Source organism: Hyaena hyaena, unplaced genomic scaffold (assembly GCF_003009895.1).
Source record: "Hyaena hyaena isolate Hyena2069 unplaced genomic scaffold, ASM300989v1 scaffold_74, whole genome shotgun sequence".
NCBI classification, from domain to species: Eukaryota; Metazoa; Chordata; class Mammalia; order Carnivora; family Hyaenidae; genus Hyaena; species Hyaena hyaena.
The window spans coordinates 212,323-269,941 of NW_024080706.1; the positions used below are offsets into that span (position 1 = coordinate 212,323).

At 41.5% G+C, this 57,619-nt stretch overlaps 2 protein-coding genes across 2 annotated transcripts; one reads left to right on the top strand and one right to left on the bottom strand.

Moving 5' to 3' along the window:
- Nucleotides 1-1,834: 1,834 nt before the first annotated feature.
- Nucleotides 1,835-4,966, bottom strand: RAG1 (recombination activating 1). Its single transcript, XM_039233330.1, has one exon. The coding sequence runs from the start codon at nucleotides 4,964-4,966 to the stop codon at nucleotides 1,835-1,837; it is 3,132 nt and encodes a 1,043-aa protein (XP_039089261.1).
- Nucleotides 4,967-40,769: 35,803 nt separating this feature from the next.
- TRAF6 (TNF receptor associated factor 6) lies at nucleotides 40,770-56,673 on the top strand. The gene is made up of 7 exons (XM_039233356.1): nucleotides 40,770-40,938; nucleotides 44,722-45,039; nucleotides 48,803-48,953; nucleotides 50,585-50,743; nucleotides 52,140-52,211; nucleotides 54,194-54,271; nucleotides 55,776-56,673. The coding sequence occupies exons 2-7, from the start codon at nucleotides 44,744-44,746 to the stop codon at nucleotides 56,643-56,645; spliced, it is 1,626 nt and encodes a 541-aa protein (XP_039089287.1). The 5' UTR covers nucleotides 40,770-40,938; nucleotides 44,722-44,743; the 3' UTR covers nucleotides 56,646-56,673.
- Nucleotides 56,674-57,619: the final 946 nt, after the last annotated feature.

The following is a 57,619-nucleotide window of genomic DNA, read 5'->3' on the forward strand; positions in this document are numbered from 1 at the left end:
CTCAAAGTCCTAAGGATGAAGACAATAGTTTCCAAATAACTGGAGCCACCAGAGATTTGGGGGGCTTTTGAGAGCTTTAGCATTCCCTTCTTCTATCAAAGGGCCCAAAGCACAATAATAACTTAAAAAACCCACCCATCTCTGTTCCCCAGAATTATAAACTATAGTGATTAGTTTTGGATCCTCAACATTTGATGATACTGCCATATAAAAAGAAAAAAAAAAAGGTGGTTAATTTTTGTGGCGGAAAGAACATGGAATTTGAAACAAAATGCCTAAGTTCAAATTCCAGATCAGTTATTTACTACCACTGTAACTCCAGTAGATCATTTAACTCTCCATCAAGCGGGAATAACAATGTCCACCCTCACAGAGTTGTTGTGAGGAAAAATGAGGCAAAATGAAGGTGAAAATATTCAAACATAGCCAAAAATCCCCCAAAACCATTCTACAAATGTAAACTCTTCCTCTGTACTATGAGCAGACTTCATCTAAACAGAGCAGATATGAAAAATACAAAGGTATCCTGCTTCGAAAATTTGAATACACTGAAAATAAACTGATCTCAGGGCATCTGGGCGGCTCAATCAGTTAAGAATCCAACTCTTGATTTTGTCTCAGGTCATGATCTCACAGTGGTGAGATCAAACCCCATGTCAGGCTCCACACTGGGTGTAAAGACTGCATGGGACTCTCTTTCTCTCTCTCCCTCTCCCTCTGCAACTTCACCGATCATGCTCTCTCTTAAAAAAAAGAAATAAATAATGAAAAAGTAAACTGGTCTTAATAGAAAGAGTAACACACTATAGAGGGAAAGACTCCATGAAATCTGGATTTAGTAAAATAGACCCAGGTTCCACATGGAAAAAATCTGGCAGAAATTTTTCAGTAAAACATTAAATCTGTTTTTATACAGTAAATAAAACCAAGTTTTAAAAGCTGCTGTGGCTTCAAGATTAAATAGAAAAGCATTGGAGACTCTAAATTAATTGAAATTTAAAAGTAAAAACAAAAATCATACTTGGCTACTGATAGCTAAGAAAAATGTATTATCAGAAGATTTCATGACTAACTGTAGCTAACAGTTTTATTCTTCTGACTTTATTATTGAAAAATTCATGGTAGCAAATGACCTCCTAAACCCCTTACGGTCATTCAATATCAACATCACTGAAACCCAAAGAGGGCTGGTTTTCCAAAATTTTTCTGGATGTAAAGTATTTCTGCATAAATATACCAAATGAGAAAATGCTCTGAGCACTTGGTAAAGGTCATCATGCCACACAGGGGTAAGATGTTATTATTAGAGAAATCTGAAAGTCTTTTAAAGATTTTTGAATCTCGTGGAATAAGCCAAGATCTGTGAAATTTATAAAATGAAGAATTCTACAGAAATGGTATTAAAAAACACACTTATATCTCAATACAAAGTATAATAAATTGAGAGGGTAGGGGATGGAAACCCCCAGACCAATCCTTTCCTGGCTTCCCTAGCTATTTCTTTGACAAACTCAACTTTGATTTTCCACGTCACTCAGTCACACACGCACATCTTTGCTCATCTCCAGTCCCCCGCAGTTACTCTTGTTCTGAGTTATTGAGCTTTCAAATAACTGGTTTCTCCTGTTGCTTTTCTGAACTCCCTAAATGGCTCAAGCAATCACCTCATCAGTTATCCATTCCTGCCATGGATTCAACACCTCTGGCCTCTCGGCTCTACCACTGCTTGGGTGGTGAAGCTCCACACACAGGAGTGAAGGGTGCTATGAGAAGGCCTCAGTGCGACCCAGAAGAAAAATTATTTGCAAAACCAACACAGAAGTGGCTGCTCTGCTTAAAATTCCATCGAATCTTGAGTCTCCAGAGCGTCCTCTAGGCCTAGTGGGTCCCCCAAGCCTGACTGCGAGTTTGAGGTAAACCCTGAGTTCTTATACGCATTGTGAGCATTCATAAACTTCTGCAGATATTTGGACGTATACAACCAGTGATGTTTCAAGACATCTTCCATTTCATAGCACTTGGACTGTCTGGCATTCATTTTTCGGAAGCGCCTGAACAGTTTGTTGCCAGACTCATTTCCCTCACTTGCCCATGCCCCAATGGAGCCATCTCTCTCAATAATTTCAGGCACGTGTGCCAGGGTTTTGTGAAAATAATTGGTGATTTTGCCCTCATATCTATACTTGAACTTGGTAGAGAGGAGCTCAGCAAAACGCTGTGAATTGAAACTATACTGGCAGAGGGATTCTGGGCACTCTTTAGCAGGACATGATGATCGCCACACAGGTTTCATCTTCAGGTAAAGGTCCATCAGCTCCCTGAGAGCTTCGTGCCTCTCCTCGGAGGGGATTAATTCACAGACTGCTTCAACTGTCTCTTTGGTCATGAGCTTCCTGGCAAAGTTGCCATTCATCCTCATGATTGGTTTCAGGTTCATCTTCTTCCGGAGATGCTTGTCCAGTGTAGCCTGCCACCTTTTCCTTTCCTCTTTGGAAGCACTGGGATTCTTGTACACCTCCCCTATCTCTAGCTGGAAAATCTTGTAGAACTCAGCCGCATTGCCAATGTCACAGTGGAGTGCATCGATGGAAGGGACTGTCTCAATGAAAGGTTTCGATGAGACTCCTTTCACCCGATCCCGCAGTTCTTCCACAGACTCATGGTATGGGTTGGAACGCCAGACCTCATAGCGCTCCAGGTTCTCAGAGTGGCTTCTGGTTATGGAGTGGAAGACAAGATTTTGAGAGGCCTCCAGGCGGGTGGCATCACAAAGCGTACAAATGTAGACAGAGCCAGAAGCCTCGAGGCCTTCGACTTCCCGGACAAGCTTCTCATCGTATCCAGTGCCCCTGAAGATGAACTTGAAAGTCCGAAGGATTCCTCCCATCTCCAGCACTAAGTGGCTGGACTTCATGGCCTCCCTCTCAGCAATGAGAGGGCTCAAGATGGCCGTCAGCGTCTCGTGGTCAGACTCGTCTGCCAGCATGAGGCATAAGGGCTTACAGCACAGTTCAGAGTTAGGTTTGACTTCCTCAAATATCTTCACGTTTTCTGAGCCGTGTGCTACAGTAATTTTCATGACCGTGAACGAAAAGCGAACCGCCTTTTCCGGAACTGCTGGCCCGCTCCCGTGCTTCTCACTCACATCTCCCATGCCATCACAGGACTCCTTCACCACGACGGTGAAGGGGCCATTCAGGTAGTCATCCAGGTCCCGGGCCTTCATGCCTTCCAGGATGTCTTCTTCCATGTCCATCAAAGCAGACACCAAAGCCGAGTCGTAGCGGAACCGCTTGGCAATGGTGTCCACCGGGTAATCGTCCACAGAGGAGGACAGTCCAGACAGGCCGTCAATAATGCCGACGTCAGTGTTGGAAGACACATTCTTCAGAGGTGGCTGCCATTCAAAGGGGTAGTAGCCTGGCAGAAGGACCTTCTCAGCATTGCGAAGGGCGTGCAAAGGCTGAAAAACCTGCCTCCCCGTGATGGCTTTCACAGTCCTGTACATCTTGTGGTACTGACTACAGCTGAGGAAGGTGTTGACACGGATGGCCAAGCACACAGCTGGCTGCAGGCCAGAGCCCCGTCCCTGCATGATGGCCTCCAGCTCGTCGGCTTGTCTGTGTTCGTTCCTCGCCCTCAGCGCCAACAGGAACAAGGTCAGACACACAGACTTCACATCTCCACCTTCTTCTTTGTCGGCAAAAGCCTTCACTTGCAGCTTGAGCTCCCTCAGGCGATGCTTCTGGGCCCTTCGGGTCAATGACAGGAGATGCTGGCGGGGCCGACCCCCTTTATTAATATGCACAAAAGTCTCTTTTGACTCCTTGTGGCTTGAGACATGGTGATTATATTTTTCCAAGCTGATATCCTCATTGCACTCTTTTGCTGGACATCTCACCATCAGGGAATTCAAGATGCTCACAAAGGACTTCACTGGGCTCTCCAGGTCAGTAGGGAAGCAGGGATATTGGCAGCAGGGACAATAGCTGCCCATGACTTTGAGGCATCTGAGAATGCAAATCCTGCAAAACACGTGCTTACAGCTGGTCTCCACAGGGTCAGCCAGGATGTGTTCACAAATCTGGCAGGAGATAGATTTCACAAAGTGTGCTGGGAAGTCCACCGCAAGAAGCTTGGTACTAAGATGAATGTCACTGCACTTGGAGATCTTCTTCACCACTTCCTTGCGGCTGATCCTTGCCTTAGCTCTTTTCTTGTGCCGACGGGCTCTTCTCGCTCGGTCAACCATGGTTTTGAGTTTTTTGCTGAGCTGCATATTTGGCTGATGACTCTTCCTCTTGAGTCCCTGGCGGGCAGCGTGGCAGATGTCGCAGGATGCTGTGTGGGGGTGCCACTCCATGGTTGCATTCCTTGGGAAGTTAATTTCACAAGGGGCACTGCTAAACTTCCTGTACATGATCTTCCAGCAGCTGTGGCAGAATTCGGTGGGGTGGATGGAGTCAACATCTGCTTTCACATCAATCCGGAAAACCTTGGCAATGAGGTCTGGCCAGGAAGTGGCTCTCTTTTCCTTCTTTCGTAAAAGGACTTGGGTTTTACCATCCACCGGCCCATGGACTGGATAGCTCCTATTGTGCCCATCAGTTTTAAAAGAATTCCCACAGATACGGCAGAGATGTCGAAGGTTGGCTTGGTGGATTGCTTTGTCTCTTGCTTTTCCATCATCCTGGGATTTCTTCAAAAACGTAGGGTGAGCTTTTAATGCTGGTTGACTCAGGACTGGCTTCTGACCATCGGCCTCATCCAGGACTGCTGGAGATTGCTCCAGAGAAGGTTTCCCCTCAGAGGAAACTTTCTTTTCTATTTGAGCTTCTGCAGGTGCCTTTTCAAAAGATCTCACCCTGAATAGCTTAAATTTCCATTCTGAAAATTTAATATGCGGGTGCTGAATTTCATCTGGGGCAGAACTGAGTCCCAGGGTGGGTGGCAAAGAGACAGCCATGATGGCTGAGTGACCTGAGAACAATGAAAATAAGTCAGATTAAGAAAAAAATTCAATAACCCACAGATGTATCTGGGAAGAAATACGAATTTATACGTTCAATTATTCATTCATTCACTGATTCAAAAAGTTGCTTCTCAAACCACCTATTTTACTATACTGTGTTAGGTGCTGAGCATACAGCAGAGGACAGTCATTCCCTGCTTTGACGGTGCACATGGTCATTTACACCACCGTGCACCACCCTGGCTTGTTTAACATAGAGATGTACACTCTCATTTCTTTCCACCAAAACCTTGAGGACTTTGAGAATTTCTGAGGGATTCATCTCTATCTCTCCAACATTCCTGGTACACATTAGGGTTGAATAGTTATTTGCTAAAAAAACCCGGCTGGTTGGAAAAGCCATATTTTCTGCATTGTATTAGCCTCATTGAACTAGCTGGACGATATATTTCCAGCTTTTTAAAGCAGTCTCCTGGGAGGTTGGTTGTTTATTTCTTCCAAACAGGCCATAAAGGGATGATAAAGCTACAAACCCAAAGAAACTAATTACTCACTACTTGAAAGAATGAAGTGAATTTTGAAGCTTTATGAATGTTAGCTAATAATAAGTATCATGGATAGTAATTATGCTTACAATTTTAATTAGTGAACTCTGCCGTAAATTATAAGGCTGTGTCTACATTAGAAACAAAAAACCACAGAACATTAAACCTGCAACAAACCATAGTGTGCACGTACATAGATTCCAAAGGGCTTTTCAGATGAAAACTTCGAGTGGTTTCAGATAAAAATCACACAGGCCATCCTGGAAGTCCTTACTGGACAATGGATGTTAGCTTTATAGTTTATAATAAGAAGAGGTAGGAATAATATTTTTTCTCCTTATAAAAAATATTAGCAGTCACATATGCCAGGAAACCCTACCAGTCTGTGTTGGTGTAGACATCAATAGTGCTGTAGAAAAAAATCTGAAAATGACATTGGAGTCCTGTCTAGATCCAAACAGCCCAATATTCTCAAAATTCCTTGGTACACATCACAGGAAAGATAGAAACTACATTTCAGCCTATCATCTATCTCTCCCAGATTTGCCTAGCTTAACACCCTTGACCCATCAATTATATCAAGCAACACTCCCCCCCACACACACATTCCTCAATTAAATAACTAACCAAACTGATGGTAGTTTTATATAGTCATGCGGTCATGGAGACTAATCCTCAGAGGAAGGAGCCGGAGTGGGATTTGGGGGAAAGGAGGTACAATGGCTAATCCCGACTGCTGCTAACAAAGTTTAAACTACTGAAGTTTATTTCATCCGGCATGCACTAGGCTTTGGGGATTGACGGCTTGCATGAAAACATGGTGAAAAAGGAAATCCTGTGAAATTGTTCTATATGCAGGACTGTGAGAGATCTGAACAGTTTCAACCATCTCAAATGTCTCATTAACCTCAGAGCTATCTCCACCGCAGCCCAACAAACACCTCACCATTGCTTATGGTTCAGTTATGTTCCTAAATTCTATCCCATGTCAGGTGTGAAGGCCTTCCAGGCCTCCCCTGCCCCATTGGCTGGGACTCTTTCCCAAATGCCTTTTCATTCCGTTAAGCTTTTCCTACTCGGTCTTTTTCTAACTTACTTGTTCTCTGGATTTCCAAGATAATATTTTGAGTTGTTATTTAAATAAAAAACAAAAAAACCTGCATCACCATCCCTGAAGATAAATAATGAGCTTTTGCAATGAGTAAGTCAACAAGGAATGTTGGAATGACCTTTAGAACTATCTACCTTCCCTCCCCACTCCTCTCCTGACACCCACTGGCTTGAAGTGTGATCTGCCGAAATACATTCATTTAAATACTCCCAGAGAAAGAGTACCATCCCTAACCAATTATTAGCCATTGACATCCAAGTCAAATGTATTTGTTATTTCATCTTTAAACTCAACTGCTAAAACTTATCCAAACAAAAAGCAAGAAGAAGTGGAAGGGATGTGTTATTCTTCTCATTTTGAGGGGAATATACACCAAGATGCTTATTGTGGCAATCTGTGGGAGCTATAGACGTTTTATATTTTTCATCCTTATGATTTCTACTTTTTCTGAAATAAACTTTATTGCTTTTACAAGAAGGTAAAACTTTTAATAACTAGACCTAATGAGGTATTTTTTTAAAATCTATATGGTTAGCAAATATTAAAATTATCATTGCTCAGCATTAATGAAGTTGTGGGGAAATGCAAGTATCTTCATACATTCTTGAAAGGAGTATAAATTGGTATAATATCTCTAGTAGACAATTTAGCAATGTTTTTTAAAAGTTTAAACATATTGGGTGCCTGGGTGGCTCAGTTGTTAAGCATTTGACTTCTGCTCAGGACATGATCTGACAGTTTGTGAGTTTGAGTCCCACATCGGGTGAGCATGAGCCCCACTTCTGGTGAACATGAGCCCTGGATGAGCCCTGTTTCTCTCTCTCTTTCTCCCTCTCTCTCTCTGCCCCTCACTCACTTGCCCCCCCCCCAAAATTTTAAATATATTTTACCTTTGGTGCAATATATTTGCTTTTAGGAAGCTATTCTATAGAAATATTCCCACAAGTCATTCCTCGTACGGGAATAAACATTCCACAGGTTATCCCCACATTGAATATTACATGGAGGAAGACCAATAGACAAAAAGAGATTTGTTTAAAAAAATGTTTGTTACTTTAAAAAATAGGCAACAACATAAATAATCACCCACAGGGCATTATTAAGTTAACTATGGTCCAGATATACAATGGAAACAACACAGACATTTAATATTTCCATATGCATTAATACATATGGTGCAATTTCTATATGCATCAACGATACAGAAAGATACCCACACAACAAAGCAGAGAACAGGACCTGAACAAGTATAGTAAGACTGCATGTAGGCACATTTGCTCAGACCAGGAAGTACTTGCAAACATTCTGGGAGGATATGCACTAAAATCTTAACAACATTTACTCTAAAAATGGAATTGACACTGATAAGAAGGTCTCTTTAATTTTCTATTTTATTCATTCTTACACCATTTAGTTTTTCACAACAAACATGTATTATTTTTTTTATTTTGTGATCAGTCCACTTGAGGGAACAATGTTTTAATGACTAGATTTATATGTACCCATAGTCATTTTTATTTCTTCCTAAATCCTTCCCTACCCAAACCCCATCCCAAGCAAATTTTAAGACCCGGCTAAGCCTCAAATCTGACCAGCATCCTCCCCTCCCCCCCCCTTTTTTTTTCTGGTAAACATGTAGAAAGGGAACCAAACTATGGACCTATAGATGGCATGAAGCTAGCATTATGGACAAGTTATCTTGTAGTCATTGCCTGACACTCAGGAATCTTGCAAACGCTTGATCTCCTCTCTTCTAACAAAGGGTCTCAGCAGCAGACCCACCTCAGAATCTAAAAAGCAAAGTGGCTGTTGGTGGCTCAGCCCTGTTCCCACCTCAGTGTTGCCATCACCTGCCATCACAGCTGTGGGGACTTTGTCAACACAGGGCACAGATTCACTTTGACACCCCAGGGCAGAAGCTGTGGTTTGGTGAGTGTGTGATTAGTGACTTCAGGAGGCTGGGTCACAGAAGCAGCCCCGCCTACCCCCCACCTACATCCTAGCACTTGACCCACAGCCTCCCCTCTTCCCATCTTCGGCTTGGTCTCTACACAATGTCCAAGTGACCACCGCATGCCCAAGTGTGACCCCTCATTGTCACACCCACCCCACTCATTTATCGGTTCATTCACTGCACAAGTACTATTCCCTGCTTTTCGCCAAACACCATCATCAAAAATTTGACAGCATCCACAGCCTTTTTATAAGTCCCAGCCATCCACATGACCCTAAGATTCTTGCCCTTCCTCTGGACAACTGCTTGCTTGAACCACTTTGGAAACAGGACGACTGTCACAACAAGGAATCCCAGTTCAAGAACATAACCTCTGTGTAGGTTCCCAAAATTATTGTGTATTAGAATCACTGAGGAGCCTGGTCTTAAAACTTAATGAAGGTCATCAGGTTTCAGAGATTCTGATTCAGTGTATCCGGGATGGAGTCCAGAAACTGCAATTGTTAAGCATTTCAGTGATCCTGCCATGAGGAGCCCAGGGGTCACACTTTGAGAAAAATTGGTCTGCTGTTTCATCCAATCTAGTTCAGGTAATTCCTGGGAATACCTGGCAATACCTGGGAAACTACACATTTCCTCCCACCTGGGACTTCGTTTGCTGATTACCATACCTACACAAGCACAGTATTTCTTTCCAAGAGTCATACCTTTCCTTCTGCTGACTTACTTACTCATGCATTCAAGAAGCACTCCTTAAAGGCTTTCTCTGCCCACAATATTCATTTACAGTGATTTGAATATCTGTATCTTCTCTGTGGACCTATAGTGTCTTCCTAAACTTGACTTCTTATTCCTTTCCAATTTTTATACATTAGAAAGAAAAATCAGGGGCGCCTGGGTGGCTTAGTCGGTTAAGCGTCCGACTTTCGCTTAGGTCATGATCTCGCGGTTCGTGGGTTCGAGCCCCGCGTCGGGCTCTGTGCTGACTGCCAGCTCGGAGCCTGGAGCCTGTTTCGGTCTGTGACTCCCTCTCTCTCTGACCCTCCCCTGCTCACGTTGTCTCTCTCTCTCTCCTAGAAATAAATAAAACATAAAAAAATTTAAAAAAAAAAAAAAAAAAAAAAAATTAAAAAAAAAAAAAAAAAAGAAAGAAAAATCAAATTGTTGTCAGCTTCTCTGGATCCCTCCCCTGACCCCTGCAAGGAAAAAAGCTTAAGTTCTTCTCAATAGAAACATAAAATAATGTAATAAATAGTGTGGCTCAAGGCATGAAAATCCCGAGCGTTACCTTGCTCAGCAGGCTGCCTGGGCAAATTGTTGGGATGTCTGTGATTCGGCTGATATCACTTGATACCAAAGAGAAGGCAAAGTGTGTTCTCCTCCTCGCCTTTGCTCTCTCGTCCCTCAGAACAGACTGCTGCATTATTTATCAGCCTCCGCTGTCCTTCCCAGCCTCCCTCACCACAGACAGCTAACCACACTTGGTGGCAGCCAATCACAGGCCAGGAGCCCCCAGTGCCAGCTGGCACCTGGCTCTTCAGGAGGCTTAGCTGGGAGACCTGAGTGTCACGGGTGTGTGTTGGAACATTGCCAGAGCTGCCAGTTTGCTCCCCAAGACTGTTTGGGTTGGAATGAACTTGTCAACATAAGCTCTGGCTTCTGCCAAGATTCTAGAGCTCTGTGCCTCAGTTATGTCATCTAATCCTAATAGCATATACCGCAGAGTCAGTGAGGTTATACAGTGAGAGCTAGGACTGGAAAATACTTGGGACAGTGTCTGCCCTCAGTAGTTACTCATCAAATACTAGCTCTGTGATAATTTTTTTGCTGTTATTTTGAAAGAGTATCCAAACCATGCAATAATCCTCATACTTGGTCAATTCTCAGTCAGGAGATATTGTGCTCCCAGCAACAGCACTGAGGTTAAGCCTGACGAGAGTCTTGAAGTCAACAGACCTAGATTTGAATCTTGCCTCGGTCTTTGATACATTACTTAAACTTAGGGAGCCATTAATCTTCTCATCTACAAATAGGATTGATCATTTTAGCCCCGAGCAATAGGTCGGGCTTCTAAATGCTCAACATACTATTTAACTGTCCCAGCAATCTCATACATTTGCCATTCTTATCTCTAAAGAAAAGCAACAGAAGTTTAGAGCAATGAAGAGCTTGTGCAGGATCATACAGCCACTGACTAGTGAATGTGGGGTCCTTAACCACTCCACTCCACTCCACTGTAAAAGACTATTAAAAGCCACTTTGTAATAGTAGTGTGAGGATGATTCAAGAATAAACTTCTGTGTATCTAGTACCATCCATCTGTGTTTCAAAAAAATACCATTCATAGTTCTCAGGCCAGCTTTATTCCCAACATACCCTTCTGTCCAGCTAATATGTGAGGGATTGTCTTGTTTTCATTGGATTCTTTTTTTGTTTTAATGTTTGTTTATTTTTGAGAAAGAGAGAAAGAGAGAACTGGGAAGAGGCAGAGAGAGAGGGAGACACAGACTTTGAAGCAGTCTCCAGGCTCTGACCTGTCAGCACAGAGCCCAGTGTGGGGCTCGAAGTCTGGAACAGCCAGATCATGACCTGAGTCGAAGTTGGACGCTTAACTGCCTGAGTCACCCAGGTGCCCCTGTTCTCATTTGATTCTTAGCAAAAACTGTCAAGGAAGCAGGTGCATGGATTTCTCCTATGCACAAGACACTCCTATATCCCCACGACTTTGCACTTGGGCCTATCTAACCGCACAACAGTCCTGGGGACACAGCTTCTGCTCACTAAGCTAAAGTCGGAGCAGAAGCCATTGTAATATTATTGGGAGAGATGGCCTGTGGCTTCTAGGCACTTCAGTATGTTTGTACCCAAGGGGATGGACTCATCGCCTGAAGTTCATATGACACTGTGAGACTGGGCAGGTGGGAGCTGAGAATTTCCTAAAGATGGGGTTCACATTCAACTCAGCAGGAAGTAGGGCCTCCAAGGTGCATGGGCTTTATGGCTTTGAAGTCCTCTTTATTCAGTTGGGTCAGGTAGAGAGGAGGCACGACATAACTGATACGGAAGAAGATGCCTTTCCCATCCATCCTCCCATACTCCAAAACCCTCATCCTCCCTGAACTCACAGAAAGAGAAAGGGCCAGATGTCTTGCTTCGCCTTGAAGCAAACAGGAAAGAAATATCTCACAGAATTAGAACAGAGCAATGAATCCTAGCTTCTAAGGATCCGGCTTCAATTCTAAAGACTCACTTAGAAGTTAAGTGAAACTAAAGTGACCAGCCATTCCACTTTCCTGGAACTTTCCTGAGTTTAGACCTGAAAGTCCGAGGCAAACAGGGTCAGTTGGTCACACTTCAAGCCCACACCAGAGCTGGAAAGTTCATCTAAGCTCAAAACTCAAAAATGGAATCTTTTTCAATTTTTCTTAGGGAAGTTAGGTGTTCACAGAGACTCATCAAAGAATATACGGCAAGCCATAGGGGATGGGGGCACGAGAGGCAAACCAGTTGGCCACCAGAGAGCTTTATCTTTTTTTCTTCTTTTACCATATTCACCATAGATTTTTGTATTGTCTAATTTTTAATCAGTTATGTGTTACCTTTAACACAGAAAAAAAGCACTAGATTTACAAATAATTAACAGTATTCTAATGAATTTTAAATGAGGCAAAATAAAATATTGAGTACATGTGAACATACATACTCTTCTAATTTTTTTAAAATAAAAGTCTGGATTTGCATCTATCACATTCTTCAAGGGCAGGATTGCCAATATTTCCTTGTTCTTCCCCATGACCCCTGGGGCCTTTTTCCATCCATGTTGGAAACGCGTCACCACTACCTGGTCCTCTGCCGAGAACTAAGACCTCCGTCGGATCATCAGGAGAAACAAGCTGAGCCATGAATTCTTGTCCCATATTCTGCCCACTAAAAATCTACCCACTGTTCTTGCTCCAGATCTTTTCCATGTGACATACCCCACCTGGAGCCGACCTGGGCTTCCATCATAAATCAGCAAAGTCAGAGCGGCCGAGGCTTCTACGTTGTTCAGGCAAATTAAAAATAAAACACTGCTGACAGACCTTGGCCAAATTTAGCAAGAGGAAAAGAATGAAAAGGGCAAACTAGCGTTCAGACGACTCGATGCCAGTTTCCAGCCTTGAGCACAGCACTCCTGGCTGAGCGATTAGCTGGGATTAATCCTGGACTTGTTGACAGGCCCTGTACCGGCCTGGCTCCCTCTGTCCATGTGAGCCTCACAGGCTGTCACTCCTTTCCCCTGCCTCTCCATCTGAGCCCTCAACCCTCCTTAGCAAGTTGCCTACACTTCCTCCCCTTGGCTTCCTGCAGGCCCTTTGAAGAGAACTTTTCAAATTCAATTTCTTCCCAGACAGCCATGGGCTCCAGTGGCTGATATCAATCAAAATCTCCTCCTGCAGCTGTGGTCTGAGTGTGTGAACACAGCACTGTGTGTTCTTATCATAATCCAGCAGATGCTATTTACTGACACTGTGATTACATATATAAGCTCGTATCTATATATCTCCAGCTCACAAAACTCTTGCCTTCTAACATCAGCAACTCGAATGCCAAAGCTGAAAGGGAACTCAGAGGTTATCTGACCCAACGAACACATCCTACAGGTGAGAAATAGTCCCCGATGGGCAGTGTCTTGCTCAATGTCACAGGAGGGAATTAACAGCAGGAAAAGCATTACAGACCAGCTCTCCAGGCTCCCAGGACAAGATTCTTTCCAGGACGCTGGAAAGGGAGCATCCCTCCATCTCCCACCCCCATGCCATCCTGCTCCCCTTAGCCTGGAAAGGAACTTGAGTTGGCAAAGAAGCAGAGCCTTAATAGGTCACCGCTACACTGGAGCCTTACGTGATAAAGCAAACTTGCCACAGCTCTGGTAGCAGACAGCCAGCATCTCTACATGCTCACTCGTCCCCCACTTCCACAGTCTTGAAATTGCTTTCTAATTAACTCAATGTGGATTATCCCTGTTAGTAAATTTTCTAATGTGTTATTAATTGCTCTAAACGTCAGCTGCAGCTCATTCTCCACAAATTCAGGAGTGCCGCAGCGGGCTCCCTGGTGTTGGTGAGGCTGTTTCTAAACAACTAGTGCCATCGTGTGGGCAAAAAAGCCAAGCAGAAAAAAGTCTCCTGAAGTTGATTGAATCCATGAACTGGTTTCAGGAGTCATAGTTTGGTTCTCTTCTCTCCTCCCTTTACCCCAACTTCCACCCTCCCTCCACTTCCCTTCTACCATCACCTCCATCTATAGGAACACCGCATAATTTCTATAGACTAAGAAACCATGCCGGAAGCTTAGGCAATCAAAGTCGCTGGCTCAACACCCCACACCTAGTTGACTGCAGTCTTACGCTGGAGTCAAAGGTCCAACATGAAGCTTGCTACCACTAACTCACCCCAGAAAATAGGTAATAAATGCCTTCTCAATATTCCTCAAACAAGTGAAGACACGAAGATCTCATGTCCTCATGAGGGAGTCTGAGGAACCGAGAAGTTGATGTGTTTAGGACTACACGAGACATCCTAATTTGGAGTCCTCTGTTCCATCTTCAAAGCCCAAATATAGAAAGTCGTTTCTTTCCTCCTTGTCCTATTTAGCTGCAGAGGGTCTAAGAATGAGTTCAAACATCAGTGTAGAATGGATTTGATCAAAATTTCTTAAGGCGAGAATTCAAGCTTGAGGAGGCATGAGGTTTCTCAGACTAGAGTAAACATAATAGCCAGAAATGAGTAATTACGGGACGGCACCAGACGATTTTCCAAAAAGCCGCGCTGGGCAACTGTCCCAAGCTCTACAATTTGGGACAAATTCCCAATTCCCAATTCTACAATTCCCAAAATTGCACAATAATTTTTTTAAATGTTTTATTTATTTCTAGGAGAGAGAGAGAGAGAGAGACAGCGTGAGCAGGGGAGGGTCAGAGAGAGAGGGAGTCACAGACTGAAACAGACTCCAGGCTCTGAGCTGGCAGTCAGCACAGAGCCCGACGCGGGGCTCGAACCCACGAACCGCGAGATCATGACCTAAGCGAAAGTCTGACGCTTAACCGACTAAGCCACCCAGGCGCCCCGCACAATAATTTTTGAAGGGTGAGTAAAAGATACTTTTAAACAAAGGGAATTTAACTGTAATTTAATTGAATTGATCTGTGTTTCTGTCTGTCGTTACTACACGGCTTGATTTTCCATATAATGAGAACAATTGCTGTGTTTTTAATAAATATTAGTTAAAAACTATTTTCTTTTCAACTTATGAATAGTAGTTCTGGAGAGAAATGGAAAGGTAGAATCGACTCCTCGTTACTTTTGTGCAAAAATCTGCCATTGAATTGCTTATGTCTCTCAAAAAAATAGTTTATAATTTACTATGTGATTTAAAGGTTTATCTTATTATAAATTTTTCCTTCTTTCGCTAAAACAAAGAACACAATTTCCAAGCGCAAATAAAATCCCACTGTGCCATTATCACTGCAGAAAAGAGAAATGTTTATATCTTTATTTCCATATCTAGGGATGGCTGTTAATAGTAATAATTTACTTCATTATATAAGTTTCTACAAAGACCAATCTGGATTTTACTCATTCCTGTCTTCATGTCAATCTTAAAAAGTAACCTTGCCTGGGGCTCCTGTGTGGGTCAGGTGGTTACACAACCTGCTCTGGCTTCGGGCTTAGTCCTGAGTCCTGCTCTGCACTGACAGCGAGGAGCCTGCTTGAGATTCTCTCCCCCCCTCAAATAAATAAATAAACTTAAAAACTTTTTTTTGAAAACAATTTTTTAAAATATTTTTATTTATTTCTAGGAGAGAGAGAGAGAGACAGCATGAGCAGGGGACGGTCAGAGAGAGAGGGAGACACAGACTCTGAAATAGGCTCCAGGCTCTGAGCTGGCAGTCAGCACAGAACCCAATGCGGGGCTCGAACCCACGAACCGCAAGATCATGACCCAAGCGAAAGTCAGACGCTTAACCGACTAAGCCACCCAGGCGTCCCGAAAACAATTTTTAAAAAAAGTAATTCTGCTTTGTGACAAGAAGGGGGTGACCAGCTGAATTGAGCTTTAGTTGAGATTTGCTGTTCTTTGTATCTAGCAAAGAAGAATATACCATCACTCTCTTCCAATCCTCCAAACTCCTTCAACATTTCCAATGTCCCCCGTACTTCCATCCCCCCCAAATCGCTAACCGTAACAAAAACCCATGATTATTTTTAATTAACATGTATTACATATATTGTACCAAAAAAATGTTCTCAGCAATATGACATCAGGAAGTGTTTTCAGACTTCCTGAGTCTCTTTGTGGCTTCTCCATTTCCTAGTGCCCACAGACTTGGTATAAGATACCAAGAATCAAATCCAGGTTCAATGGCCTCTTAGCAACATGAACTCATGACCCCCTTTCTCTAACAAAACTATTTCTCCTTGGTAATAATTAGTAACGACATAGTATAGTGCTGAGATAATTTCTGATTTATGCCTGTTGATCTGAAGGTGGGTGTTATGGGCTGAATTGTGTCTCCCAAAATTCACATGATGAAATCCTCACCCCCAGTACCTCAAAAATGTGACTGTATTTGGAGGTGGCAATAGAGCCTTTAAAGAGGTGGTTAAGGGGTTCCTGGGTGGCTCAGTTGGTTAAGCGTCCGACTTCGGCTCAGGTCATGATCTCGTGGTTCGTGGGTTCGAGCCCTGCATCGGGCTCTGTGCTGACTGCCAGCTCAGAGCCTGGAGCCTGTTTCAGATTCTGTATCTCCCTCTCTCTCTGACCCTCCTCTGTTCACGATATCTCTCTCTCTCTCTCTCTCTCTCTCTCAGAAATAAATTTAAAAAAAAAAAAAGGTGGTTAAGATAAAATGAAGTCGTTAGAGTGGGCCCTAATCCAGTCTGACTGATGTCCTTTCTAGAAGAAATGAGGACGGACACATCTAGGGTTGCACAAGCACCCAGGACCATGTGAGGACACAAGGAGATGGGGGCCATCTCCAAGGCAAGGAGAGAGGTCTCAGAAGAAACCAAATCCGAGACACCTTGATCCCTGACCCCTAGCCTTCAGACTGTTGTTGAAACCAGCCACTCTGTGGTATTTGGCTCTGGTAGCCCAAGCAGACTAATACAGTGTGGATCAAGTCTCCCATCTTGGACACTTCCTTTATCCACCTACCCAAGCAGGAAGAGGCTCTCTGGATGATCACATGTGAGGATACTCATGAGGCCTCAGTCTTAATGAGCAAATGTGGCCATCACAGCCATTATCATCTGTATAGTGTTGGCCATAGTGCTGGGTACTGTGGGCTTTGGAGCGATAAAAACCTGGATTTCAATTCTACCCCCAGTTCTTGCAGGCTGTGTGATCTTGAGCGCATTTCTTAACCTCTCTGACTCTATTTCCTTATTTGAAAATGGGAATAATAATAGTAACTGGTAATGTTCTTGGGAGAATTAAATGAGCTAATACATGTAAGGTGCTTAGCACACTATTAAACACATTGCCTCAAGAACTCCCCATTCTCCCCCAAACCCTCACCCCTCACAGTGTTTTCCATCTTGTTTAGAGACAGCTAACTCCCTAGTTCAAGGTAAACTCCTAAAACTCATCCCTCATTTATCTTTCTCTAAATCCTCACATCCAATCCGTGAACAAATTCTGGTCTTGTTAAAATTCAGGTCAGATCACTTCACGTCTCTGATCAAAAACCTCCTGTGGTTCCCCATCTTGGCTAGAGTAAAAGCCAAAGACTTCACAAGGACAAACCAGGATCATTACTTCTTCCACCCACTTTCTACAGCCACACTGACACTTGTGCTAGTCCTCAAAAAGTCCATAAGTACTTCTGCTTGCTGTCCTATCTGCCTGAGATACTGCAGTAAACACTGCCATTTTATTTATTTATTTAAGTTTATTTATTTTGAGAGAGAGAACGGGAATGCATGGGGGAGGGGTAGAGAGAGAGGGGAAAGAGAGAGAATCCCAAGTAGGCTCTGCACTGTCAGCACACAGACTGATGCAGGGCTCTATCTCACAAACTGTGAGACCATGACCTGAGTTGAAACCAGGAGTCAGATGCTTATCCAACTGAGCCACCCAGGAGTACTGATGCTACCATTTTAGACAGGGCTTTTCAGAAAAACACAACCAATAGGAGAGTTTTCTATTGTAGATATCTAGGAAAGGAATGTATTATGAGGAAGTAGCTCACATGATTATGGAGGCTGAGAAGTCCCATGACCTGCCATTTGTGAGCTAGGACTCAGGCAAGCTAGTGGTATAAGATCTAGTGTAAGGGCAGGGAAAGACTGATGTCCCAGCTTGAACAGTCAAACAGAGACAGAGAGGGTGAGAGAGAGGATGGGTTCTGCCTTCCTCCACCTTTTTGTGCTATTAAGGCCCTCAGCAGATTGTATGGTGCCCACCCACGTTGAAGATGACAGACTACCTTATTCAGTCTACAAATTCAGATGTTAATATCATCCAGAAACATCCTTACAGATACAGCTAGAAATAATGGTTAGTCATATATCTGAGCATTTTGTGACCCAGTCAAGTTGACACATAAAATTAACCATCAGAGCTGCCTCTGACTTCTAGGAACCTGCAGTCCAATGTGGAATTAAAATAAACAAATCTGGAGTAGTTGGTAGGGTAGAGAGAGATAATGAGTTTATGAATCCAGAGTCAAGAGATATGAGATGTATATTCTGCTCTGTCACTATGTAACTCTGTAACCTTGAACCATTCATGTAACCACACTGCAATGATGATTTTCTCAGATTAATCTTATGTAAAAATGGGCAACACCTACTTTCCAGAATCCCATGAGAATTAAATAATCAGAGGAAAATGCCTGGCTTAGAGTCTGATGCTATGTAGGCATTAATAAATATTAGGTGCTACATGGGAGTGCTAGAGAAATATCCACCCCCTAAAAATATTTTAATTAAATTTGCCTTCTTAGAGTTATACTATAAAATCAATCCATAACAAATCAGAACAGAGATGTGAAAAGTCCCATGAAGAGGAGAAGGGAAGGAAGTGAGTACGGCTACCAGGGGGCAATGCAAAAGATCCTAAGAGTGCTGGAAAAGTCTGTATTTGACTGTATCAAGGTCAATATGCTGGTTATGATATTGTACTATAATTTTGCAAGATGTTGCCATTGAGGGCAACGGTAAAGGGTATATGGAATCTTTATTATTTCTTACAGCTGCATGTAAATCAGTTTAATTTTTTAGTGCTTATTTATGTATTTATTTATTTGAGACAGAGAGAGGGAGAGAGAGAGCAAGAAAGAGAGGAGATGAGTGGGGGAAGGGCAGAGATAGGGAGGGAGACAGAGAATTCCAAGCAGGCTCCACACTGTCAGCACAGAGCCTGGCAACGGGGTTTGAACCCATGAACTGTGATATCTTGACCTGAGCTGAAATCAAGGATCAGACACTTAACTGACTGAGCCACTCTGGTACCCCAGAAATTTATTTTTTAAGTGATATTGAATAAGAAATGTTTCTAAATCTGAAGGGAACAAAGCAAAGAATTTTATTTAAGTCCAAAAGTGAATGGGAAAAAGTTTTGAAAGGCTATTTCTATTTCTCTAGAAAATATAAACTGCTAGATACTGCCAGATAAATTTTGAATCATAAACCAACATGTTCCCCTTACCAGCAAGAGGAACTCAAGCAGGCCACTGCCACTGCCTTGGGAGGGAGAACAAAGATAATTCTTAATTTATGACCTTCCAATTAGCCCGTTGAAACTCATTACCCAGAAAATAAGTCCAAGAAACAAAATATTTTGATTTGCCTTAGCTTGAGCCATATGAATTTAGTGTATCCCATAAATAACAGATTTGGATCAAGCACTAGGCCGCCCCATTTCCATATGTGATCAATATCCTGGTGAGCAGACAGGGGTTTGGAAGGAGAGGTGAAGGAAAGGAGACAGGCCAAACAAGAGAGATGTTGATGAGAGCCTCCAAGAAGGGACCCTAGGCATCAGCCCAGTTGGAACAAAATTGGGAGAAGGGGAGGTGTGAATAGAACCATGTCCCAATATGTTTGGGGATCTATGAACACAGAGTAGCTGACTTCCTGGGTTGAGCCTGGAAAAATGGGCCAAATCTCACAGTTGCACTGTAGCATGTCTGGATGAGGCCCAGGAGCTGAGTTGATAACACTGTGTGGGGTGCAGGGGATCAGAGATCAGAGAGTAGCCATGGATTCTCTGATGCTGGATTCTGGAAAGGACACAGAGAGGTTGCAAGAGGATCTCACTGTTGCAAGGAGGAGGAGACAGAACTAAAGTCAGATGACCAGTGATGAAAAAGAGTTCTGTCCCCAATACGAAGATGTGATGACATCCATACCCAAGGCCCTGAGCAGATATCAACCAGGTCCCCATTACCCATCTCCAAGCCATACTGTCAGAAATGTAGGAGGCACCAAAGGACAGAGTGTGGGGAATAAGCTTAGGAATTCCCAGGCTTACACTAATGGGTTAACAAGGCATAAAGAAGTACAAACTATAGGATTCTCAGACCTGAGTTTGGATAAACAAGATTAGGCGTACAAGGATAGAGAAGGGGCTAAGGCCCCCAGAATAAAGTAGGGAGGGGCAAAAGCCCCAACACAGAACATAGGTATATGAAATAAACAAGATTAGGCATTCAGGGTGAAAGCTCCCCCTCCCCGCCCCCCATTTAATAAATAGCAGAAAGCTGCTTTCACAGGAAGGAAGGACCAAATTAGGTAAACAGGTAAATAGGGCCATAGACCCCTGCTGGTAAAGCTGCCCAGAGTGCAAATGATTAACAAAAGAAAAGGTGTCTTGTTAACTCTGAGGTCACATGTCCTATCTGTCTCATCCCCTAGCCTACCTAAGATCAACCAAGGTGGTGCCTCAAGTCTGCTGTAAACAACCTTCTGCCCAGCTGCCTCGCTACAGGATTTTGTTTTGTAGTAACCCAAACCCCTAGCCCCCCATATCTTCAAGACCATCTTTCTCTCACATCCCTGAATTAATGTTCACAGTTTCATTGTCTCTTTGTGCACGTCCATCACCATGTTTGTAAGCCTTCTGATCCTAATAAAAATGGGGCAAGGACTCTTATTTGGGGCTCTTGTCTTTTCCCATACGTTAGCCATCTCTCGAATTTGATCCTGCATCCCGCGTTTTTACTAGACAAGAAAGAACTCTAGACCCAGAGTCTACAACAACAGAGGACAAGAGGGAAAATACAGGAGTGACTAGTTTCATGTGAAATGACTGGGAAAATGAGACACTGTTTAGATACCTGCCTTTCAATTAAACGGGAATTCCTAATGGTGAGTCGATTGGCTTCTGAAAGCAAATAAATTCAGTGACTTGCACAGCTGAATTTTATAACTTCTCTGCCAATGGATTTTATATGTGGTTTCAATTTTTTCATATTTTTCTACATTCGAGTATATGACATGTAATAATAATTGTGTGATTAAAAGGGAAAATCCAAAATATGATTTGAGGCCCCAAGATCAACAACTATTGACACCAAGCTGTACTGCCTCTGCACAGCATTGCCACCTCACATACCCCTTGGATACAACCTGAAGTTCCTGGTTTCTCGTGCCTTTTAAAGCCATGGAGACAACACTCCCAAATTTTAATATTCTTTCTCCCAGCACCATTCTCTTCTCTTTCTCTGGTGACCAGTGAAAGAGTGGCCACTTGGAGACCTTGTCTATGTGTCAGGCATTGCCGTTGTGAAGGTCCATCCAGATGCCAAGCTCTTCTTACTCCTAGGGGGCCTCTCGTTCCTCTGGGATCCTGGGCCTAACAGATGCCACTAGCTAATGAGCCCAACTATCCCAACTCAGCCTCTCAGTGAAGGGTTACAAAAAGAAGCAAAGAGGAGGGGAGAGGATGCTGGCAATTTCCCTCTCTACCACCTTCACAAGCTTTGCCTTATTCAAATATCACCTGCGCTATGAATATTTGCCTTTTAAGGAAGTCACCTTGTTTAGATGAAGACTTTCACATGCTTTCTAATGATAGTAGCAGAAACACAATGTAAGAAGGAAAATGCTTTCTCTGTTAGAAAGGAAGGTTATCGGGTGCAAAGGTCTACCAGCACCAACCAGATAGTTTCTCCTTTCCAATACCAAAAGGACTAAAAGAAAATGGGGAAGGCAATCCAGTGTTAATGCACACCCAACGTGACTAAGTCTCCACCTAAAATCACCAGGTATACTACCTAAAATCATTTCATCTACCACAACTGGACTTTGTAAAACACCCAAGGATATGATGGGTAAGAGTCCTCCCAACCAAAAGGCTCTTTTATGTTACGAATCATTCCACACCTGTCCCTGAGCAGCTGACTGTGGAAAGTCAGTTCAGGAAATGCCCAGTGGATGGCAGCATTGAGACCAGCGTTGCCCAAGCAAGACTTCTTAATATAGCTCCAGTTGTTTACAGCCTCAGCCAGCTCCAGCAGCTCTCCCTCCTCCTCACCTGCTGTTTGTCTGCATCTGCTTCTACGTCCCCAAGGAAAACAACAGACCGGCTCATCACTTCATGTGGAAACCAGAACTGGGGGGCTTCAAAATACTCACATTTGTTGGGAGAAGGCCCAGCCCCCCTGCCCTCACTCCTCATGGAATCTGAATTCACCGTCTGAATATACCAAACAGAAAGGATTAAGAAGATCCCTGGGCCCTGGATCCAATTCGATGTTTTAAATCAAACAACCAACCTGCCAGCATTTTTAAGCATAGCATGGCCTTAGACAGGAATTACAGAACATGATAACCTGCAGCTTGCAAGCTATACATTAATTGGGCAGATGATATGAAAGTTGCTACTATTAATGAGCAAAACCGGATAGGACATAACTGTTAAATTACATGCTAGAGACCATAAGCAATTGAGGTTTCAGAGGGAATTATGGGAAGGCCAAGCAGAGCCTTCTTTCCCAAGGCCCATTAAAATGCCTATAGCGCGCCTGGGTGGGTCGGTCAGTTAAGTATCCGACTTCTGCTCAGGTCATGATCTTACAGTTTGTGGGTTCAAGCCCAGCATTGGGCTCTGTGCTAAGAGCTTGGAGCCTGGAGCCCACTTCAGATTCTGTGTGTGTGTGTGTCTCTCTCTGCCCCTTCCCTGTTCATTCTCTCTCTCAAAAATTAAATCTTAAAAATTTTAATAGGGGCACCTGGGTGGCTTAGTCGGTTAAGCGTCTGACTTTCGCTTAGGTCATGATCTCGCGGTTCGTGGGTTCGAGCCCCGCGTCGGGCTCTGTGCTGACTGCCAGCTCAGAGCCTGGAGCCTGTTTCAGTCTGTGACTCCCTCTCTCTCTGACCCTCCTCTGCTCATGCTGTCTCTCTCTCTCTCTCCTAGAAATAAATAAAACATAAAAATAAATAAATAAATAAATAAAAATAAATAAAAAAAAATTTTAATAAAAAAAGAAAATGCCTATAAAACATCTAAAATGCAAGAAAATGTCAGCAATAACAGATACTAGGGATAAAAATTAGACAGACGCCAGGATCCCCAGGAGTCTCTGCAGCACGATGGGTAGAGATGGTGTGTATTGGTCAGCTAGGGCTCTCGTAACAAATACCACAGATGGATGGCTTCCACACAAGTCTATTTCTGACAGTTCTGGAAGTCCTAAACCAAAGCATCCTCAGGGATGGTTTCTCCTGGAGCCTCTCTCCTTGGCTTGCAGATGGCCGAATTCTGGTGGGGAATTCTCTCCCCAGGGGCTTTCCTCTTTGCTCCTCTGTGCCTGCTGCCTGTTCTTCCCTGCATCAGGCTACCAATCTATTGGGCTATAAATCACTCACATGACATCATTTAATCTTAATTACCCGTGAAAGGTTCTGCCTCCAAATACAGTTACATTGAGTGTTAGGGATTCAACATAAGAATGTTGAAGGACGGGGCACCTGGGTGGCTCAGTAGGTTAAGTGTTGGGCTTCGGCTCAGGTCATGATCTCACAGTTCCGTGGGTTCCAGCCCTGTGTCGGGCTCTGTGCTGACAGCTAGCTCAGAACCTGGAGCCTGTTTCAGATTCTGTATCTCCCTCTCTCTCTGACCCTCCCCTGCTCATGCTGTCTCTCTCTCTCTCTCTCTCTCTCTCTCTCTCTCTCAGAAATAAACAAAACATTAAAAAAATTTTTTTAAGAATGTTGAAGGGCACAATGGTGACCACAACAGGGTCCCAAGCCACTCTTCAACTTTTGCAAAGAAAATTGTCTGAAAGGAAAACAGGAAAGAAAAGGGAAAGAGGTAGAGGGAAAGGACAGGGAGGGACAGGAGAAAAGAGACAGCCATTGATGATTGAATTGAGGTCCCTTTTGTGATGGCCCCAGGGATACCTCCCAGCTTGACAAAGGGAAGGGAGGCTGCCCCAATGAGCAGGGTTGCTCAAAGTAGAGAGTCCTTGAACTTGAGCTGAAGTGAGACTCTGCCTCAGATAAGGAGCGGCTGCCTGTACCCTGGAAGCTGACTCCAAAGGCAAGGATAAAATCGATTCCAGCAAGCAGCACTGCATTAACCAGAAAAACAAGCCTAGGGGAAAGGTTAAAGAGCCCCTCAGAATGCTCTCCTACAATCCCGCCTGCTCTTTACAACTACAGCTTTAGATGCACGTAAGATTTATTCTGAGTTCAATGACTATGTACTTCATTCACCATATGAAAAAAAATTCAATGACTCTAAAAGGGGTCTGCAAATACACAATAAGCCAGGTGCCTATCCGTATTTGTCTTCTTATTCTGTCAAATAAGAACCCATTGGGGTGCTTGGGTGGCTCGGTCTGTTAAGCATCCCACTAAAGCTCATGATCTCATGGTCCATGAGTTTGAGCCTCACGTTGGGCTCTGTGCTGACAGCTCAGAGCCTGGAGTCTGCTTTGGATTCTGTGTTTCCCTCTTTTTCTGCCCCTTCTGCCCCTTCTGCCCCTCCCCTGCTTATTCTCTCTCTCTCTTTCTCTCTGAAAAATAAACATTTGGAAAAAAAAAAAAAGAATGGGGTGCCTGGGTGGTTCAGTTGGTTAAGTGTCCGACTCTTGATTTCATCTCAGGTCGTGATCACACGGTTTGTGAGTTCAAAACCCACATCAGGCTCTGTGCTGACAGCATGGAGACTGCTTGAGATTCTCTCTCTCTCTCTCTCTCTCTCTCTCTAAAAAAAACAAAAAAGAACAAAAATTGAAATTGAATCAAGTAAAAACTATTTCAATGTGAGTCTCTTTGTATTTGCATTGAAGAGTCTTTCATTTGGAAAGAAAGCCAGCATTGTATTTCCTGTCGAGGTAGGTCCAGGCTTAAACTCAAGCTGAAACTGCAGGTAGCTCCTGGAAGGAAAGATCTGATGGTCCTGCCGGAAGTTGACATAAGTATTCTTGAACACTTGCTCTACACAGAATTCTCCTCTTTCTACGATGAATAATGGAACAAAATCAATACGAGATCTATGAAGAAATTCCACAGCACAAAGTAAAACCTTTCTCATGACCAAATCTTTCAGTGGAAAATGCTTTTCCGTAATCAGAAGAAAAATGGGAAAATATTTATATACTTTTGTTCCTGTAAGGAATTGTCTCTATTGAACAAGAATTGGGCCTTGATGAGGAGATAAGCTGAGCTAAGAAGGAAGGGCGATGAAACTAACACCCAGGGAGAAGACATAAAATAAATACATTGGGTGCCAGAAAAGACAAGTTTGCAACTTGGTGATACAGAAGACAAACTGCAGAAACACTCTGATCACAAAGGAAATGAATAAAGAGATGGAAATGACCACAGGAAAAGGACAGCGATAGACACTTGAGGTTAAATGAAATGGTGATGTGAAATCCAAAGAATGGTAGGTGTTCCTCCAAAGTTAGTTGAATCCAGTCAAACCAAATGGAATGAAAGCATGGTTCCAGATATAACTGAAGTCATTTTCCAGCACTAAACACACCTTTGGCTTTAGGAGCCCTCCTTACTATATTTTGATAAAGATAATGAACAAAGAGATCTCTTCTAAGATACAGACTATTAGAATTTTGAAGTTTAAAGAATAATGAAGAGTCTTGAAAATATTCATTCTTGGAAAAAATTACCTTTAAAAAAACAAAAATTATGAAGTATGATAAATATAAAATGACTTTCATTAGGGGTACCTGCATGGCTCAGTTGGTTAAGCGTCTGACTTCAGCTCAGATCATGATCTCATGGTTTGTGGGTTCGAGTCCCATGTTTGGCTATGTGCTGACAGCTCAGAGCCTGGAGCCTGCTTTGGATTCTGTGTCTCCCTCTCTCTCTGCCCCTCCCCAACTCATGCTCTGTTTCTCTCTGTCTCAAAAGTAAATAACATAAAAAAATTTTTTTAATGACCTTCATTATTGTATTAGATGTTTTTTCTTTGATTTTTACTATGGTTAGGATAACCATTGCTACCCTACATTGGTTTGGGTTTTTTTTTTTTCTGTTTTTGTTTTTAATTTATGATAGTTAATAGATAGATAAATAGATAATCTCCAACTTTTTACCTATCAATGCTATTTTATCCTTTTAATTTAATCATTTTAATGTACTATAAATATATTACCCATACAAAGAGTGCATAGGGGCACCTGGATGGCTCAGTTGGTTGAGCATCTGACTTCCGCTCAGGTCATGATCTTGCAGTTCGTGGGTTCAAGCCCCTGCATTGGGCTCTGTGCAGACAGCTCAGAGCCTGAAGCCTGTTTCAGATTCTGGGTCCCTCTCTCTCTGCCCTTTCCCCACTCATGCTCTGTCTCGCTCTATTTCTCAAAAATAAATAAATGTAAAAAAAAGTAAAAACAAAACAAAGAGTGCATAAAAACATTTATGTGTAAATCTCTTCCTCTTGAATTCAAATAGAACCTGTGACTTGTTCTAATCAAGGGATTATGGCCAAAGTGATAATCATGCTTTTTGACTACGCTATGTCACAAGACCGTATCTATGAAGACCCTGCCAGAAGAGAGACTTTTCTCCCTTGTGCACTGTGAGAGGACCCACAGATATGTCATCAGGCAGGGAAGGGCTGGCAGACTCTGGGAAGTGAGAGCAGGCCACTGGCTAACAGCCAACAAGAAGACAGAGACAAATACTGTAGGATTCCACTTATACAAGGTACTTGGAAGGGTTAAATTCATAGAGACAGAAAGTATATTGGTGGCTGCCAAGGACTGGAGAGGTGGCGAAAATGGGGAGCTGTTTAATGGGGACAGAGTTTCGGTTTGGGAAGACGAAAACGTTTCAGGGATGGACAGCAGTGATGGTTGTACAACAATGGGAATGTGCTTAATACCACTGAACCGTCCACTTAAAAATGGTTAATATGGGAAATTTTATGTTAAAAAATCACGTACTGGAAGAGAGGGGTTAGCTAAAACTATGGTGGTGATCTTTTTGCAAGATATAAAATATATCACGTCAACACACTGTACACTTTAAACTTACACAGTGTTGCATGTCAACTCTATCTCAAGAAAGCTGGGGAAAAATTAAAAATAAAATAATTTTAGAAAGAAAGAGTGAAATAATAAATGGATGCTGCTTTCAGCTGCTAAATATGTGAAAATTTATTAAGCGCCATAGGAAACTAATAAAACACTATTCGTGCGCAGTCTGATAAATGCTTATACAGAGCTACAACTCAAATTAAGAAATAGTATATTGCCAGCCTTAAAAGTTTTTGTGTGTCCTTTCTCATTCATACCTTAAAGCAAACACTTGTCTGTCTTTGCTTTATGCTTTTACTATCTGGGAATACATCCCTAAGTGCAAGTTTTTGAAATTTGTATAAATAAAATAGTTTATTTATTTATTTACTTATAAAATAAAATAATTTTTTCCTGTCTGACTTTTTTTATTCCTCTTGATATTTGAAGATTCACTACATTCATTGTGTCCAGCTCTGCTTCAATTTCATTGCTATAAAGCATGCTAGTATATAAATTTACTATAATTTCCTTAAGCATTGACTGTTGGGGCCACTTGAGTTGTTTCTTGTTTTGACTGATAGGATTTCATCTGAGCTGGGATTTTTATAAGGAATAACTAATTGGATTTAATATTTTAAACCAATCCTTCCCTTTTAATAGTTGAGTTTCATCCATCCATATTGATTATGACAAACAATACACTTGTTCCTCATTTTTGTTATTTTAGTTTCCCCAAGATGTGAAAAACAAGCTAACCATTAACTCTGTATCAGATGTAGAGGCCAAGGGCAGGCCGCCCCAAGCTGGGCTGCTTTGGCATGCAGATTACTTTGAGTTAAAAAGTAATCAAAACTCAGCAAATTCAGGAACAGCTCTTTACCTCCCTTCACAACTGCCTAAAAAGAATTTTTTTTTCCCTTAACTGGGGATACACCCAATGCAGAGCTTGAACTCATGACCCAAAAATCAAAAGTTGCATGTTCCACTGACTGAGCCAGCCAGGCACCCCTAAAAAGAATTTAGATAGAGTCCCTACTCCAGGAAGGGAGCTCTCGTCACAGATAACTAACTACATTATGATATGAACTAGGTATAATAGGAAGGAAACTAGCCAGACCTGTTTGATCAAAGTCTTTGTTTCCAAGTGGCCCAGCAAACACTTGTTTACCAGCCATTTCCTCTTTTTCCTCTTCCTATAGATTGCATTCCTTCCCTTAGAAGTCCCAGACTCCTGGGGTGCATGAGTGGCTTAGTTGGTTAAATATCCAAAGACTTGATTTGGGCTCAGGTCATGATCTTACTCTTGAGTTCCAGACCCATTGTCTGTGGGGAGCCTGCTTGGGATTCTTTCTCTCTCTGCCTCTCTCTCTCTCTCTCTCTCTCTCTCTATCAAAAATAAATAAATAAATAAACTTTAAAAAAATGAAGTCCCAGACCCTACCCCCTGCTCCTTAATTCAGAATGATATATACCTCGCTTTGCCTGTGTTTGGAATTTCCTTATCCACATGGATTCCCCATACAGATGCCAATAAATTTGATTTTCCCCTATTAATGTGTCTCTTGTCAATTTGATTCTTATTCTTGCTAGGAGGACCTTTAAGGGGACAGGAATTCTTGCTCCCTGACACAGAATAAGGGAACTTGACAGGTATCCACTGTAGTCGAGCAGATCTGAACAAAATGAATGCCTGATAAAGACCAGAAATTAAATTATATATAATCTAAAATGACAAACTAACAATAATTATCTTTCATACATTAACAACAAGCACTGAAATGTTTAAAACAAAAAAAAGAGGATAAATGGACAGAAACTTGCTTTTCATAGGATGTTTAAGAAACCACTCTATGATAAATTGTGTGTGTGTGTGTGTACTCCAAGATTTCATATATTCTAATTACTGTGTTTGACCTTACATACAGCTCTATTTCAAACTTCACATACAATTTAAAAATATCCACACCTTCTTTTCTGGTACCCATGAAACATTTTCAAAGATTGCCCATATAACAGACCTCAATGCAACAAAATTATATGAAATATATCCTCTAATCAAAATTTAATGTAATGCAGTCACTAATAACAAAAATAAAGAAAAAATCCCGATGATTTGAATGTTTTAAAAAACATAACTTACAGGCTATTAGATTAAAAAAAGAAAGTAAAACTACAAATTTAGACTATTTACAGAATAACAAAAAAAAAAAAAAAAAGGCCACCACATGTTAATATGTAGTAACTGCTAGGATACCCAAAGCCTTACTCAAAACGGAAATTTGTAAGTCTAAATATATTTGTGACATGATTATATAATAAGACAAATACGTTTGATCTTCGTCCCTCGTTCATGGAACAGAGTTCTTTAAACTCTTGGAATTTCCTGAGTGATAGGGTTAAGAGGGGCATTTTTTATTCTTCATTATAAGCCCCTTTCAAGCATACCTGAATTTTGGTTGAGCTTCATAATGGGGGCTAGTTGCCAGAGGGACCTTCTCAGTGATTAGAAGGTTAGACCTTTCAGCCTCACCCCCAGTAGGGTCTGAAGAGCTTCTGAGCTGATGAATACATGGAGGTTCTGGGAGGGTGACTTGCCTAGAGAAAGCATGGAAGTTTTTTGCCCCTTCCCACATACCCTGCCTTATGCATCTCTTCCATCTGGCTGTTCCTGAGTTATCTCCTTTATAATAAATCAGTAACAGTAAGTAAAGTGATTCCCAGAGTTCTGTGAGCCATTCTAGCAAGTTATCAAACCTGAGGAAGGGGTCACGGGAACCCCTCAACTTCATAGTTGGTGAGTCAGATGTATAGGCTTCCCAGACTTGGGACTGTCATCTGAAGTGGAGGCCGTCTGGTAGTATTGTGGGGTCTGTGCTAATTCTAGTTAGCGTCAGAATTGAATTAAATTGTAGTACACCCAGTGGGTGCCCAGAAAACTGTAGAATTCGTTGGTATGAGAAAAAAAAACTCCACACATTTCATGTCAGGTGTGTTTGCGGGCTGAAACAGATCAAAACAGTAGTCCTTAAGTTTTTTTTTTTTTAAATACACATGAAATAGCTACTTAATTGAAAAATTTTAAATGTTAAAAACAAACAAATTAGGGGTACCTGGGTGGTTCAGTCAATTATATGTCTGACTCTTGATTTCCAGTCAGGTCATGACCTCAAGGTTCATGTGATCAAGCCCTGCATCAGGCTCTGTGCTGACAGCATGGAGCCTGCTTGGGATTCTCTCTCTTCCTCTCTCGCTGCCTCTGCCCTGCTCGTCTTTCTCTCAAAATAAATAAAGCACTAAAGAGAGATTTAAAAACGGAAATTTTAAAAAATCCAAACAGAAAATAATTGTGGCCTATTGATTACAAAATAGTTACAATTAGTCACCCTTCCCTGAATGTACACCTTTTGCAATATGACTTTGCAACTCTTCTTAACAAGAAGTAGAGTCTATTCCTCCAAACCCTGATACCAGTTTGGCCTTGTGACTTTCCTGTGGTTGATAAATTGCAGCAGAAGCAAGGGCTGCCGTGGCCGAGGGAAAGAGTCGATATGGTATATGGTGCACCCTGAAGTGACACATGACCTCTGTCCGCATTTCCCTGGGAAAGCAATCTCATGGCCATATCTAACTCCAAGAGACAGAGCAATACAGCCCTATCATGTGGTCAGAAGGAAAACTAGAAATATTTAGTGGGCAAATCAAACATAAGGTTCACTATGACCTGAAATCATCTTATTTGTTTGTTTGTTAAATATTTTCTTACTCCCTCCACCAAAGCATTAGTTCTGTGAATGCCAGTTTCTCGCTTGTTTGTTCCTGCTGTATCCCTAGCTCTTGGGATGTTCCTTGCCTCCAGAGAGGTTTTTAAAAATAAATTATCACATCATATAAAATTATTTGATAATGAATTAGAAAATCTTACTAATGCGGAAAGTTTTTGGAGAATATAATTTGAACCATAAATTAAGCTTAAGAAGTAGAATATCTGAAGAGAGCAATTATGGAAGTATAAATATTTAAAAGTTATCTCTAAAAAATCTTCAGGAATCAGTGGATTTTTAACAAATGAATTCTTTCAGCCTAAGTGTCCATCAACAGACGAATGGATCAAGAAGATGTGGTTTATCTATACCATGGAATACTACATGGCAATGAGAAACAATGAAATCTGGCCATGTGTAGCAACGTGGATGGACCTTGAGGGTGTTATGCTGAGCGAAATAAGTCAGGCAGAGAAGGACAAATATCATATGTTTGCACGTATAGGAGGATTAGGAGGAACTTGACGGAGGAACAAGGGGGAGAAGAAGGGCGGAAATGGTGGGGGAAAGGGAGAGAGGCAAACCATGAGAGACTCTTGAATGCTGACAAAAACTGAGGACTGATGGATGTGGGGGGGGGATGGGCATGGAGGAGGGCACTTGTGGGGATGAGCACTGAGTGTTATGTGGAAACTAATTTGACAATAAACCATTTGTAAAAAAAAAAAATTAAAAAAAATGAATTCTTTCAAAATTCTAACAAAGAACTAATTATCATGCTACAGACATTCGATTCAGATTATTTAAAAAGCTAGAAATACACTTGTGAATCAGGCATAAGCCTTTTGTCATTACCTGACAAAAAGTAATGTGAGCAAATAAATAAAATAGGAGCAAATCAAATTCAGCCCTGCATTACTAGAAGTTTTCCACCTGTTTAAGTGGAATTTTTCCGTGGATGGTTAGATATTAGGACATCTATTAGTGATTAGATATATTTAGTGTCATACATGTGGTCACCTCAATCAAAAGCAATGTTTATCTCAACATCAATAATAAAGATTCCTATCCCAAATCAAACCACCAGCCAACATACTACTCAACAATGGAAGAGTAGACACATCCCCATTTAAAACCCAGAGGAGGGAGGGCAACTGGGTGGATCAGTGAGTTAAATATCTGACTCTTGTTTCTGGCTCAGGTCCCCATCTCACAGTCATGAGATCCAGCCCTACCTTGGGCTAAGCACAGAGCGCAGAGCCTGCCTGGGGTTCTCTCTCTCTACCCCTCCCTTGCCTTGCTCTAAATACATACATACATGTATACATAAATACCAGAGGAGAGAGAGCAACACAATACAAAACACATTCACCATTATTTTATGTTTCCTGAAGGTTTTAACTAAGATAATTCAATGTGAAATGGAACTGAGAAATTGAAAAGACAAAATTACCATTATTTCTCGTCACTAGGGCTGCCTATTTAGAAAATCCAGTGAATAAATGGAAAAAGCATAAGAATTATTGAAAGTTTAGTAAAGTGACTACAAACAAAATAACTATTCCTGAGTGTGATAGCTTTCCTGTACTCACAACAAAAGGTATGCCAGAAATAAATTTCTGGGGAACATTTCTCAGATGAAACTATTAAAATTATGCTGTGGAATGAAGCAGATAAATGTTTAGAATTATTGTTATGTGAAGAGAGTAGGTTATGTAACAACATGATCCCATTTTTGTAAAATACACATACAAATACCTGTATTTTTAAAGGATACACATAAAAAATATTAACACACACAGTATTCTTCACAAACACATGAAAATATCCCAGACGGACTAGAAGGATAGACATAAAAATATTAATACATAGGATCGCTCGGTCAGAGAATTAAAAATAACTACTAGTGTTTTCTTTGTACTTCCTAGCATTCTCTGATATTTCTGCTTTTTTTTAAAGTAATACAATATTTAAAGAAAATTCAAAGCAGGTATATTTGAGGGGGATATCTCGTTAAAAAAATACAAAAAAGGGGCGCTTGGGTGGCTCAGTCAGTTAAGCGTCCGACTTTGGCTCAGGTCATGATCTCACGGTTCATGAGTTCGAGTTCCGTGTCGGGCTCTGTGCTGCCAGCTCGGAGCCTGGAACCTGCTTCAGATTCTGTGTCTCCCTCTCTCTCTGATTCTCCCCTGCTCACACTGTCTCTATCTCTCCCTCAAAAATAAATAAAACATTACAAAAATTTAAATAAAGCTCACTTAAAAAAATACAAAGGAAAATATGAAATATCTAAAACTAATTTTAGTAAGAGATGTGTATAACTCCTCCAAACCTCAATCACATCTACATCATTAGTGTGAACATATGATAGTACAGCCACTCCAGAAGAACATTTGGCAGTTTCTTAAAAAGTTAAAATGTATATACTGTATGATTTAATGATTATACTCCTGAATACCTGACCCAGAGAAAAAAAAATTTGTGTTCACACAAAAACCTGCACAGAAGCCTTTACATCCAATTCCAATCCAAAAGTTGCCATGCTATATGATTCCATTCATGTACCATTCTTGAAATGATAAAATTATAGAACTGTAAAAGAGATTAATGGTTTCCAGGTTAGGGAGGGTAGAGGCAGGAGGGAAGGGGGAGTGGCTATACAAGATGACAGATCCTTGTGGTGATGGAAATATTTGGTATTTGATGGTATCAGGTAATCCACGGCAGGCTATTGTGATATGATATTATAGTTTTGCAAGCCATTATCATTTGGGGAAACTGGGCAAAGGGCAAATGGGATTGCTCTCTATTATATCTTACAATTACATGTGAATCTACAATTATCTCAAAATTTAAGTTGAATTTTTAAAAAGACTATATAGGGGTGCCTGGGTGGCTCAGTTGGTTAAGCACCAGATTCTTGATTTCAGCTCAAGTTGTGACCTCACAGTTGGTAGATTTGAGCCCCACACTGGGCTCTGTCCTGACAGCAAGGAAACGGCTCAGAATTCTCTCTCTCCCTCTCTCACTGACCCTCTCTAACTCATGCCCATTCTCTCTATCTTTCTCAAAATAAAAAAAATAAACAAACCAATGAATAAATAAATAAAAATAAAAATTAAAAAAGAGTATATAACAACAAGCAAATGCATTTGCAAACTTCCATTGGATTTAGTGAGAAATTAAATGGAAGAAATAGCTCTAAAAGATTATTTGGTGTACAACTGACAGAAATTTAAATATGGTGGTGTGTTGGGTAGTCTTTATTGTATACAGTAAATTTTTGAGTGTGAAATAGTATTGTAATTACATAGAAAACTATATAACTATCCTTGTTCTTTTTTTTTTTTTTAATGTTCTGTTAATTTATTTCTGAGAGAGAGAGAGAGACAGCGTGAGCAGGGGAGGGTCAGAGAGAGTGGGAGGTACAGAATCTGAAACAGGCTCCAGGCTCTGAGCTAGCTGTCAGCACAGAGCCCGACACAGGGCTTGAACCCACAAACCATCATGAGATCATGAGATCATGAGATCATGACCTGAGCCGAAGTTAGATGCCCAACCAACTGAGCCACTCAGGTGCCCCTCTTTGTTCTTAGTATACTTAAGTGTTTAGGGAAAACATATAACAATGTCTGTACTTAACTCTCAAGGAATTAAAAAATTAAAAACTCTCAAATAATTCACAGTGGGGAGAGGGAAAGAAAAAGAGTCTAAGCACCAACATGGAACATTTCTGAAAGACAAGCAAATAGGTAGACACTAAAGAGGTGATAAGGAAAACAGCCTCAATAATCAGTAATTATGAACTTTGTCCCATATTAAGAATCTTTAATGTTTTATTTGTCTAGACAAGCAGCAGCTCCCTTCCACTCTCTTAGATAAATGCCATACACTTTTTTTGTAAACCTTAAACGTCTTAGTGACTAGAAACTGTAAAGTTTCCCAAACGCATGTTATCAATACATTTAAATAGCCATTTTCAAGTATGCCAATTTACGGCTCCAACATCTGTCTTCCCGTCTCCTCTACATGTACATGAGTGGGGTCTCATCTTCCCCACTGGAATGTCAGCAAACACACAGGCCATCCTTAGAGGTGGCTATAGATTTTACTCATGTCAAAAGTCCTGTGACCTTTGGGCACCTTTGGTGGCTCATTTGATTAAGCAGTTAAGTGACAAACTCATGATTTCTGCTCAGGTCATGATCTCAAAGTTTGTGGGTTGGAGCCCTGCATTGGGCTCTGCAATGACAGCACGAAGACTACTTGGGAGTGTCTGTCTCCTGTCTCCTTTCTCTCTCTGCCCCAACCCTGCTCATGCTCGCACTCTCTTTCTCTCTCTCTCTCAAAATAAACTTAAAAAAAAAGTTCTTGTGAGTTTAATGAAGGTAGGGATCATGGTATAGTGGTCCTAAAGCTCTTACAGTTCTGCACTCCCCTCCTTCCCAAATATAGGTTATGTAAATAGCAAAGCCTTGGTTTCAAATGCTAAGTTGGTCATATTTTTTATTTTTTATCACAATGGTTACTTGAAGAAAATAGAAATGAGTTTCAAAAATACAAGGGGGGAAAATCGCCTTGTATTTTTCACCCTTCTGTAGTGTGACTGTGTTATCTTGTATGTGAATTTTAATTTTTTTTAAGTTACTGGGGTGTGTTGGAAGGTGGGGGGAGGTTTGCCTGGGGGTGGGTGGTCATTTGTTTTTAAAAATAATAATCGTAGAATCATAGGGAGAATGAAAAAGAACCAGATGGGGCACAAACTGACAGTCTTTCTGCAAGGTCATTTGTAACAGAAGTAATAAATATTCACAGGCTTTGACCTCCCTGTTTCCATTGAAGGAAACCGTCTTCAAGTCATAGTTTAAAATATGGACAAAGATTCATGCACAAAGCTTCATTGACACATTATAAAAGCAAATACAGTAAAATGTGCCTTAAAGGAATAGTTAATTTACTACAGGTATAGCCATACATGGCAAACTGTGCATTCTTTAACATCATTTTAAGGCATTTTAGTTACCTAGGAAATTCTTGATATAAGAAGTGAAATAAATATAAACTATTTTAAGAGGGACAGAACAAAAGCTGATGAATCAATCTACTCTCCACTTGTGCTCCAATTTCTAGCACTTTATTTCCTCTATGGAATATGGTATTTGGCATGTTCTCAATTTAGTTCTGAGGGATTTCCTATCAGAAAACATGCCTTTCTGGTCATAGCTAAAATTATCTCTTGTTCATTAACTCTGGCATTGACTGCTCATATTCCTAGTTCACTGATGCAGAAAACAAAAAATTTACCATCACCACCACCCTCAAAAGATTTTGGAAATCTTCCAGTGTGCCTATGTCACATCTTCAAAAATTATTGTTAATTCATCATAATTATTAGGATGCTGTACCCCCTCCTGAATCTCCTTCAGAAAAGCGGTGGAGCTGTCATTCAGAACATGAAAATGACTTTGTATAAGGAAGTGGTCAGTCTCATTATTTGTTAATGAAATGTTCTACTTAGAAAATCCAGAATGAATCTGTTCTGTTTTTGCAGAAATTGGGGTGAAAGTGTGATATTTTGGTGGGTGAAATGGTGCAGATTTAATTTGAAACTGAAAATCATTTTGTTTGCACGTATCACAAGGTATTAACAACAGCACTGTATGAAAAAGGCAAAGGTAAGCAAAAGCCTCAGGAGCCTGGAATATGTCCTACTTTGTGTGATAAGAAACTAAAAGGTGTGATTGCATTAACCAAACACACACACATACACACACACACACACTTCCTCTTCATTCCCTTTTTTTAGTAAAGCAGCTTTTAATTTGCTTAATTTTATCATTGCAGTAAACTTCATTGTAGGCGGTTCCCAATCTGTAAAAGAACTGTATATTCTCCCCCAAAGCATTTTTATTTAGTTATTTGGAACAAAATACATATTTTCTCTAAAAACAATGCTATAAATTGGGACTAGTTTCTCAGTTTGCCCCACAAAAGACTATTTGACTCATATTGTATCTGAAATAGTTTGCAGTGAAAAGATACAATTACTGAAAATAATTCTGTTGCATAAAAGACATTATTTTAGCTACATTGTGGGCAATTCAAAGAAACTAATCATTACTTATTTAATTGCCTTTTGGGAAAATTATTTTATAAATTCTAAGCAGGAACACTGGAAATAGTTTCCTCTTCTTCCTACCAAGCAAGATCAAGCCACAATTCAGGACACTTGCGATGGTCCTGACTCAGACACTCTGCTCTCCAGTGCTGGTGTGAGAATCTCCATCCCATGCACCCAGGGGGAACATACACAAGTCAGTCTTTTGAACTCAGAAACTTCCTAAATGATAAGCCTCCTTGAAGCCTCCTTGTTTTCCAATTTATGGATGAGCCAGAAGCGAATATATTCATTTTTGGTTTTGTGTTACATTGCCATGATTAACGGTTGTTGTTGTTTAAGAATCCTGGTGTCCTAAGAGATCCAACATTGTCCCATTCAAAAGGTTAACCATCCAACATGCAAAAATCGGAGCAATTTATTCCATTTGTAAACACTGGACAGAAGCAGAGTTGAGTAGGAACGTTATAACATTAAAGTTTACTTTTCAGAAAGTTAAACACAAGACTACCATATAAATAGAGAATGAACCCATGTCTAAGATTTTATTTAAACTATTAATTCATGAGGGAATCATTAAGATAATAAAGCTGGTTCAAAGAAGACTTGGAGAAGCAGAGATTTTATACAGTTGGTCAAAGGAACGCCAAAATGAATTCACCTGCTTACTCGATACAAAACTGGTTAACATCCTATTGCACATTAACCTCTGGGGTTACATTTTTTAACTAGACAGAAATCTGGCTTCTAGAAACCAGAAACAGGTGTCTGCCTGGTTTGTAATCAAATAATAAACAGCAAAGTCAAACACAGGCGAATTCTCTGATGTAGATAATTAAAGATTTATTAGGCAGACATGCTTAAAAATGACACTGAAAGGACATGTAGCCCTCCTGCTTTATTTCCAAGTTTGGATTATTTTTCTTAATAGTAATTTTTAAAAATGTGTCCAGAGAGAATGTACCAAGAGAAGCCATAAGGCATCATTTACCCTGATGGATTAACCTGACTCTTGCCTCTGTCACTTCACAAACTGATTTTTTCCACCCAGAGTGCCTGTGCTTTAACTCAGCTCATGGGGAAACAAATATACACATCAGACAAAAGCAATTCATTTACATTGAAAATACAACTCACAAATAGATCAGATACTGACCTCCTCTGGCTGGTACATTCTTTCCCTCAAGGAAAGCAATAAATTGGGTCAACTTATCTTCTCAACACTGCTTGAACAATGGAAATTGTTGCTTGAACAAGGAAAAAAACTTGTCCCAATGTGTTAGACATGCACCCATCATTCCCTGCTCTCCCAAATGAAGAAAAAAAAAAAGATTTCCTCCTTTCTTCAAGAGCAGAAAAAATGAGTGTATCCACAAAATGACTAAGTTCTTGACTGGGATTTGGGAACATGACGAAGAATTTTTAGTCCTCGCTAGCAGACTGGCTTTACCAAAGAAAACTCATTGCCATAGATGACTTTTTAAATTTTATTTTCCTTAGTAACCTCTACACCCAATGTGGGGCTTGAACCGGAAATCCGAGGGTTTCATAGTCCTGCGAATTAGTCAGCCAGATGTCCCTGCCATAGACAATTTTGGGAATGTCTATAAATTGCAAGGCAGGCTCAAAATTAAACTTCTGCCTCCTACTGACTCAGAGTCTGCTCTCAACCTGCATAGTAGACTCAGCCAAGTGCACAGCCCCATAGCCTATTATTAGTGTCTGAAGTTTCTCCAGGAGACTTCCCGTACGCATCTACCTGTCCACACACCTCACTCACTTCCCTCTGTGCTCCCCACAATCTGCCCTGACTCCTCATTACTTATTCCCAACTTTGCTATGAGAACTTTCCCTTATTTTGGTGGAATGGGAGTGGGCGGAGCAGGAGGGGAGAGATGATGGGGTTATCCTCAAGCTTATTCTACTCCAAGTATATTCAGTGCCAGAATCTTCTGTTGGATAACATTCCTTCATATGCCCCTGGGCTTTATTTAGCCACTGTTGGCAATCATGAAACCATTCAATAGGTAACTGCTTCTATAACTCAAAGATTAATGACACCAGGCCATTTCCAAAATTCTTGCCTTTTAAAATGGAAAGCGAGGGGGAGGTTTTGACCCAGGGTACCTCCTCCCCCAAAAAGAATGTGCATGGGAAATGCTATGCTGGATCTCTGACCTTTTTCTAGGTTCCATCTCATCAAACTCCTCTTCTGATTGACTCACTCTTTCTTGATCTGTAATTTTGTCAAGGGTAAACCTATCTACTTTCTTGCTCTTCCTGCTTCTGGTGTGAGAAAGAATCTGACTCTAAGGTGCCTTTATCCACATTGCAGATACCAGACTGCATCTCTTCCCTAAATACAGTCGCCCTAGGTGATAACCATGTAGGTGATTCGAAACACTTTATATGGCAGTTGCTTATAAATTTTACAACTCCAGATCTGATCTCGCCTTCAGACTTCCGAGGCCTTGCTTCTGCAGCCTACTAAAGGTCTCTAATTGTATACTAGCAAGCAATTTAAGCCTCTGCAGGTCAAACATGGAACTCCTGACTCTTTCCTCTCTCAACTTGGTTCTCTTTCACTTTTCTCCATCCAGTCAGTCTATCATCAAAAATATCACAGTCCCCTTGTTCTCCCCAGCTCACACCCAATCAGCAAGGTCTATGACATAGCTGTCTCCCTCCAAAATGTATCCAGAATCTGCCCACTTCTAATCACATCCACTGCTACCCACCATTTCAAGTCCCTATCTTTCCTGGATGACTGGAATCTCCTTTTCCCTTTTCCTCTTGCTTCCATCCTTGTCCTTACTCTTCATAAAGCAGCCAGAGTGATTCCCATACATGACATCAGACCTCTTCCCTCCTTATAAATCTCCTTTGCATGGATTACAAGACTCTGCCTGATCTAGCCCTTCCCTGCCTTTCTGTCTTCACTTTTTACCACTCTCTAATTTAGTAGTCTTCCCCCTCTCTCATATGTCCTTTAAAAGTGATTCTAAAATGGTGCAATCACTATCCTATAATGCCTCCCCTTAGAGATGACCACAAGCCACCTTTGCAGAGGTGGATGAATATCTTTTGTGTATCTCCGGCAAAGTGCCTGTTGCGTCCTTTTGACGTTTGCTTCCAGTTAAACAGGGAATTCAAAATAGCTTTCTAATGACAGTGACAGAAAAGAGGATGGTGTCATTGGCAGGAGTTTCAAAGAAATGTTTAATATATGGGCTTGACTCCCTTGGACTGGTTGAGGGAGAAGGACCAGATGATAACAGAGGGTTCTTAGTACCGTGGAAACTTCCTTGGCAAGGAGGGTGGAGTTGGGGAGCGATTTAAGAATTCACGAAGGTCAAGTGATCTAAGCTGATGTGGGGATTTCTCCTGTTTAGATGGGGAAGCAATACAAACACACGACCTAGGCTCTGTGCTGACTGCCAGCTCAGAGCCTGGAGCCTGTTTCAGTCTGTGACTCCCTCTCTCTCTGACCCTCCCCTGCTCACACTGTCTCTCTCTCTCTCCTAGAAATAAATTAAAAAACAAACAAACAAACAAACAAAACACACGACCTACCTACCACCACCACAACCACACACACCAGTTCAGGATTGCGGTGTATGGAATTCCCAGGTGGATACCTATTAGGGCGGCAAAGGAATCCCAGCCTGAGAGCGCAGGATTGACAGCTGGCCCCGCCTCGCGCCTGCGCCGACGCCTGCGCGTCCGTGGAGGACCGCCGCCAGGGGGAGCCCGGGCCCGGCTCGGCCGCTCTGTCCCCGCCCCGCCCGATCCCCGCCCCTCGCTGCCCAGGGCGAGCAGAGAAGGCGGAAGTAGGGGCGTCCGCGGCTGGGGCTTGGGCTCCGGGCGGCCCGGGGTCGTGGCCGAAGAGGCTTTCGAGTGGGGAGATTGGCGTCCAGGCCGCCTCAGCTCAGAGTGAGGAGTCTTGTCGGAGCGGAGTCGTGCGCCCGGGCGGAGTCGGCGGCCCAGCGGACCGGAGCGGTGAGTCTTTTCTCGGACGTCTCCTCCCAGTGGCCGCGGCCTCTCTTCCCAGAGGTTGGCGACGCCGCCCCCTCTCTCGTTTCTCACGGATTGGGGTCGCCGCGCCCTGTTCTCTTGCTTCCCCGAGATTGGAGAGGCTGCCCTTTGCCCCCTCGCTTCCCAGAGGTTGGGGAGGCCGCCCTGTGTCCCCTCGCTTCCCGGAGGCTGGAGACGCCGCCCCCTCTCCCCTCACCTCTGCTCCCCCTGCCTGCAGGGGCCTCCTCCTTTCCCCTCATTCATCCCGGGACGGGAATCCGGCGCCCCCTTCCTTAGCCCTACCCCCCTGCACCCCCATAGTCCCTTTCCCAGAAAAGGAAATTGCCTCCTGGATTTTCCCGTCCCTCGGAGTTGTTACCAACTTAAGAAAAGGGGGGGGGGCGACCTTTTAAGTTCCCACCGTTTTCTGTCACTGTCATGGGAAAGCTGTTTTCGGGTTCCGTGTTGAACTGGAGAGAGATCCCAGGCAGAAAGTTAAGGGAAGAAAAAAAAAAAAAGGGTTCAGATGACACGAATGTTTCCTCCCCCGCCCCTGCATTCGGTGGTGGTAGCGATTGTTCCAGACGCTGGGTTGATAAAGCCGTTCCTAGTATTTGGTTTTAGGGGAACTCCAGTGAAGAGTTAGGACCGTCTTGAATGTGAACAGAAAGCACCTAAAGTATGAGCCGCTTGAATGTATAGCATTGGCGTGTTTCTCTCTCTGTTTCTCCGGAGAGCAGGTTACTAGTGTCTTGCTGTACGGGCGTAGAATCGAGAAAGTCTTGTGAAGAAAATCTGCGTGTTGGCCTCGTGAACCTGACCACTGCCATGTTACCCGCTTCCCTGTGATTCCTGGGGAACATAGAGGAGGTTTTTCTGACTCTGAGGTTGGGGTGGCCTTTTTGTGATTCAGGGAAGGAGTGTGTGTGTGCGCGCGCGCTTCATTCAGGCCCTCAGCGGCGCATTTGATGAGCAGAGTGTCAACCTGCGTTCATGATTTACTTTTCAGCATTTCCCAAGTGTAAGGGTGAGGTATTTTCCGTTTTGGCTACTCTGATTTTAAAAGTTGTTCAAACCCTTACCTCCTGGAGGAATACCAGTTGTGCCAAGGAAGGGGAATCCCTCTTGAATTTATATCCAAAATTAAGACAGAACAAGGGACTCTTCTGCAGCATGTCTTGGCCATCGCAGCACTTTTACAAGTCCTTGCATTTTAGGAATAGATTTTTAAAAGTTGGTGAATAGTTGTGTTTCTAAAGCTAGCAGCAGATTAAAGGTACTTTCTCAGTATTTTGCTTCACATCATTTTACTTCATAGGAGTTATGAATGAGTTTTCCATTGGCTTAAAATGGACCCATTCGAGGGGTGCCTGGCTGGCTCGGTCGGTTAAGTGGTCGACTTCGGCTCAGGTCATGATCTTGTGGCTCGTGGGTTCGAGCCCCGTGATGGGCTCTGTGCTGACAGCTAGCTCAGAGCCTGGAGCCTGTTTCAGATTCTGTGTTTCCCTCTATCTCTGTCCTTCCCCTGCTCGTTCTCTGTCTGTCTTTTGAAAATAAATAAATGTTAAAGAAAAATTTTTAATGGACCGATTCGAGACGCATCTTGTTGATTTCTTTACCTTAGAACCTTCCTCCTTAGCACTTGTTGATCTTAGAGGAGCACATTATTGTGCATCACCATACTACACTCTGCCCCTTCCCTAAGGTATTTAACAGTGTACTCTGGATTGTAACGTATACCCAGATACCAGTATGTAGATGTAAGCCAAGGCCGTTTCAACATTTATGCATTTTGCAGTCAAAATAAGTGGTTGCATCACACAATATTTAATTAAGGCAGTGCTTTGTCAAAAGTTCAGAAATAATGGAAGTAAAAATCAGTGAATCACTGAAGTTGTGACTGGTAAAAGTTTATTGTATACACCAAAAAAACTCTTTACAAACCAGGAGCAGTGAAACCAAAACATGGAATGAGGCACTGGATATTGTTAAAGAAGCAGCTCACCTAGGGAGAAGGCCATGACTGTTTATTCCTAACAGTAATCGGTTATAATATTAGAATGTTTTTTAATGATAGGGCATTGGTCAGTGGATACTTTGTATCCATCTTGGGAAACAATTCTAGTATCATCTATAACTGATGACCAAGTTACTTAACCCTTTTATGCTCCATAGTTTCCACTTTGATAGAATGGGGACAACAAAATTACTGTCTAGAGCTGCCCATAATAATAACTCATTCTTTCAGGCACAGTTCAAGTGTGCACATATAATGCATTTAATCCCCGGTAATTCTTAGGTGGATTCTGTTATTATCCCCATTTATAGATGAGGAAACGGAAGCATAGAATGTGACCTAACTTGTTCAAGTCATACATCAGATGATGGAGAAAAGAGTTAAACCCAGGTCATTAAATTCCAGCACCTAAGCTCTCCGCCACTTTACACACTGTCTCTCTAGCCAGAACAGTGCCTCCTCCTGTGTAGATCTCTTCGTGAAGAAGACAAAGGTTATCTGTAGTAGTGAAAAGATACAGGAGTACTGTCTTAACCCACTGTTTGGCATAGTGGCAGCCAGGATTTTCATAGGAAGATGAGGCAGGCAGGGGGATAATTGTCTACCATATTGACTAGAGGCTTACATTCTGTTTCTAGGACTGTATCTAACACATATTAGCACTTTTCCTCAGGTGTAATTATCTACAACAGAGACTTGGTTACATAGGCTGTGAATTGCTTTTAGACATTAGCTTATAATTCGTAAATACTATAATGGCTTAGAATTTAAAGGCTTCCCACTTACCCATGAAAGCGGTAGTTTTCCTTAGGCAAATGAAACCTCATGTGTTTTTCCAGTCATTGATAATGAGACACAGTCACTTGATCTGACTGAAGGCAGAAGGACATATACCTATATTTTTAAAATTCCATTCTTTCTACATAATAGAAATCCCCACACTGAATATTTAGAAGTACTTGGAGAATTTTAAATCTAGAAGAAGAAACCAAGATCCAGATTGTTAGGTTGCCCCAAATCACACATCTAGTAGTACAGGTCGTCACTTGATTCTTTGTTTAGTGCTCTTCCTTGTAGTGCTTGCGGTCATGCTATGCTTTTCAGCTTAGGACGCTGGAAGGAATGTCAGTAGCATAATTCAGTTCTTAGTAGATGCTTAATGAACACCTATTACGTGAAAGATCTTGTGCCAAGTACTGAGGATATGGAAATTCTTGACTTCAGTGACAGGAAACAGACATAAAAGCAGGTAATTATGATAGAACTAAGTGTTACAGTTGAGGTGCTTTTCTTCTGTTAACCTTGTACTCTCTCTTTCTCTGAGATCATGAACTCCTTAACTCATTATAAAATCGTAGTCACGGGGCACCTGGGTGGCTCAGTCAGTTAAGTGTCCAACTTTGGCTCAGGTCATGATCGCACAGTTTGTGAGTTCGAGCCCCGCGTCAGGCTCTGTGCTGACAGCTTGGAGCCTGGAGCCTGGAGCCTGCTTCAGATTCTGTATCTCCCACTCTCTGTGCCCCTCCCCTGCTCACTCTCTGTCTCTCTCAAAAATAAGTAAACATTAAAAAAAATTTTAAATTAAAATCAGAGTCATGAAGCAAAACTCAAAAGAACTTTGAAAGTCTTCTGTAAATAACATTAACATAGCTAAAGTGTACCAACCGAGCGGTGACTTGTACAGATAAGTTGTGGCCCACGCGCGTGTCTGTGTGTGTACGTTAAGCCATTCTCTTCTCACTTTCCTACAGAGCGGTTGATAGTCACGTTACTATGAGTCTGCTAAACTGTGAAAACAGCTGTGGATCCAGCCAGTCTGAGAGCGACTGCTGTGCCGCCATGGCCAGCTCCTGTAGCGCGGCAGCAAAAGATGACAGTGTGAGTGGAACGGCCAGCACGGGGACCCTCTCCAGCTCTTTCATGGAGGAGACCCAGGGCTATGACGTGGAGTTTGACCCTCCCCTGGAGAGCAAATACGAGTGTCCCATCTGCCTGATGGCGCTCCGGGAGGCCGTGCAGACTCCGTGCGGCCACCGCTTCTGCAGAGCTTGCATCATCAAGTCCATAAGGTGCGTGAGCCAGAGAGACGTGTCCCGACACAGGGCCTTCCGGGGGCAGTCTTAACACATCACAGGTTACTTAGGGAAAGGCAACTGCCACCTCATTCCCTCCTGACCCTCAGATAAGTAAATAGGTTAATTAGTTACTTCTCCTTACAGCACTTCTGGTGCAGACTTGGAGGCAAGTCTCTATGCTCTAAGAAAATAATATAAACTAAATGTACCTTAGTGGTACCTGGCTGGCTCAGTTGGAATGTGCAGCTCTCAATCTTGGGGTTGTGGGTTTTAGCCCCACATTGGTTGTAGACATTACTTAAAAATAAAAGCTTATAAAAAAATAAATGTGCTTTAAATGATGATGCTACTGTAATCTGACAGTCTCAGCCATATAAGAAATGCTACTCTTAAGTGATCAGTTATTCTTAGCCACGTTAAATTGTGTTACTTAGTGTCTAAGGATAACTGTAAAATAACCATTATTATTTTTTTTAAGTTTCTGTTTATTTATTTTGAAAGCGAGAGAGCAAGCCTGAGCAGGGGAGGGGGAGTGGGGGAGAGGGAGAGAGAGAGAGAGAGAAAGAGAAAGAGAAAGAGAAAGAGAGAATCCCAAGCAGGCTCTGCACTGGCAGTGCAGAGCCACATGTGGGGCTCGAACTCACAAATCTCAAGTGAGATCATGACCTGAGCCAAAATCCAGAGTCAGACGCTTAACGGACTAGCCATTCAGGCACCCTTAAGGCGACTACTACTTTTAAGGAAGTATTAGTTGATGGTTCTACCTTCATAATACATCCAAAATCGAATTCCTTCTCACTGCCTCCACTGCTGTTGCAGGCTCAATCGCCATCAGCTGTCACAGGCCTCCTGCTTCTGCCCTTGCCTTCTTCCAGACTGTTCTCAGGACAACCTGGTAGAATAAGTAAGATGATGTCATCTCTGCTAAGAACATTGCAGCAGGTCATCTGGGATGATAGGCTCATAGTCCATTTTCTGAGTGCCTCTCTGCTACACTCCCCTTCCTTCCACCAGTTCATTCTGCTATTTCTTGGGCATGTCAAGTGTGCTCTTGCTTTAGAGAGTTGGCTTTAACTGTTCTCTCTGCTTGGAGCCCTCTTACTTCAACTGACTATTAGCTAACACTTTCCTTCCTCTAGTGTGGCTCACATCTCACCTTCTCATAGGTACCCTGGCTCCCCTATTAATACCACAGCATGCCTACCTCTCTCCTCATTCCCACTGTCCCTTACCTACTTTTCTTTTTTCCTTAGCAGTTTTCATCCTCTGAAAAAGCAGGCAATTTGTTTAATGTCTGCTTATTTAATTGGAAGAAAACTCCTTAAGAGCAGAGGTTGAGATCTGTTTTATTTCTTGATATTTCCTGAGTGCCAAGAACAATGGCTGACACACAGTAGGTACTCAGTAAAGCATGAGTAAATCATGGTTGCCTTAATGAAGCAACAAATGAAGGTGTATGGGATTTCCACAGGTGACTCAAATTCATCTCCTGAGAAATAGAAACATTTTACTATAATTCAGAAGTGGATGGGAATATTTCTAGGTGACTAAAGAGTTCTATACAGAGCAAAAATAATTGGAAGAAGTGGGGGGGATTTTATGTTCTCAAGTAAATATCTAGTTATATTGGTAAAATTATTCTTAAGCTGGCTATTCACTCGTCTTACAAGTTTTTCTCTGTCAACTTTTAAATTAACTTTTCTATAAAACTTGCATTTGGGATAACTACATCCATATTTGGGACTTGGCTTAATTTAAGTTACAAGGGAACATGTGACTTGTGTCACTTTTTGAAAAAGTGTTACCCATTGTTGAATTGCTACGATCTATTCAGGGTAGGTTTTCTTATCCTCCTCACTTTGCTTTCTGGGCAAGATAACTTTTTGTCATGGGAAACTATCGTAGGATGATTTAGCAGCATCGCCAGCCTCTGCTCATAGATGCTGTGGTAGTTCCCTGTCCCTTGCTCTGAGGCCCAGAGTGTCTCCAGACATTGTCAGATGTCCCGTAGGGGCCAGAATTGCCCTGGTTGAGACCGCTGGTTTAGAATATACATGAGAGCGATGTTAAAGCCTCCATTTTTTGTTGTTGTTTATAATGATTTTTATTTTTATCGTATGTAGGTAACAAAAATGGATTGTTGATTTTCTGGTAGGGAGAAATGTATAGTATTTTATCAAGTGTCACACATCCTGGGTAGGTAACTAATCTTAAGCAGTTTTTTAATAGCAAAATATTCATGCAAGTAGGGGGACAGAGGTCTGAAAAGGAAGTAAAACCCACAAAAGGAAGTCTGAGCCTTTTTTTTTCTATCTCCTTCTAAGTTAGAAATGACCACTTAGCTTTAACACTAACATTCTTAAAGAAACAGCTCTGAAATTTTTCATCTGTTATGGTCATTCAAAGAATCAAAATACATCTCAATTCAATTCCATTTTCTTTTGGAGTGACTGCTCATGCTATGGACGGTGGTTTCCAGTTTACTCTGTAAGACTGTTCTTGTCTTTTAGTCATCCATCACTCAGGTTTTGGGCACCTATTTCTTTTTTTTTTTTTTTAATGTTTATATTTAGTTTTGAGAGAGAGCGTGTGTGCAGGAGCAGGGGAGGGGCGGAGAGTGAAGGGTCAGAGGATCCAAAGCGAGCTCTGTGCTGACAGCAGAGAGCCCAGCGTGGGGCTCAAACTCACAAACCATGAGATCATGACCTGAGCCAAAGTCAGACAGACTCTCAACCAACTGAACCACCCAGGCGCCCCTGGGCATCTATTTCTATGCTTTTCAGAAAGTATTTGACACTGTAGTAGTAACGTTATGCATTCTGAGAGAGGCCCCCTGGAGGCCATGCTTTTCACCGTAACCCCAGTTCTGACATTTAACAGACCCCCGTTTTTGGCAGTTTTTTACCTACCAAAGCAATTAGTACTGTCAATTTATACATAGGAGATGCTCAACAAAAACTTGAGTGACTGTGGGGCCTACCTGGCCTGCCACATTTTATCAGTGAAGATTGAGACATCCCAGAAGTTAAAAGGGAGTGACAGATACCCACACTTCGTGGGGATTGTTTTTCCATCATAAGATGGAATAAACCATTGGGTATCAGGACATAGAGGTCCCCTAATTCCCTACTACATTGTACCTTGAACATAAAGGAAACCTTCTGTCGCCTGTTAGCCAGAGTAGAATAATGATTGTTCAGAGAAAATCTAAAAATGCGGCCTTGTAGTGGTCCTGCTCACTGGTGTTTTACTTGTAGCTGAGCAATGTACCGTAGACATGTTAGCACATGAGCAGCACACCTCGTTCTGTCTCACCTGTAACCCTTACAGCTGCTGACAGAGCAGAAACCTGTCACACTGCCAGAATCCCCACCTTTGACTCTCCTTTCCACTCGGGCCAATCAAAATAAGATTTTATTCAAACATTTTTTTCTCATTTTTTTTCTTAAAATCTGTCCCCATATCTAAAATCCCATAGTTTTAGATAGGTAATCAAAATGGTGCTAATTGTATTCTTTCAGTAAACAACGATTGTTAAACTGTCCACAAAACGTTCATTTTGGTGATACGCGATATAAGGAGTTAAATTATTTTCCATAGGAAATAATAAACGGAGAATTTATATGTGGCTTAAAGTTTGTGGCGTTTGTTTTAGTTTTTTCATTTATTTAAATTCAAGGTCATTAACATAAAGTTTGTGTTTTCTAATGTTAACATTTGTTTAAATCTACTAAATGTATGTATCCTGTTCTTTTAGGGATGCAGGTCACAAATGTCCAGTTGACAATGAAATACTGCTGGAAAATCAGTTATTTCCTGACAATTTTGCAAAACGAGAGATTCTTTCTCTGATGGTGAAATGTCCAAATGAAGGTTGTTTGCACAAGATGGAACTGAGGCATCTTGAGGTATTAAAATGATTTTCTAGGGGTTGCATATATGCAGGGCAGTTCCTAAAGAATAGGCACTTTGCTGTGTTCCCTTGCAGCTAGCATGCAGTGATTGCTGAATTATACGTATTCTTTCATAATTGGATATAAATATAAGTAGAAACCACAAATTTCTTTTTTTGAAACAGTCTATTTTTAAAAATGTATATTTTGAGGCAGAGAGAGAGCATGAATGCATGAGCAGGGGAGGGTCAGAAAGAGAGGGAGAGAGAGAATGCCAAGCAGGCTTTGTGCTGTTAGCACAGAGCCCTACGCAGGGCTTGGTCCGGAAACCATGAGAGCGTGACCTGAGCCACAATCGAGAGTCAGATGCACAACTCACTGAGCCACGTAGGCACCCTGAAGCCATAAATTTCATATTCCATTTCCTGTGGCTTTGCCCCAGTGATAGATAATAATAAAGAAAGTCTGGGGCACCTGGGTGACTCAGTTGGTTAAGCATCCAGTTCTTGGTTTTGGTTCATGTCATGATCTTGCAGCTTCATGGGTTTGAGCCCCATGTTTGGGATTCTGTCTCTCCCTCTGTCCCTCCTCCACTTTAACTGTCTCTGTCTCTCTCAAAATAAATGAATAAACTTAAAAAAAACCCAGGATAATCTTATTTAAAAAAAAGAAAAATCAGTATTTTACTACAGGTTTTTTAGGTGAACATTATCTGCAGTCAAACTGGGGAGCATTTCAAATATAAGTTAACATATTAATACAGGTTATAATGTAATACATGTTAATCTCATAATTTTGTTTCTCTCATCTTGAAGTAAACAACTAGCCCCATGTAGTCATGTGTCATTTTAGTACCCTAACTATACTTTCTTCCTCTGTTTTTTTTTTAATTAAGCATTTTATTATGAGCCAAATGGAGATCTCCTATAGTTTGAGATTAGCTGAAGCAATCAGATGAAAGCATTTGCTTTTTTTTTTTTTAAGTTTTTTCATTTATTTTGAGACTGAGCTTGAGCAGGGGTGTGGTGGGGGCAGAGAGAGAGAACGTCCAGCAGGCTCTGCGCAAGCAGTGCACAAAACCCAATGCAGTGCTTGAACTCAGGAAACCATGAGATCATAACCTGAGCTAAAATCCGGAGACGGACACTTAACCCACTGAGCTACCCAGGTGACCCAAAAGCATTTGCTTACAAATTAAGTAAATCAATTCTGAGCTTAGTTATTTTACAAGAAATTAAATATTGTTTATGTTCTATTTGAAATTAAGTGTTTAAAACATATTTGTAACTTGCCCCCCGAACCTCATACTCAGCTCCATTTGAAGGACTGGTCCTTTTGACACAGTATTCAATTGGTAATCAGAAAATCTGGCTTCTTTTCCTAGTTGGATATTTTTATTCAAGTTCAAGTTGCCTAATTGGATACTTTTTATTCAAGTTCAATTGTGAACTTGAGAATTCACATTCTTTGTATAAAGAAATTCGCAACCATTATTTTAAATTCCTTAAGGCCTTTGTATGGTGTGTGTTACACAAAGCAGGCTCAGTAGCCATTTCTATAAAAGAGAACAGTACATTTTTGGAAGAGATTATTTTAGGAAACTTCATAAAGATTGGCAAATATTAATTATTTCTTTTTTATTATAGGATCACCAAGCACATTGTGAATTTGCTCTTATGAATTGTCCGCAGTGCCAGCGTGCCTTCCAAAAATGCCAACTTAACATTCACATTCTCAAGGAGTGTCCAAGGAGACAGGTTTCTTGTGTAAACTGTGCTGCATTGATGGCGTTTGAAGATAAAGAGGCATGTACCAACTTGGGTTTGTTAATTTCACTACTTCTTAAAAAAATTTTTTAATATACGTTTGAGGGTAACAGATGAAGATATTACTCCAAGTCTGAGTCCAGATGATCATTTGTGGGGAGATTGATTTTTAAGAAAGAAGGTTCAATAAACCAGTTAAGTAAGTGTAGAGTTTATACTTGTGTATCTTTCTTAGAAAACATTACTTATACTACTTAATCAGTATAGTAGATCAGTAAGCAACACAAGCATCTAGGAAAGACTTGCTGATCTACTTTCCTATGTGATATTTTAATGACCAATCTTGGATTAGATACAAACAAGTAGAATGATTCCTTTATCAGACTTTTACTTTTCTCTTTGAAAAGAATGGGTGGTTCAAACCTTTAAGGAGAATAAATTAAATCCCACAAAGTGTACATGGAGCTGTACACATGTAATGAATTCACTTTTTTGTACATGTTACACTTCAGTTAAAATGTTCATCTTTAAAGAGGAACTTCATGATGCTTGACCACATCATAATGATAGAACAGTTTTCCATTCAGAAATGGAGATGTGGAGAGCCGAAGTAATTTTATGTTAATATGGTCAGTGGCAAAGCTGGCACTGAGATCCTAGTCCTGGATCCCTGTCCTTTGCTTTTACTAAAACAACCTACCTCTAATTTATGTCTTTTTTTTTTATATATATAACTAATAAGATACTTCTTTAAACTTAATTTCTTATGAATTCATCTTGGTAATTTTTCCTACCTTCTTAGAAGATCAAGCATATTATATTCATTAGGTTGATGAAATGCTAAAAAAAAAAAAGTCTGCTAACTTTCTAAAAATGTAGAAAAGTCTGAGGCATAATTAAGAGCAAATTGATGTGTCTCTAAACTTCACTACATTAAACGGACTTAAACTGGAAGCTTAATTATTTCTCAGCGTATCAACTGAACGAAACCCACTGTATTCCGGAACACATAGCTCACCCATCTAGGGCACACCCATCCTGGGCACCAAAGCCTCTTGCCCTAATGATACTTGTCTTCTTTTACCTTTCTTGAGGAGTTGTAACTATTTGAAATTTTTGGAAGGGGGCCTTTGGAGACTTTTAGTATTGGTAAATTTTGTCCAAACTAGTAGCAGATGCTCTGCCTCAGATCAAAGGTCATTTAAAAGATTCTCTTGTGGGTACTTATATTCTTTTAAAGATCTGGAAGTCAAGATGGATCTCTCATTCCTCTACTGGCAGAGGGACAGAAAATAACCTTTGTATATTATTCTTCTGTTTTGCACAAATAAAGGTCCTTAATTTGTTCATAGTGAAAGGATTACCTTTTATAAAAATAGATTGTACTTTTTCAGATTTTTTCATACTTTTTAAATATTTTTTTCATATAATTTAGATCCACGACCAGAACTGTCCTTTGGCGAATGTCATCTGTGAATACTGCAGTACCATGCTCATCAGAGAACAGGTATGATGATTCCCTTTCCTAAGTTAGTATTTTCATCAGTAGATGAAAGAAAGAAACAAGTTAGGTTTTCAATTGAAAATTTAAATCAATAAAGCAAAGTGAATACAGGTTGAAGAAGTATTAAAACTGAAGACATTTTCTTGTAAATTAATATAGTACTTTCAGAAAGAACAAAATATTCAGCTCTAAGTATTTAAAACTCCTGTGAGTAACATAATACCCATGTTTATGTGTATTCTTAAAAATTCCCACCAAACCCAGGTACTTGTAAGGCAAAAATAAAAAATTCTCCATTTGAAGAAAGAATACTCTTTGAGAAATACATATTGCACACTGTGAAATAAGGATCTTAGGTCTACAGAGGCCAGCTGAAAGAATGAGAGAACGAGGAGATAGAAGAAAGCAGACCTGGCCAGTAGCAGAGCACTATTTTGAGTTGTAGCCCCTGAAACATGTGGGGACGTATTGAGATTTCCAAGGTTGGTAGCGCCTTTGTCATTTGTGCTGTAGGCCACTAATGGGCATCATCAGAAGTAGTAGTTATAATAGAACACTGCACATTTGTATTAATAGAGAAAGGAAAATTCCATCTGATTACTATCTTTTGACATTTGGAGAGTTTACCCACAAAATATGAATATTAGTCACTAAATATTTACACACCCATGAAATCTGCAAACCCAAAGATCATAATTGATTACCTTACTAAGTAGCAGCAAGCAAAACTAAGTTTAGTCACTTGACTAAACTTTTCCATTGGTCTTTTAACAGACACTTTAGTTTCTTTCCCAACAAAGCTTTAATTTGAAGGTGTTAAACTTCTTTCTGCTTATGAAGTCTCACCTCCTTAGTTTTCTTTTTTGCTCTGTTTTAATATTTAATATGTATCACATATTAAACCCAGTAAAAATAAAATAATGTAGGAAAAAACTCAAGGTTAAGAGAGAAAACCTAGGTTTTGATTGTGGCTGTGGCACTAACCTCCCCACTGATCTCTTACAAGAAAGTTGACGTTCTAGATCAGAAATCAGCAAACCAACACACCAACCAATCTGGTCTACTGCTTGTTTTTGTGAATACCTTGTACTGGAACACAGCCGTGCCCGTGTGTCTGTATGTTGCATATGGCTAGTGTACCACAGTGATAAGAGTTGAGTACTTGGGACAGAAACCCTAAGGCCCACAAAGCTGAAAATATTTATTATCTGTCTCATTACAAAACATTTTGTAGACTGCTGTCCTAGACCATGCAACATGAAGGATGGAAGTAAGTGGTCTCTAAGGTCGTTTCTGATTGAAGTATCTTTGAGGATAGCCAAACTCAATTTCTAAAGGGAATTTGGTACCACTTTCAAAGAACATGATTTTGCATAAAATGATCTCATTTTAAAGAATGTGTTTTAGATTCCCCAAATCAAAGACTGTGACTTTGTTTAGAACTTTTATTAGTGTGCTTTAAAATACCGGCTAACATCTACATTTCCCCATGGTAACCAAAACATGCCCTGGTTAAAAGAAAGTTAGAAGATGTACGAGACGGTCTTGAGGGAAGAAATGGGTGTAGCCAGTGGTTTCAGTGTATGCAGTTAACTGGTCCCTATTAAATGGCCTGGGCCACAGCCAGAGTCCTTGAGTTTGCAGTTGTAGTTGAAGTCAGAAGATGCTTTTTCTCTGAAGTATCACTAGAGGGTGTTAGTTCCCAGCAACAGAAACAAACTCATTTTCTGGAATTTTGAGCGGTTTGGGGGGATGGTATGAGATGTTGCTATCTCCTTTCTCTGTGACTTTGGAAGTACATATTTTTTTAATTTTTGTGGGTTACACTCTTGCTGTTGCTACCACTCTGTATTATGCAAAAGCATCCATAGACAACATGTGATTTTGTGTAGATGAAATGTAATCTTTATTTCAAATGTGATCTTATCAAACTAGAACATAACATGCAAGGAAAACCATTTTCTAACCTTTGTTTTGATTTTCAGATGCCTAATCATTACGATCTAGACTGTCCTACAGCCCCAATTCCATGCACATTCAGTACTTTTGGTTGCCATGTAAAGGTAAAGTTTGTTTTTTCTTTTTTTAATTATTGAATATTGATGAAGAAAAATCTGTCACCTGGTGGATTTGAGAATACCGGTGGACAGGGAGATGGCCGACATTCACTGTTGTACGAGTTTGGAGCTCCAAACAGAAATTGGGGCTCAGAATATTGATGGGGCACATGATGATAATGGAAGGTGCGGTTGAGATCATACAGAGTGAGTGTGTACAGGAGGGAGAAGCAGGCTGTCACAGGAGTCATGAACAAAGTGTACCAGGAATTGGTGAGCCGAATTAGAAACTGGAGGAGGTGGTACTGTTAAGTTCTCCAAACCTAGTTTCAAGACTAGTGATCAGTTGTGTCAGATGTTTGAGATCAATGATTATTGTAAGTCATTCTGGAGAGTACAAGTATATTTTTGCTTTTCCATTACGCTTTTTTTGCCTGACTTTTTCACAATAAGCATGCATTTAGTAATTTTAAGTTAAAAAGCAGAGGGGTGCCTGGGTGGCTCAGTCAGTTAAGCGTCCGACTCTTGGTTTCAGCTCAGGTCATGATTTCGTGGTTTTGTGAATTCAGGCTCTGCATCAGGCTCTGTGCTGGCCGTGTGGCACCTGCTTGGGATTCTCTCTCTCCTCTCTCCCCGCCTCTCCCTACTCGCACTTGTCTGTCTCTCTCAAAATAAATAAACTGAAAGAAAGAAAAAGTATATACTAAGATTACATTTTGTGGGAGGATTCTGTATGTGTGCATAGAGAAAAAGACTTGAAGGAAATGTATCAAAATGTTAATGGTAGTTGGGTAAAATAATAGGGAACTTTCTTTTTCATCATCTACATTCTGTTTTTCTGTAATATACATGAATTACTTTTATGATAAAAGTTATCATAGTATTTTTTCATGTAACAGGATGTTTTTGATGACCTAAGAGTATGAAGACAAGAAAGATTATACTTTGCAGTAGATTTATAAAGTAAATGAACTAGGGACAGTACAGATGGGTTGCTCTTGGTCATAAAAGAGAGAGGGAGAAAATGGTATTAGCTGAAGAGAGACATGAGATCGATGCAGAGGTGCGCCTTTTTGTCAACAGGAAACACCAATCAGAGGGAAGGGTCGGGGAAGAGAATGAAGATAAAGGAAAAGGGGGATAACTCAGCAAAACCTCTGAGGTGTTGAAAATGTCGGTGCCAGTGAGAGCCCAGGTGAAGCCTTCATGTTGGACAAGGAGAGGGTGCTCTCTGAGTCAGATGAATGGCTATAGATCCTGATGCTTCTGCAGGTGGGAGGGAGATTTATCTGAGTGAAAGGTGAGACTTTCAGCACACAGCCTCACTTTCTCGGTGAATCGAGAGACAAGGTCATCTCACTAGATCAAGAATTTGATGAAGATGAAGAAAGTTGTGGGGGACTGAGGGAAGTGATGGCGTTACTTAAGAACCTTTCCTTTGGCTTGGCCAGGTCCCTTCCTGGTCCTCACAGTGCCTAGTCCCAACCTAAGGCTTGTGCTTGGCTTTTAGATGCAGAGGAATCACTTGGCACGCCACCTGCAAGAGAATACCCAGTCGCACATGAGGATGTTGGCCCAGGCTGTTCAGAGTGTGAGCCTCGCGTTAGCGCCCGGGCCTCAATGTGATATGCCTCCCTACGATTCTTCCTCTGTGTCCCGGGTTTCCACTGTGTGTCACCCAGAGGTCCAGAACTTCCAAGAAACCATTCAGCAGTTAGAGGGTCGCCTGGTAAGACAAGACCATCAAATCCGAGAGCTGATTGCTAAAATGGAAACTCAGAGCATGTACGTAAGCGAGCTCAAACAAACGATTCGAACCCTTGAGGACAAAATTGTTGAAATAGAAGCACAGCAGTGCAATGGGATTTACATCTGGAAGATCGGCAACTTTGGGATGCATTTGAAATCTCAGGAAGAGGAGAAACCTGTTGTCATTCATAGCCCCGGATTCTACACAGGCAAACCCGGCTACAAACTGTGCATGCGCCTGCACCTTCAGCTGCCAACTGCTCAGCGCTGTGCTAATTACATCTCCCTCTTCGTGCACACGATGCAAGGAGAGTATGACAGTCACCTCCCTTGGCCCTTCCAGGGTACAATCCGCCTTACAATTCTTGATCAGTCTGAAGCGCCTGTAAGGCAAAACCACGAAGAGATCATGGATGCCAAACCAGAGCTGCTTGCCTTCCAGAGACCCACAATCCCACGGAACCCAAAAGGTTTTGGCTATGTGACTTTCATGCATCTGGAAGCCCTGAGACAGAGAACCTTCATTAAGGATGATACTTTATTAGTGCGCTGTGAGGTCTCCACCCGCTTCGACATGGGCAGTCTCCGGAGGGAGGGTTTCCAGCCACGAAGTACTGATTCAGGGATATAGCATCCCTGCGTACGTTTAAAAAAAAAAAGCCATCTGGAGAAAGCTGTGTCTTCCCTTGCCTTGTTCTCAATAACACGCAAACAGAAAAAGAAGCGGGAAGACGTAGTACCCAGTAGAGAGTGCTGTTAACTGAGGTCACTCACCGCTTCTTCCTGTTACAGCTCTCGGAAGCCGTTCCTCCCTTGGAACGTTCCACACTTTCACAAAGACTGGAGCACCCGTGGCTTGTTGCAGCAGCTGTCTGTCCGTCAGTTAGTATACCTCTTTGTTGCACTTCATGGGCTTTTGCTCCAGTGTGTTTTATTGTCAAAAAGCCCAGGGTTGGAGTAGTAAAGCTCAAACCTTTTAATAATAATGATGTTTCTTAAAACTTTAGCTTATTTTTATATTATATGTAATATATTAAATCTGAGAATCACTACTGCCTCGTGCTGGTGCCAGCAAGAATTATTACTCTGGAGCTGAGTTCTCATTTACTTGAGCTTGTATACATTTCAGAGGATTTGAACCTTAATCCTTGGAAAGCTTAAGTTCTCATTTACTCCATTTCCCCCCTACACCCGGGTGTGACTGAGGATATTCAGAAACTAGTTTAAACCCCAAATATAACCTCACTTATTTAGTGTAAACGTGTCTGTCGAATAATTCTTGTTTAAGTGTTTCATTTGACCTGGCTTACATATTTCCTTGAGGCTACATGTGGCATCTTCTCCCGAGTTAAGAATGCTGAGGACCATGTCGATACTAACAGCCAGTGTTCTGCCATAGCTCCCTTTCTGCCTGTTCAGTGCAGATTGAATGCCACAGCCTTACTTACGTATGGTCTCTGCTTCTTAATGTTTGTACGATAAGGAGATACACACATACAATCACCAACATATGAAGTAGGTCTTGGGGTACCTGGGTGGCTCAGTCGGTTAAGCGTCTGACTTCGGCTAGGTCATGATCTCACCATTCCCAAGTTCAAGCCCCGC

Bases quoted from the DNA above. Each gene is read 5' to 3' on its own strand.
- RAG1 (XM_039233330.1), bottom strand. From the start codon at position 4,966: ATGGCTGTCTCTTTGCCACCCACCCTGGGACTCAGTTCTGCCCCAGAT.
- TRAF6 (XM_039233356.1), top strand. From the start codon at position 44,744: ATGAGTCTGCTAAACTGTGAAAACAGCTGTGGATCCAGCCAGTCTGAG. The intron at 48,954-50,584 runs GTATTAAAATGA...TTTTTATTATAG, and splicing joins TGGAACTGAGGCATCTTGAG to GATCACCAAGCACATTGTGA. The intron at 50,744-52,139 runs GCATGTACCAAC...CATATAATTTAG, and splicing joins TGGCGTTTGAAGATAAAGAG to ATCCACGACCAGAACTGTCC.